Source organism: Helianthus annuus, chromosome 8, assembly GCF_002127325.2.
Source record: "Helianthus annuus cultivar XRQ/B chromosome 8, HanXRQr2.0-SUNRISE, whole genome shotgun sequence".
NCBI lineage: Eukaryota > Viridiplantae > Streptophyta > Magnoliopsida > Asterales > Asteraceae > Helianthus > Helianthus annuus.
Genome location: NC_035440.2, coordinates 27,576,902 through 27,648,990, shown reverse-complemented (window position 1 = coordinate 27,648,990; position 72,089 = coordinate 27,576,902). Strand labels below are relative to the sequence as shown.

The 72,089-nt window shown below is 37.5% G+C and overlaps 4 protein-coding genes, 1 long non-coding RNA gene and 1 pseudogene across 6 annotated transcripts; 3 read left to right on the top strand and 3 right to left on the bottom strand.

Annotated features, from left to right (window-relative positions):
* The first annotated feature begins 9,454 nt into the window (after positions 1 to 9,454).
* LOC110872482 (histone H2B-like) lies at positions 9,455 to 10,043 on the top strand. Its single transcript, XM_022121284.2, has one exon. The coding sequence runs from the start codon at positions 9,508 to 9,510 to the stop codon at positions 9,952 to 9,954; it is 447 nt and encodes a 148-aa protein (XP_021976976.1). The 5' UTR covers positions 9,455 to 9,507; the 3' UTR covers positions 9,955 to 10,043.
* Positions 10,044 to 21,329: 11,286 nt separating this feature from the next.
* On the top strand, positions 21,330 to 21,969 carry LOC110872481 (histone H2B). The gene has a single exon (XM_022121283.2). The coding sequence runs from the start codon at positions 21,393 to 21,395 to the stop codon at positions 21,840 to 21,842; it is 450 nt and encodes a 149-aa protein (XP_021976975.1). The 5' UTR covers positions 21,330 to 21,392; the 3' UTR covers positions 21,843 to 21,969.
* A 3,998-nt stretch (positions 21,970 to 25,967) lies between these two features.
* LOC110872480 (G-type lectin S-receptor-like serine/threonine-protein kinase SD1-1) lies at positions 25,968 to 27,014 on the bottom strand. The gene is given in 4 exon segments (XM_035976552.1): positions 25,968 to 26,299; positions 26,302 to 26,500; positions 26,579 to 26,816; positions 26,905 to 27,014. Coding segments are annotated over 4 exon segments (783 nt in total). The 5' UTR covers positions 26,939 to 27,014; the 3' UTR covers positions 25,968 to 25,987.
* Positions 27,015 to 33,207: 6,193 nt separating this feature from the next.
* Positions 33,208 to 36,215, bottom strand: LOC110869781 (G-type lectin S-receptor-like serine/threonine-protein kinase At4g27290). Of its 2 annotated transcripts, none has more exons than XM_035976551.1 (4): positions 33,994 to 36,215; positions 33,762 to 33,911; positions 33,501 to 33,655; positions 33,208 to 33,409 (listed from the first exon to the last, which is right to left on the bottom strand). In XM_035976551.1, the coding sequence occupies exons 1-4, from the start codon at positions 35,273 to 35,275 to the stop codon at positions 33,269 to 33,271; spliced, it is 1,728 nt and encodes a 575-aa protein (XP_035832444.1). In that variant the 5' UTR covers positions 35,276 to 36,215; the 3' UTR covers positions 33,208 to 33,268. The 2 variants fall into 2 exon arrangements, with proteins under 2 accessions (XP_035832444.1, XP_021974697.2); XM_022119005.2 differs by having other exon boundaries at positions 33,501 to 33,652.
* Positions 36,216 to 41,191: 4,976 nt separating this feature from the next.
* LOC110869782 lies at positions 41,192 to 42,610 on the top strand (annotated as a pseudogene).
* A 15,570-nt stretch (positions 42,611 to 58,180) lies between these two features.
* On the bottom strand, positions 58,181 to 58,669 carry LOC118481212. Its single transcript, XR_004864878.1, has 3 exons — positions 58,603 to 58,669; positions 58,430 to 58,536; positions 58,181 to 58,310 (listed from the first exon to the last, which is right to left on the bottom strand). It is a non-coding gene; the product is annotated as an uncharacterized LOC118481212 (long non-coding RNA).
* Between the last annotated feature and the right edge of the window lie 13,420 nt (positions 58,670 to 72,089).

Below are 72,089 nucleotides of genomic sequence, written 5' to 3'. Positions count from 1 at the left end.
TCATTGGGGGTCTGGCCACAGAAATCAAAGCGAGTGTCAAAGCCTCTCGGCCCACTACATTTCGATCAGTAGCTGACATATCTCTGTCCCTTACGCTAGACGCAGTTAGACAGAGATCCATGAGAGCTGCAGATGCCGAGAAACGAAAACGCGAAGATGATGGTTCGCGACGCTCAGATAAGAAGCGCAAAGGAAACAACGACCAGAAGAAAGGGTCAGGATCTAAGAAGGGAGATCAACAGACGGGTGATAAACCCAAGTGCAAGACTTGCAAGAGGCACCATTTTGGGAGGTGCAGGTATGAGTCAAAGTCCCAAACCCAGCCGAAGGCTTGTGGAATTTGCAAGTCCCCATATCACAAGGCATTAGACTGTAAGAAACTCAAAGATGCCACATGCTTCAATTGTAATGAGAAAGGGCATCTTAGGCCCAACTGCCCGAAACTTGCGAAGAAGGCTGAGGAGGGAAAGAAGACCAATGAAAGGGTCTTCCGCATGGATGCGAAGGAAGGTATTCAAGATGACAATGTCATAACAGGTACTTTTCTCATTAATGATGTATACGCAAGAGTGTTATTTGATTCCGAGGCGGATAGATATTTTGTAGATAATAAGTTCTGTGAATTATTGAAATTACCTGTTAAAACTCTAAGTATGAAATATGAAGTGGAATTAGCTGATGGATCAATAGAAACAGTTTCGACGGTATTAGATGGATGTGTCCTGTCCATTAGGAACCACTCTTTTCCTTTATCCTTATTACCCTTTAAGCTAGCAGGCTTTGATATAGTAATAGGTATGGATTGGTTATCGCATAACCAAGCCCAGATAGTGTGCAACAAGAAACAGGTGGTAATCAAGACTCCATCTGGTGAGCCACTCACTATTCAGGGAGATACTCAACATGGATTGCCTGAGCAAGTGACTATGCTTAAGGCATCCAGATGTCTGAGTAAAGGTTGCATCATTTATATGGCACAAGTAACCATTGACGAGAAGAAGCCCAGGATCGAAGACATACCAGTCATTTCTGAATATCCCGAGGTTTTTCCGAAAGAACTACCTGGTTTGCCACCAGATAGGCAAGTGGAATTTAGGATTGACATCATCCCCAGAGCTGCACCAGTGGCCAGAGCACCATATAGATTAGCACCAACGGAGATGAAGGAGTTAAGGACGCAGCTAGATGATTTACTAGCTAAAGGTTTTATTAGACCTAGTTCATCTCCATGGGGAGCGCCGATTTTGTTCGTTAAGAAGAAGGATGGATCAATGCGTCTATGCATTGATTACCGTGAGCTAAACAAGGTTACTATCAAGAACAGATATCCTTTGCCTAGAATCGACGATCTATTAAACCAGCTACAGGGAGCGAGTTACTTTTCCAAGATAGATCTCAGGTCAGGCTATCATCAATTGAAGGTCAAGGAGGAGGATGTACATAAGACCGCGTTTAGGACTCGTTATGGTCATTACGAGTTCCTAGTGATGCCTTTTGGGCTCACTAACGCACCTGCCGCATTCATGGATCTCATGAATCGCGTATGCAAGCCTTATCTGGATAAATTTATCATTGTCTTCATCGATGACATCCTCATTTACTCGAAGAGCCAAGCTGACCACGAAAAGCATCTTCGATGCATTCTTAAGCTGCTTCATCAAGAGAAGCTCTGTGCCAAGTTTTCAAAGTGTGAATTTTGGCTTCGCGAAGTCCAGTTCCTTGGACATGTTGTGAGTGAACGTGGAATTCAAGTGGATCCCGCAAAGATAGAAGCTATCATGAACTGGCAAGAGCCAAAGACGCCTTCAGAGATTCGTAGCTTCATAGGTTTGGCTGGATACTATAGGCGATTTATTGAAAACTTCTCAAGGATTGCTGCACCCTTAACTTCGTTAACACGTAAGAGTATTAAGTTTAATTGGGGGCCTAAGCAGCAAGAATCTTTTTATATCTTGAAGCAGAAGTTGAGTAACGCTCCAGTGCTGACTCTACCTGAAGGTATTGAAGAATTTGTGGTGTATTGTGATGCATCACACACCGGAATGGGTTGTGTGTTAATGCAAAAAGGCAAGGTCATTGCCTACGCTTCACGTCAACTAAAGGTGCACGAGAAGAATTACACCACCCATGACTTGGAATTGGGTGCCGTTGTATTTGCACTTAAGCTTTGGAGGCATTATCTGTATGGGACTAAATGTGTGATCTACTCTGATCACAAGAGCCTTCAGCACTTGTTCAATCAGAAGGATTTGAACATGAGACAGCGACGATGGATGGAAACTCTGAACGATTATGACTGTGAAATAAGATACCATCCGGGAAAGGCAAACATAGTCGCTGATGCCTTAAGTAGAAAGGAGAGAGTGAAGCCGATAAGAATCAATGCCAAGCGCATTGAAATCAAGAGCAGTTTGAATGAAAGGTTGTTAGCTGCACAAAAGGAAGCCGTGTTGGAAGCTAACTATCCTGAGGAAAAGTTAGGAGTAACTGAAGAACAGTTGTCCTACGACAAGGACGGAATGTTGAGATTGAATGGACGAATATGGGTTCCTGTATATGGAGGACTTCGGGAGGTTATCCTCAAGGAAGCCCACAGTTCCAAGTATTCCGTTCATCCTGGAGCTGATAAGATGTACCAGGATTTAAAGGCAAATTATTGGTGGATAGGCTTGAAAAAGTCTATAGCTGCTTATGTAGCTAAATGTCTGACGTGTGCTCAAGTAAAGGTTGAACATCAGAAGCCGTCAGGTTTGCTGCAACAACCTGAGATTCCCACTTGGAAATGGGAAATGGTAACAATGGATTTCATCACCAAGTTTCCTAAGACGCAGAAAGGAAACGATACAATATGGGTTATAGTTGATAGACTGACTAAGTCAGCACATTTTCTGCCCATTAAAGAGACTTACAGCTCTGACATGTTAGCCTAACTATACGTGGATAAGATCGTATCCTTGCATGGCGTGCCAGTATCTATTATCTCTGATAGGGATACAAGATACACATCTCATTTTTGGAGGAGTTTTCAACAGTCACTGGGCTCCCAATTGAATTTCAGTACGGCTTACCATCCTCAGACGGATGGACAGAGTGAGCGTACTATTCAAACGTTGGAAGACATGCTGCGTGCATGTGTAATTGATCTAGGTGGTAGTTGGGACAGGCACCTACCATTGGTCGAGTTCTCCTACAACAATAGCTACCATACCAGCATTCAGGCTGCACCTTTTGAGGCACTATATGGTAGGAAGTGCAGAACACCCATTTGTTGGGCAGAAGTAGGGGATACTCAATTATCAGGTCCTGACATAGTCTTCGAGACAACGGACAAGATTGTCCAGATTCGCGATCGCCTAAAAGCTGCTCGAGATAGACAGAAGAGCTATGCGGATAAAAAACGAAAACCTCTCAAGTTTGAGGTTGGCGATAAAGTTTTGCTCAAAGTATCGCCCTGGAAAGGGGTGATGCGATTTGGTAAGAAAGGTAAGTTAAGCCCAAGGTATGTAGGACCATTCGAGATCATCGAGTGCATTGGATCAGTGGCTTATAAGTTAAACTTGCCTGAAGAGCTCAGTGGTATTCATAACGTATTCCACATCTGCAATCTGAAGAAGTGTCTAGCTGACGAGTCGCTAGTCATACCACACGCAGATGTGCATATAGACGAGAGCTTAAAATTTGTGGAGAAACCTGTGTCGATTGAGGATCGACAGGTAAAAAGGCTTCGAAGGAAGCTTGTGCCTATTGTCAAGGTGAAATGGGACGCCCGTAGAGGTCCTGAATATACGTGGGAGCTAGAATCCACAATGAAAGAGAAATACCCTCATCTGTTTCCATAAATCTCGAGGACGAGATTTCTTTTAAGGGGGTGAGGATGTAACACCTTGAAAATTTATGTCCAATAATGTATAAACACGTGCCATAAGCTCTGAACGTGAGAAAGAATACTTTGGAGGGACTAAAGTTGACAAACGGGGAAACTATGAGAATATAAGGGTCCAAAGTGTCAACAATGGATAAATATATTCTAAAATAGCCCTACACAATGTTTATACCTTCAAACGAATAAATCATGGATCATACGAAGCTAAATATGAAAGAAAGTGAGAAATTACAAACTTCGGGGGCTAAATGTGTCAACATGTGCAAAGTATACCTCTGAGTGACCTTTTGGCAGACCCGAAGCTTTGTAACGATAAAATATACTCACTAGAATACGTGGTTAAAATTTCATAAAGTTTCGTTATCGTATGAGAAAGTTATGATCAAATTCGTGTTCGAGGGGTCAAAAGCGTCAACATTGAATTCTAAGGCCTTATGAGTGGTTACAAGGTTAGTCAAGGACTTAACCAAGTTAGTAAAAGTCCCAAGGCCCTTAAAAATCAAGTTAGAGGGCTGAAATAGCAATTTAGAAGCTTAAAACCATGTTACAAAGGACCAGGGACCAAAAATGCAAAGAATGAAACTTGTTTGGCTGGTTCAGACAGGTCAGGCGACCCGCGTAAGCCCCCCTTACAGGCTTATGCGGGCCGCGTCAGGGTGCCAGCAACATAAAAGCCTGGACAGCTGCCAGTTCAGGTCTGTAACCGACTTTAATGGCTTGTTTTCTTATACCAGAGCCTCTCCAATGGTTTTACATGCATAGGGGGCACTTGTCTTGATCTGGAAACTCTTGTAGACCTCCTTGGCATGATCTTGTTGATCAAAGTTCACTATATAAGAACAAGAGGTTGTAACCATTTTAGGCATTCATTTGCAAAGAGTTCACAAGTGCACTCCTGAAGCTCTCTGGTCAGCAACAAGGACTCATTAGGCTCTCTAATCACAATTAGGACTCTTGTAAGTGTCCTTAACCCTTCTTTATTCGTTTTAGCTTAGTTAATTAGCTAAAAGTCAAACCGTCGTAATTAAGGTTTGACTTCGGGATTAGTCAATAATTACTCACTAATATCCCGAATTAAAAATACCTATAAGTAGGTAATTATGTGGGTAAAAAACCCCTAAAAGGGTATTTTCAGATTCCCACTTTAACTATGCTAATTGTCGAGTCAAAGTTCATTATAAAAAGTCAACAGAAAGGTTATTTGCAAATTAATGCATAATTAGCAATGTAGGATACATGCAACCTGTTTAATCATTAAAATAACTTGGTAATTAATGTAAGAACATGTTCCAACATGTTCAACTCGACAATTTTCAGTGTAGGCTCGGTTTGGAACCGAAAGTCGCAAAGTTTGACTTCTGCTTTGACTTCCAGTTCTGACCCGTTTAAGCCAAGATTAGGATTGCCTTAGAGCTTCTTTTGGACCTATTTACATGTTAGTATAACTCTCTGAGATTATACAACTTGGTTCATTAGATATCCTATTCACATGCATGTTTCCGTTAATCGCTTATATGTTGACCATTATGCCAATTTGACCTTAAAATGAGATTTTGAAAATGTAAAAGGGTAGACACCTTAGCTACTGATTTGTAAACTTGCACCCAAAATTTGAGGTCAGTTTGAGGTCTAGACTAAGAGTTATGCGCAATAGCGTAATTAAGAGCTTCTTTACTAATTAAACGGCGTAAATTGCATATAGCCTATCTAAACCCAAATTTTTATACAAAACTTTTTACCTACTGTTATAAAAGAATATTTTGGGATTTTTGGAGATTTTTATTTAATTTTAGGCTGAGCATAACCTAGTGTTCTAAGATTAATTCGGTTAATACCGATTTTGCCCTTTTTAGCCATAAAATGAGTTTTACAAATCCTTTTGACCTCAAACCAATTTCTACTAATTTGTTATGTTAAATAAATTATTGTGAGCCTTCTGGAATATTAAAAATATCAGCTTTTTTCAGAAAATCCGGAAATGGCTCCAAATCGCCTTTTTAAGCGTTTTTAACGCATAAGTGTGCACTATAACCTTGTTAAGCATAAGGGATTGAACCTACTGATGTAATCAGTGAACTTTTATATTTTAAACAGTAGGCTAATGTTTTGAACTCAGAATTCCAGAATTGACCTTTTAGGCACATGTGAAATTACCAAAATGCCCCTACGGTGCATTGTAAGGTTAAAGGTGATAAATTTCACATAGATTTGATACCCTACTGTTACAACTTAGTAAATTAAGTATATTTACTAATTTAATCAGACTTGTAACTCAGGTTATTATTTTAACCTTTTTATACCTTATAAAATGACTAAAATGCCCTTATGAGGCATAGTTTTGGTTTAAAACCATTTGGGGCATAATGGAAGGTATCATTCTGATATCACAACATATTTTAGGCATATTAACTTCAGAAACTTGTATTTGACTCTTATGGTTACTCGTTACGCACTATACGCGTTCGGATCGGCTTATGTGACTAGTTTGGCCATTTTAGCCGAAACGGGTCAAACCATATCATTTTGGTCTCAAAATCCAGAATGTGATTATGTTACCCATATTAAACAAGCATGCAAGCTTGTTGGGTCAAAACCACATTCTAAAACGGTCTTCGCCTTATCATGCGTTTAAAACCGTAATCTTTATATAAAACTAACCGGTCTAAGCTTAAGACCCGTTAGAATTCTAATAGGTTATTAAAACCTTAATTTCCAGATCTAGGAGCCCAGTAAAAGCTACGTGCACTCGCTATATTTGATTTATACTTTGCTCAGGTAAATACGTTTAACTTATTTTCCCTATACGGGCTTGGGGTACGGTATATAAAATACCGCTTGGTCGGGGAATTGACCTTAACCAGTTGGTGGTTAAGTGTTTTCAAATTAACCCGTTTAAAAATGTTGTTTTGTTTGTTTAACGCCTTTGGGGTTTAATGACCATGTCCCGGATATCCTTGGCATCATTCAAAGAATGGCCACGACCTTAGCACACAGGTGTAGGCGTACACCCGTAGTGCATTTCAATAAAGTATAATCGTCGGTCGAGAGAAGTCTCACGGCGGAATTATATTAAGTGGTGTGTCTATTAATCTTTAACCCGGCACGACCCGGGCAACTGAACGCATAACAGACATGTAATTCTTTTACAAGATTATTAAGAAAATAATTATCCCAAGTTATAAAAAGTTTTGTGCCACGGGCATTTAAATCAATTTTCAAACATTTTCAAAATGAGTCAGTTAAATTGTATTTACCAGTGTAAACTGACGTATTTTCCAAAAAGGCTAAGTGCAGGTACTACGCGTAATAGGCTGGTCACTCCTTAGCATCCATAGAAGTCTCGCAAGCTTAGGATGCATGAAGTCTGTTGAAATGAAGTTTCCTTTCTGTTTGAATCCGCATGTGGATCTATTTCGACTATTTTGTGATACTTGGATATTACAATATTAATAAGTTGAAATAAATTTTTTTTGCTTCCGCTGTGCATTTATATATTGTATGTTTGACTATGACGATATCAACTACGTCACGGAACCCCCACCGGGCCCACCGGTGACACGTGTAAATTAGGGGTGTGACAGCCGGTCACCGTCCTCCTCCTTCCTCTCTGTCGGCCACCATCCTCGGGAATATATGACTCAGTTACGAGATGAGATTGATGAGTAGTTAATGCAAAGCATGGAATAAATGATTTAAAAAAATGTTATTGTCTTTTTATGAATATTATTTTAGTATTGTATAACTATTATTTATGTTTGAATGTTGAAAAACTCTTTAAAGTCAAAAAAAAAATCAGTTTATTTATATTTCAGCAGCTTGCAAAAGTTAAAAAACAAACAGTATTCTTTTTACAAACTGCATAGGTTTGGTCCACCTCTTCAGCTACAAATGTCTGCAGATGTGGTCCGCAGAATGCAGACATTTTACCTCTAAAAAAACAAACAACACCTAAAGAGGTAACATTTGCCATTAAAAAAATAGGGTAAATTACTTTGTGAGTCCATGTGTTTTAGGGTTTTAACCACTTGATTTCAAAATCAATATGTTTAACACTCTGAGTCTCTATAGCCACTTTTTTTTAACCATTTGAGTCCAATTTTCTAACACTGTTATAATTATTTTGTTAAAAATTTGGTAAATGCCAAATTACCACTATCATTAAAAAAATAAATAAATAAACTAATTTAGTTTTAGTTTTCTCTTTATCTCTCAGATCTGCATTTCTCTCACTCATCTTTCATTTTCTTTCTCTCTCTAAACCTAAACCACCTCCATCCCACCACCACCACCACACCTCCACTATCAACACCACCGTCGCCACTGCACCTCCACCGTCACCACCACAACACCCACCACCGCTACACCTCCACCGTTACCACCATCACCACTGCACCTCCATCAACACCACAACAATAGAGCGGGCCCATCACGTCGGGGGATGCGTGACAAAGACGGTTACGACATAAAAAAAAGAAACAAGTTCAAGAGATGAAGATACCAGAAGCAGTAGAATTTGGATGGATGAAGGTTTTGTTGGAACAAAAAGTGATTCGGTTTCAGCGTTTGTGTTTTCTTTGTTGAGCATTGTTAGATCTAGAAATAGATTGATGAAGAGATTGGTTATGTTGATTTCTCTTAATGTTGGTTGTTCGACCGCTGAATTGGTTATCGGTCTGCTATCGGGGCAAGCATGTACATGTAATTTAATTTTGCTATAAGTGAATTTACAGTTGGATGATGTTTTCATTTTATTTGTGTTTAGGTTTGGTGTCTGATGCATTTCATTTGACCTTTGGATGTGGTCTTTTGACATTTTCTTTGTTTGGATGTAATTTTAATGATTTGTTTGTTTTTTAGTTAGAATTTGGGTACTTTTTGGTTTTATCTACTGGACAACTTGGTGGAGATGATGGCAGTGCAGTGGTGGGGATGGTGGTGGTGCGGGGGGGGGGGGTGTTGAAGCCGCCGGGGATGGTGGTTGTTAGGGTTTTAAGAGGATGGTGGTGTTGGTGGTTGTTCAAAGGTGGCGGCAGTTGGATGGTGATGTTGGGGTTTCAGTGGGATGGTGGTGTTGGCGGCAGTGGGATGGTGGTGGTGGGGATGATGCGGTGGTGGTGGTGTGGTGATGGAGGGTGGTGGTAGGATGTCTAGAGAGAGGGGGTGTATGCAGTTTATGAAATTGATTTTATATATAATATTAAAATTATTATGTATCAAAGACTTGTTCATTATACTCTTATGCATATAAGAGTTGCACTTTGTGTCTAAATGACTAAATTGCCCTTGTAGTTAACAGATTTGATGGATAGAGTTAGAAATTTGGACTCAAATGATTAAGAAAAATGGCTATAAAGACTCGAGACGTTAAACATTTTGATTTTACACTCAAAACCCGTAAAACACAATTAACAAAAGAAAAATATATATCCATTACCGATCCGCATCAAGACAACATCATCCCAGTGGAAATAAACGGCCACGATTGGCAATCCAACACACCTAATATCCACCAATCAGATCACTCCTCTCAGTCACTATATAAATCAACCTTCCACATACATCATCTTCACCCTACAACAAACTCTCTCTCTCTCACCCTATACCAAACTTTCTCTCTCTAAAACATGGCGCCAAAGGCAGAGAAGAAGCCCGCTGAGAAGAAGCAAGCGGAGGAGAAAAAAACCGCCGCAGCCGAGAAAGCTCCGGCTGAGAAGAAGCCGAAAGCTGGGAAGAAGCTTCCGAAGGAAGCCGGAGCCGGAGCAGCCGATAAGAAGAAGAAGAGGAGCAAGAAGAGCGTGGAGACGTACAAGATCTACATATTCAAGGTGTTGAAGCAGGTTCATCCGGATATCGGAATTTCAAGCAAGGCTATGGGGATTATGAACTCCTTTATTAATGATATCTTTGAGAAGCTTGCTCAGGAAGCTTCTAGGCTTGCTAGGTATAATAAGAAGCCTACTATTACGTCCAGGGAGATTCAGACCGCGGTCAGGCTTGTTCTGCCCGGTGAATTGGCAAAGCATGCTGTTTCTGAGGGCACCAAGGCTGTTACTAAATTTACCAGTTCTTAGATTTGGGGTTAGGGTTTGTAAAAAAGCTTGTCTCTATCTTCGTGTTATGTTCTTCAGATTAATACAATCGATATGTTGGGTTTTTCTAATAGTTGTTTTCAAAATGCATGATTCAAGTCTTCTCAAATTATGTTTCTTTGTTAATTGTTTTGTTGATTTATATTAATCATCCGGAAACTTCATGTTGGTAATCTATAGAGGTAATTTGATTCTTTTTTGTGCATATGGTTTAGTTGGTCTATCTATGCACACCACCTGTTTGATAAAATGTCAGTAAGTGCACATTGTTTGGTTCAGTGTTTGTAATGACAGATTTTCTTACACCCCTGTGGTATTTTAGACAAGCAGCTGGTTAAGCCATTAATGTCAACGGTATATGGTTAAGGGACTAGGATTGTAATGTTGGTTTATTGCAGTAGGCCTGTAATGTATGCATACCACCTGTTTGGAATTGAACAGCCATTTTGGGGGAGTTGATTGTTTATTTAATTATTTATATAAAATGAACTATGTACTAACAAAACACTATAAATTACGTACACAAAGTGTTTGATTATATGTCTCAAATAACTTGGTTTAAATTTGAAAACCATAAATCCATAATAATACATCAACATGCATATGCTATTTCTTCCTCTGCTTTGTCTCAATGTTTTTGAAATTCCTTTATTTGATTTCTATATTAGGCTGGACGATGTGGTATAAAGCCCCTAGGGGTTTTATCATGCCACGTCAGTTCCATCTAGGCGTCACGTCATATGGGGGGCTTTAAAGCCCCTCTATTTAACTTGCATGCAATGATTTAATGACCCCTATTAAACAAAATAAAAAAAAACTGGTAGAAAATAGGTGGGCTCCACCTGCATACACCTTTAACGCTCGTTAGCACCATGGCAGAGAACCCATAGCGCCCCCCTATTAACTTGGAGGGGATGGTGTATAGCCCCCCGGGCTGCTATAGATGTTGAGGTGGCGATGTGACACTAAGCCACACCCTGTGGCCTTAGCATGAACATCTTAACACTGCTATAGGGCGTATAAATGTTACGAGTTTACATCATTTGTTTGCTATCGAGGGTATATATGTGTTATCATGGAATCATCAACGGATGAAACAGACTCAAGTTCACTACTGGTCTCCTCATCAGAGTAAAAAGCTGGCTGTTTAGGTCGAGGCAACACACTCTCAATGGATCTGCCTTGTTTATAAAGCCTCCTTGCCTAAATAAGATCAAACACAAAGTTACCAAAATGACATTGTTTGATTAAAAACATTAATGAGTGTGTAACATACATGTCCAAGAAGGTTGTCAATGTTATCATCATGAAAATATTCTCTGTTTTTCTTACCACTCACGATCTCCAACACCAAAACTCTAAAACTATATACATCAGACTTTACAGAAAATTGTCCATGTATAGCATACTCTAGAGAAATATAACCACTTCAAAAGAACTTAAGCATTAGGGAGAAATAGCAGCCAAAAAAAATTCAAAAAAAGTTATTCTTTAAGATTCTTACTGTGTCCCCACTACTTTCTTTGTTTTAGTGGCAGTATCGGATCCTACAAACTTTCTAGCAAGGCCAAAGTTGGAGATTTTGGGGTTCATGTCACCATCCAAAAGAATATTGCCTGCCTTGAGATCTCTGTGGATGATTTGAAGGCGAAAATCTTGATGTAGATAACGAATACCTCGAGCCATCCCTTGTATAATATTAAATCGTTGTGGCCAGTCAAGCCCACAGCTCCTCGATTCATCTGACAAAAGTGAATTTACTTAGATAACACTAATTTGATAGGAAAGCGTGAAAACAAGGTACTATATGAAATCATAGAGAGAACCAAACCAAATAGATATCTGTCTAAGCTTTTGTTTCTCATGCATTCATAGGCTAAAATCAGTTCATTTCTGTGATTGCAGTATCCAAGAAGCTTCACAAGATTGCGATGTTGAAGTTTGGCATTACAAATGATTTATGATGAAACACTGGTTAAAACTAGGTTAACCAGCAGGGTTGTCTCATGAATAAGGGTTCAATCTCTTCCTCCACTCGCCAATCGCTGGATTCCTGCAAAACAGAACACCGGCGACTCACCACAAGGAGGGGAATAGGGGGTTCTCCTTGTGATCAGTGACCACCCTCCGGCGTGAGAATAAGCACTGTCCTGAGGAGAATAGTGTGTGTTGTAGATGAAATAGAAAGAGAGAAGAATGTTAAACCTGAAGGAGGAGTCCTCTATTTATAGGCGAAGGATGAAGGAGGGAAGGAACGTCTTGCCAGCTGCCACCGAGCGCCAGCTGTCCGACCAAGAGGAATATCCTCTTGGTCTCCTCTGTCATTCCCAGAGTAGTGGATGACGTGGCGCATCTTTATTCGTCCAATTAGGAGAATTCTAGCAGTGGCTGTCGGCCTGTCCTAGGAATATCTTGCAGGTCCAGCTAGCGTCCATTTATTGGTGACACGTGTTGTCCTTTTTGTCTGGGAGAGCATCTTTGGTGTCACCTGCGATTCCTTCCAGAAGCTTCTGGATGCACTCTGCTGATGTAGGCGCCATGTGTAACATTTGTGCTTGTAATCATTATGAACAGTTCTATTATCAATAAAACAATGTTATTTGATCCCAATGTTTGTTTGGTTGTGTTTTACATTTTTCATATTTTGACTTTTGTTCTCTACATCGCTTTCTGGAGAATTATACGCAAACTGGTGCGTAAACGTACTCAGTTTAATGCGACAAATACTTTGGAACATCAACATATACTCAACATACCCTAAATAACCTTTACATAACTTAGAAATAAGTTTTAAAGGCTTTGGTATGGCAAAAACAAGTTAATTCGCTTACAGGGACTAAAATTGACAAACTACGAAAGTATGCCAATTCGAACTGTAACGAACATTCCGGAACATGTCCATAAGTTAAACATACCATAAATATCCTTTACATAGCTTAGAAATAGGCTTTGAGGGGTTTGGTATGCTAAAACAAACTTTTGGATCATTCAGGGGCTAAAAGTGTCAAAAAGTGCACAAGTTTGCACTTTCGCGCATAACTTACCTTCTGAATACATCCGGACATCCAAAAATTTATGTAAGCATCCTAATATTGTGCCTTAGTGTTTGGCATGAGAAAAATCCATTCGTCGCGCAATTTGGATCATTTTGCGCGCTTATGCGAATTCCGTCGTAATTAAGCGAACATCGCGATCGTACGACCAAACGAACCAACATCCGGAACATTTTTGAGCATGTTTCATGTCCACAATGTTTAGGCATCATTTTAGGGCCTTAAAGTTGGCTTTACGGGCCTTAGAAGTGTCGGAAATGGCCTAAATACGCAACAGGGACCTAAACTGTAAATTCTGAAACTTGTTTGATCTGCACCTTCAGGCGGCCCGTATTAGTTTGGCCTGCACCTTCACGCGGGCCGCATCAGACATGCAGACCAGATTCAATGTTTGATCCACTTGCAGTTGGCCTTTCGATCACCCAAAGGGCAACGCCACGTGTCGGATTCTTATGGTGGGGGCAAAATAAGCCACCACAACATTTCGACAAGTGTACGGGTTAGATCGTGGCACGTTATTCAAGAAACGATCCTAACGGCTTTACTTTTCCTATAAATACCCCCCCTTTTGGTTAAAACCCACAAAAATCTGATCTAAAGCTCTAAGTGGGAACCTTTGTTTCATACCTGAGCCATTTTGATCTAGATTAGCATTCGGGGACCCTTCGCAAGTGTTCTTTCGTTCTTTATTCGCTTTTCGAGTCCGAAAGTCAACGTTTTGTTTGACTTTCTGCGTTGACCAGCCTATGGTCAACACGAAGTTCATGGAACTTCATAACGTGAGCGTGATCACGATGGTTATAGTCCATGGCGACTGTACCTACTGATTACCACGTTATCTAGGCTCAGTGACGAGTCGTAGTTTCGGCCAAAATGCGCATTCTTGCGTATTTTGTAACCAAACTACTCGTGAGCATCAAAGCCGTTTGTTTTGATGCCAAACCTGTTTTCTAAACTTAGTTAAGCATGTTCTAACATGCTTAGCTCGTCACTTTTAGTTTAGTGCATATATAGGGTCGTAAGGTAAGCGATCTAAACAATCGCTTATACTTTCAAACCCGACCCATTTGGTTGATCATTAGGATCCGACCAAACACATTAGGTGACCATAGCTGTAACCTTCTGAGGTTATACCTTGTGGTCACGATGTTAGGCGTTCCAGACGCGTTCTACGCGAACGACGCGTAAGGTAGCATAAGCTACCTAAACGGGTCGTAATGGGTCGCAAGCACTTAGGTTAGGTTTCATTTTAGTATGTAGGCTTTGTTAAACCATATTACACGAGTCTCCATGCTCGTTTGGTTTACGAACCCGCATACTATCCGATCCTTCCGATTTAGGTCCGGTATATTAATATAGCTACCTATTAGGTGCCATTTGATATTCCGTGATCTCTAGCATTATTTGGTTATTATACAAGAACTTCAAAGCAATCTCAGGTGAGTACATAGACCCCTCTTTTACTGTTTTCCAAACTATTTTGGGGTGAAACACATGTGCCTACTTGTTACTTTCATGCTTTCCATGTTTTCACATCATATACCTACTATGTTCGTTAGTACATTATAGTACATGATTTCATTACATTTCATGCTATGTATGCCCATTGTGTGCGTACTTAGTACATTGTTTTACGTTACATCTCATGCTATGTATGCCCATTGTGTGCGTACTTAGTACATTGTTTTACGTTACATCTCATGCTATGTATGCCCATTGTGTGCGTACTTAGTACATTGCTTTACATTACATTTCATGCTAAGTATGCCCATTGTGTGCGTACGTAGTACATTGGTTCACATTACATTTCATGCTATTTATGCTCATTGTGTGCATACTTAGTACAATTGCTTACATCACATGCCTTCATTTTGGTATGACATTTGGTTTGTTTAACATGGAACAATACATTCATTAACATTGATCACGCCATTCGTTAGTAGGTAGTGGTACCATAGGAATTGACAACTCCCGTTCCTGAAATCCTGGGTTTGTTTGGATTGGAAGGAATGACCGAATTCGATATACATAACTTAGATAAACCTTTAATTTGTTTAAGGGTTTATCGCCACAGTCTCAAGGCTTGAATGTATGCATTTTCACAATACCGCATAAATGTTTATATCAGTACAGCATGCATTGTTCCACAAAACATAACGTTGATTTAAACCATGTTTTACTTCAACACCTTGTTTTGTGCATTTTACATATGGTTTAGTTGATACATCTCACTTACCATACAAGATATATTTTGGGTACACATTACATGATCTACATTAAACATAAACATTTTGACATTGATATACATACTTGGTGGTTTACATTGAACATAGACATTTCGATATGGTTTACACAATAACACTTGACAATTGATTTATACATGAACAATTTACATGGTGGTTGGTTTGGGTAAATGGTTGGAGTAACGTGCGTATGTAATATGATACAAACATGGTGGATACGCCGCTGGTACTTCCTATATATAAATGCTTGTATAATATTACATATCGTAGCGTTATCTAAGTCATTTCAGTTTAGACACATTACATTTTACACAAATAACATACTCTTCACAAGACATTATTTTTACAAACAACTTATCTTATTCAACTCACTTTACTTGGTTACTCGTTTAACCTTACACTTATCTATACATATCATCTGATATTATCGTTTTTCAAATGGTTTACAAAGCAAGACAAATTACAAGGTTCATGACTGACTGTTATTAAACATTTCTTTAAACTCAAGTCATGAATCCCATTTACACAAAACCTATGTATCTCACAGGCATTTTTATGCTGACGTACCTACTTTCACATGTGTTTTCAGGAGCTGTTCCATAGGATGATGATCATGACACTAGGGCGGACCTGTGCCTTAGAGAATAAAAATGAAGATAGACTAGTTTATTTATGTTTTGAACTTTTTGTTTCCTGTTTAAGACAATATAACACTCTTGTTTATAAATAAAATACAGCAGGCGCATTAATTGTAATTGCGAATTACAATTAATGAAGAGAGAGAGTGTCAGACGGGCACGGGGGCGTGTCCAGCGGACACGGGGCCGTGCCCAGCCTTCTGTTTAGCCTATAAATAGGGGTGCTTGGTTTCATTCCATCTCATCCCTTGGCACACCACCTCTCTCACACTTCATCCACCACCCACCACCACCATAACACCATCATCCACCACCATCATCCATTGTCCATCGTAGAGTGTGTGAGTCGTCTTGGGATCCAAGATTGATCGTAAGAGTTCTTGACAATCAAGGCCATGTTTGCCTAAGTCTCTTACATCACTTGGTGAAGACAAGTGTTTAGTATAATACTTTTTATTTTTAATCTTTTGCACTTTTTATTTGGTTTTGTATTAATGACTTTAATAACTAGTTACTTATGTTGAAGATGATCTTTCCTTATCGTTTGTCCGTGGTGTCTTGGGTTTATTTTACTGTCTATATAAAATAAAAGATTTTCACCATTCATATCTCCACGGTCTATATGGAGGTATGTTGGCTACCTGGTCGGGGGTTAAGGGAACGGTTTGGTAAGGGTCTTGCCCTTGTTCAGCGTTTAGAGGTCCTGCTTGGGACCTGGGTCAAATTTAGTAGGATCTCCTTCAATGCCCATAGGTATTGGATGGCGGGGATCCAAACTCTTTGACCCCCTCATAAGTTAACTACTATTAATACTATAACCCGGCTATTTAGGACTGTATCCCTGCTGACTCAGACTACTTAGCCGAGGGTAACGTCACCGCCGAAAGCGGGGCCTACCACAATTTGCATTAATAACTTAATTCATTATCTTTCAATAATCCGACCCTTTAGGATTGTATCCTTGCTGACTCAAACTACTGGGTTGAGGGTAACGTCGCCTTCAAAAGAGGGGCCTACTACAATAACTAAGATAATATCTTAAACAAGTGCAAAAGTGCGAAAATAATCAAAGGTTATACTAATACACGTGTCGGATCCAAGTGATTCATCTTGTCTATCTGTCTTTATTTTATTTTATTTTCAGCATTTAGTTAGTTTTTACTTTCTTAATTTAAAAAACATTTTTCTAACCTTTTGATTTGATTAGACGTTGAGGATAAACCGGTACTAAAAGCTCTTGTGTCCTTGGACGACCTCGGTATCTTACCAACACTATACTACGTCCACGATGGGTGCACTTGCCCATATGTGTGTTTAGTGTTAGTGAATATCGTGTTTTTATAAATTTAAAACTTGGCTAAAAGTGTAAAAAGGGCTTAAATATACATCTAAAATATATCGCACTACACACGCATCACCCATTGTGTGCGTACTTAGTACATTGTTTTACGTTACATCTCATGCTATGTATGCCCATTGTGTGCGTACTTAGTACATTGCTTTACATTACATTTCATGCTAAGTATGCCCATTGTGTGCGTACTTAGTACATTGGTTCACATTACATTTCATGCTATTTATGCCCATTGTGTGCATACTTAGTACAATTGCTTACATCACATGCCTTCATTTTGGTATGACATTTGGTTTGTTTAACATGGAACAATACATTCATTAACATTGATCACGCCATTCGTTAGTAGGTAGTGGTACCATAGGAATTGACAACTCCCGTTCCTGAAATCCTGGGTTTGTTTGGATTGGAAGGAATGACCGAATTCGATATACATAACTTAGATAAACCTTTAATTTGTTTAAGGGTTTATCGCCACAGTCTCAAGGCTTGAATGTATGCATTTTCACAATACCGCATAAATGTTTATATCAGTAGAGCATGCATTGTTCCACAAAACATAACGTTGATTTAAACCATGTTTTACTTCAACACCTTGTTTTGTGCATTTTACATATGGTTTAGTTGATACATCTCACTTACCATACAAGATATATTTTGGGTACACATTACATGATCTACATTAAACATAAACATTTTGACATTGATATACATACTTGGTGGTTTACATTGAACATAGACATTTCGATATGGTTTACACAATAACACTTGACAATTGATTTATACATGAACAATTTACATGGTGGTTGGCTTGGGTAAATGGTTGGAGTAACGTGGCGTATGTAATATGATACAAACATGGTGGATACGCCGCTGGTACTTCCTATATATAAATGCTTGTATAATATTACATATCGTAGCGTTATCTAAGTCATTTCAGTTTAGACACATTACATTTTACACAAATAACATACTCTTCACAAGACATTATTTTTACAAACAACTTATCTTATTCAACTCACTTTACTTGGTTACTCGTTTAACCTTACACTTATCTATACATATCATCTGATATTATCGTTTTTCAAATGGTTTACAAAGCAAGACAAATTACAAGGTTCATGACTGACTGTTATTAAACATTTCTTTAAACTCAAGTCATGAATCCCATTTACACAAAACCTATGTATCTCACAGGCATTTTTATGCTGACGTACCTACTTTCACATGTGTTTTCAGGAGCTGTTCCATAGGATGATGACCATGACACTAGGGCGGACCTGTGCCTTAGAGAATAAAAATGAAGATAGACTAGTTTATTTATGTTTTGAACTCTTTGTTTCCTGTTTAAGACAATATAACACTCTTGTTTATAAATAAAATACAACTTTGTATGCCATGGTTATGAAACAATTACTTATGTCCACAACACTCCCCGGCGTTTCCGCCGCGGTTACACGTTTTACGCGGCCGGGGTGTGACACCATGCTGGAGATAACGTGGTGTGGTCCCTGCCATGTGTGCATGGGTTTGAGACCATACCTCTTCAATTTCATTCTTGAATTCCTCAATCCCTTGCTGGGATGTTTCTGAGAGTCTCTTCACTGCTACCACTTGTCCATCTTCCAACGCACTCTAAGATAATAAGGTTAATGTTTTAATATTACACTTATCATTAAGGGTACAAATACGCCTTCCTTTCTATAATAAGGTATCAATACGTGTGCAATTGGGGGTGTTATCAGGGTTTTAAAGGGGGGAGCACAAGTGGAGAGGGGAAATGGTTGTTCTACCCTCGTGTGCAATGCACGTGACATAACTTAATAGAAAAGTATAACTGGATTTGGCCTAAAGGACATAACGTGTAAGATTTTTTAACATTAAGTCCAAAACTAGTCAATTTTGAAGGTAAAGGACAACACCTGAAATTTGGGACAAATATAAAGGACAAAACTTGTAATTTACTCATAAATAAATGGTTTGAGCCCACTTTCAAATGGGCTTTTTCTAACATTCTTCCACTAGGCTGAATGACTATTTATGATGAGTAATTCGTTAAGTTTGGCAAATTAATCACTCATCAAGTTTTTCACTAAAACTGTAAAAGATAGTAATAGTCATTCGAGTTGTTGACAGCTCGAGACAGGGCCGTACCTAGAGGCTTTCAAATCTAGGCAACGTCCTAGGGCCTCCATAAAAGAAAGGCCTCTAAATCTTTAAAACTCTTTATATATCATATGTGGGGTGGGAGATGACTACAAAGTCCATTTTTCCTACAAAGTGTAAAAAGTCATAAAACACCACAATGTCAACCATAAAACACACTCAAAACCCACAAATAACAAAGTGAAGATAACTAAAACGACATATTTGTGGGTTTTGTGTTGTGTTTTGGATGATAAGGCTTTGATTATCGAATGACTAACATTAGTGTGTTTTATGTTGATTATCATGTTGTGTTTTATATTCATAGTTCTACGATGATGTGTTTGAAGTTTTTATGGACTGTTAGGGTTTAGATATTGTGTTTTAGTGATCTTCACTCTGTTATTTGTGGGTTTTGAGTGTGTTTAATGGCTGAAATTGTGGTGTTTTATGACTTTTTACACTTTGTAGGAAAAATGGACTTTGTAGCCGAACCCCACCCATCATATGTGTATTACTCTATTAGGCTCAAATAAACAAAACAAAAATTATATTAAATGAAAGTCCCAAAAGTAGAACCAAATTTTAAAATTAAAGAGACCTAATTCCAAATATAAGCAATATGCAATTTGTATTTAATTTAGGTCGTCGTCGTCTTACTCACTAACTGTAACGTTGCACATGACCGTTCCGCTCAATGGTGTCGCCAATTGGTGAAAAAATAGAGGCGAGTTAGAGGAAATTAGTGGTGTCGCAAGGATAATCCAAGTTGCTTAACGACTATTTTTATAGTAATCTCTATATACTGCGATTTACTTAATCACTGTTTTCCCCCAAATCCCTAATTGATACTTTGAATCTTTGAATTTTGATATTGTGTTTACGGTTGAGACTTAGTAGGAAGAAAACAAAACAAATGTTTTTTATACCAATTCAATAGGCCCTCCAAAAACGTAGGAACGACCCATATAGAATAAGATGAACTGACAAATGTTGTGCCAGCAACCTTTGTCAGTTCACTTTATTCTATACGGGCCGCATAACCTTATACAACACGTATACACCATGTGAGAATAAGATATTACGATGTTTTATTATTAACACCCTAAGAAAACCATTTAACTCTGTTTGCACTACACATGTAAATGTTCAAAAACTTACAACCAGTTAACACTAGATATTACGAGTATCTTTTTAACTCCTGTTATGGAATTGGAACCAAGATCTTTTGCATGCCCAGCTACAATGCAAAAATATAAAATATCTACAAAGTGCTGATGATATTCCTAGTTTAGACAACACGGTGTGAGCGTTGAAAACCGGCGTGGTTGCCTCTCCACGCCGTGCACACTGGCCCGCCAACGGCGTGGGGTTTGAGTCGGTAAGTTTTCCACCGACATGGAGGTATTATGTGGGTTGACGTGGCACATTTTTATTGGCCGTGGGTTATAGGCGTTGTGTGCCAACGGTAATTTTTTTTTAATTTACTTTCAAAAAACATGTATACAATTTAGTCCCTGGGTTTACACCCAATCCCACTTTCAACCCTCATTTGTAAAAACGAACAATTAAGTCCCTGTGGTTGTCAATTGCTCGCAATCAAGTCCCTGGCACTAAGTTCTGTTAGTTGACCGTTAGCATAATTAACGGCGTGAAGGGCAGTTTGGTCATTTCATCCAACACCGTGTATTATTACGTTTCAATATTAAGACGGTAACTCTCTGGACCTTTTTTAAATTAAATCTCATCTGTATTATCCATCACCGATCCGCGTCAAGACAACATCATCCCACCTATCATCAAATCTTACGGCGCAGTGGAAATTAACGGCCACGATTCGCAATCCAACACACCTAATATCCACCAATCAGATCACTCCTCTCAGTCACTATATAAATCAAATCAACCTTCCACATACATCATCTTCACCCTACAACAAACTCTCTCTCTCTCTCTCTCCCTATAACAATCGTTCTCTCTCTAAAACATGGCGCCAAAGGCAGCAGAGAAGAAGCCCGCTGAGAAGAAGCCGGCGGAGGAGAAGAAAACCGCCGCAGCTGAGAAAGCTCCGGCCGAGAAGAAGCCGAAAGCCGGGAAGAAGCTTCCGAAGGAAGCCGGAGCCGGAGCAGCCGATAAGAAGAAGAAGAGGAGCAAGAAGAGCGTTGAGACGTACAAGATCTACATATTCAAGGTGTTGAAGCAGGTTCATCCGGATATCGGAATTTCAAGCAAGGCTATGGGGATTATGAACTCCTTTATTAATGATATCTTTGAGAAGCTTGCTCAGGAAGCTTCTAGGCTTGCTAGGTATAATAAGAAGCCTACTATTACGTCCAGGGAGATTCAGACCGCGGTCAGGCTGGTTCTGCCCGGTGAATTGGCAAAGCATGCTGTTTCTGAGGGCACCAAGGCTGTTACTAAATTCACCAGTTCTTAGATTTGGGGTTAGGGTTTGTAAAAAAGCTTGTCTCTATCTTCGTGTTGTGTTCTTCAGATTAATACAATCGATATGTTGGGTTTTTCTAATAGTTGTTTTCAAAATGCATGATTCAAGTCTTCTCAAATTATGTTTCTTTGTTAATTGTTTTGTTGATTTATATTAATCATCCGGAAGTTTCATGTTGCTAATATATAAAGGTAATTTATCCACACCTTCTGATACCAGAGGGATGATGTATCCAATAGGGGTAATTCGATTATCTTTGTACATATGGTTTAGATGGTTTATTTCGGTGTGAGTGTGCATAATCTATGCACACCACCTGTTTGATAAAATGTCTCAATAAGCGCACACTGTGTAGTTTACTGTTTATAGCAGTAAACCTTGGTTCACTGGAAAAAAACTAGTTAGTCTTTCATTTGAGTTTTTGAATTCTATCGCACAAGAAAATAAATTTGACATAAACAGTTTACTTACTTTTATTACTCTGCCATTCAGCGTCTCCTTAGGGTGCACGGGGCACACGCGGGGATGCTTTCGGTGACCGATAACCCCGATCGGGACCACCGCCGCCATCAACGCGGGGACCCGATTCGGGGAATGAATTCGGTGTGGATTCACCGATTGAAATGCACGAATTTTGAGGAACGGTCAAGTGTGCAACGGTCGGATTTAAAAAAAAAAATTCACTTTTTAAAACATATATAAATAACCACACCATTCACTCAATTTTTATACTCAAATTATACCAACTTCACACATTTTTTATACTCTCCAACCACACCCACTTCACTTATTTTTTATACTCTCAAACCACACCCACTTCAAACCGAGCAATGGAGAACCAACCCCGCGAGGCCAAGAAAAAAACTAAGGGACGGGGCTCGCAACCGTCTCGTGGTGGTTCGAGCGGTGCACAACCACAACCCCCTTTCGGATACACTTCACAACCCCCGTTTTTTTTCCAACAACCTTCACACCCCTCCTTTACAACACCCAACAACCCAATTTCGGATATTTTCAAAATTTGTTATCAATGGACGCTCCTCCTCAATCCCCCGCCTTCGACCCATATGCTTTTCGTGCCCCACAAGTTCCATCTACACGAGGAAATGTCGAACGTCCTCTACCTATTTACGACGACGAGGACGATGAGGTAGTGCCCGAAACTCAAAATTTGGGCGACGAGGACGAGGAAGATGAATATAATGTGGATGAAGACGCGGGCAACGAAGAAGATGACGCTCGGGATAAAAAGGGAAAAACGAAGAGCCAAAATTGGACAAAGGTCGAAGAAGAGGCGTTGGCAAAGGCGTGGGTACATTGCTCTACCAACAAAAAGAAGGGCATTCAACAAAACAGCGATAGTTTTTGGCGTAAGATTTTAGATCATTTTAACGCCACCGTCGGTGGAAATAACCGGACCGTGCATCAAGTACGGTCTAAATGGAACCCGATGATGACGAAAATAAACTTTTTCAACGGCCTATACCAACAAGCGGTAAAAATTATATTTTTTTTAACATTGTATATTTTTTAATTTTCTTTACTAAGTTCATATTTTTTAACACTTATTATTTTATAATATGTAGGATCGCACACGAGGAAGCGGATGTAAGGATCTCGACGTAATGAAAGTCGCTTTAAAAGAATTTAAAGATAGATATCCGAACGGTTTTCAACATGTCGAGGCGTGGGAGGTCGTTCGAAAACACGAGAAATGGGCCCAAGTCCCATTGTTGGGTGAGGAAGGTGAAGGTTCGGCACATAAAAGAAAGCCCGTTGACGTGGACGCTTCGATACCGGATATGAACGAAGACCCCTCGTCACAAAGACCACAACGGCGAGACAAGCGTCAAGCGACATCGTCCGAGGGAAGCTCGGCCGAGTTGGCGGCACAATTCAAAGAGTACACCGCCATGAAAGAAGCGAAGCAAGCGATGGAATTGGAGGCGATCGAATTGAGGAAAAAAAGAGTGTCGGAGGCTCGCGAGCTCATATCGGAACAACGCGAGACGATGAAAAACTACAATTACGATCGAGATATGAAAACATTCCTCAAGCCGCACGACGATGCTCCGCCAAATATGTTGCCGTTCATCCTCGCCTGAAAGCGCGAAATCGCTAACAAGTACGGGTGGCCATGCGATTTCTAAAATTTTAATTTTCTAGTTTTAATGTAATTTTTATTTTCTAGTTTGAATGTGATTTTAATTTTCTAGTTTGAATTTAATTTTAATTTTCTAGTTTGAATTTAATTTTTATTTTTATTTTCTACTTTAAAATGTCTTTTGTTAAATTTTATTTAATTTTTATTAATATTTTTTTATAAACATGTATATTTTCAACAAATAAAAAAACAAAAAAAAAAATTAAAAAACCGAGTCACTTAGGGGAGTGCCGCCATCAATTTTGGGTGTTAGGGGAGTTTAAGAGGGGAGTTGACGTGGCACAAGAGGATTGGTGGGGCGTAAGAGAGGGGACTCCCCTCTTAAGGGAGTGCCCCTTACACCCTTATGAGGCTTTATATGGGTTTAAAGCAGGACTGGCAAATGGGTTGGGTTGGGTCATGTGTCAGAACGAGTTAGGGTCGGGTCATGTGACAATCAGTTTACTTACTTTTATTACTCTACCATTCAGTGTCTCCATAGAGGTAATTTATGCACACCATCTGATACTATACGGATGATGCATCCAATAGAGGTAATTTGATTCTTTTTGTGCATATGGTTTAGCTGGTTTATTTCGGTGCGAGTGTGTAATCTATCCACACCACCTGTTTGATTAAATGTCTCAACAAGCGCCCACAGTTTGGTTCAATGTTTATAATGACTAGGATTGTAATGTTGGTTTATTACAGTAGCATAGTTGTCAATAGCGGCTATAGCGACTGCTATAGCGCGTTATGTAGCGAGGCGACCAAGTGTCACTATCTGGGTCATAGTGACCAATAGCGTGAATAGCGACAATTAGGTTTTTTTTTTTTTGTTGATGTAAATAGCATATATACCAAGGCAGTGTTGTAAAAATCGCGATTAGGCGGCGACTAGGCGGCGATTAATCGCTAGTCGGCCAGTAACTGAGTAATTTTTCGTTAATCAGTCCATTAATCGATAGTCAGGCCTAGTCGGGTCTAGTCGGACCTAGTCGGCCAGCCAAAAATCGGCGATTCCGGCCAGATTCCGGCAAAAAACCTATATATTCCGGCCAAAACCTCTAAATTACAGCTAGTTTCCAACCAAACCATATGAATTCCAACAATTAATCTTGTATACTTAACAAAATGAGTTGAGTAAGAGTTAAAACCTAGCTACTTAAAATATTTACCGAGTAGTCGCTAGTCTCCACCTCACCAGCCGACTAGCGAGTTCTCCAACCTTGTACCAAGGTATTTTGATATAATATACATATAAAAATTTTCAAAATTATTTTTCTAGTGTATCGCTATTTATAAAATAATGGTCGCTATTTGTCGCTATTCGTTATGTAGCATATAGGTCACTTGTCGCTATTCGCTATTATCAACTATGTGCAGCAGTGCCTGTAATGTATGCACAGCACCTGTTTGGAATGGCACAACCAAATTGGCGGAGTTGATTATTTATATGTTAATTAATTTTGGAACATACGATATTTTTAGGAATCCGTATGTGTTCATATGCTTGTAAGCTGTTTGATGAATAATCTGTTGCCACATAAATGGTATTAAAATGAACTATGTACTAACAAAACACTATATGTACACAAAGTGTTTGATTATATGTCTCAAAGAACTTGGTTTAAATTCAGTGGCGGATCTAGGATTCCGACCAAGCGGTAACGTTTTATAAATAGACGGTAACGAAATCGAAAAAACGTGAAATTTTTCCAAAATTTACACTAAAAACGTCAAAAATTTTCCGACCAAGCGGTAGCGGAGGCTACCCCTTGTTCCTATATACATCCGCCCCTGTTTAAATTTGAAAACCATAAATCCATAATAATACATGAACATGCATATGCTATTTCTTCCTCTGCTTTGTCTCAACAAATGTTTTTGAAATTCCTTTATTTGATTTCTATATTAGCATGAACATCTTAACACTGCTATAGGGCGTATAAATGTTACGACTTTATGTAAACCTGAAAGCATCATTTGCTTGCTATCGAGGGTATACATGTGTTATCATGGAATCATCAACGGATGAAACAGACTCAGGTTCACTACTGCTCTCCTCGGAGTAAAAAGCTGGATGTTTAGGTTGAGGCAGCACACTCTCACTGATCAGCATTAAAACCACTGATAACATCGTTGGCCTATCCTTTGCATGATTTTGAACACATAATAATGCAACATGTATTGATCTTAGTACTTCAGGGATGACGCAAGAGGCCTGTAAAGATGCACTCATAAGTTCAATGGATCTGCCTTGTTTATAAAGTTTCCATGCCTGAATCAGATCAAACATATAAGTTAACAAGATGACATTGTTAGATGAAAAACATTATTGAGTGTGTAACATACATGTCCAAGAAGGTTGTCATTGCGATCATCATGACAGAATTCTCTGTTTTTCCTACCACTCACGATCTCCAACACCAAAACTCCAAAACTATATACATCAGACTTTATAGAAAACTGTCCATGTATAGCATACTCTGGAGAAATATAACCACTGCAAAAGAACTTAAGCATTAGGGTGAAATAGTAGCCAAAAAAATTCAATAAAAAAATTATCGTTTAAGATTCTTACTGTGTCCCCACTACTTTCTTTGTCTTAGTGGCAGTATCGGATCCTACAAACTTTCTAGCAAGGCCAAAGTCGGAGATTTTGGGGTTCATGTCACCATCCAAAAGAATATTACCTGCCTTAAGATCTCTGTGTATGATTTGAAGACGGGAATCTTGATGTAGATAAAGAATACCTCGAGCCATCCCTTGTATAATATTAAATCGTTTTGGCCAGTCAAGCATCGAGTTCCTTGTTTCATCTGACACAAATGAATTACTTAGATAACACTAATTAGATATGAAAGCGTGAAAACAAGGTACAATATGAAATCATAGAAAGAACCAAACCAAATAGATATTTGTCTAAGCTTTTGTTTGTCATGTATTCATAAACTAAAATCAGTTCATTTCTGTGATTGCAGTATCCAAGAAGCTTCACAAGATTGCGATGCTGAAGTTTGGCATGTAAGATTAAATATATTACGTATTAATATTTAATCTATAGCCATCTTAATCATTTACATTATAGAGATCAAAATATATTAGAACCTATTATTTAATTAGTTGGTAATTGTTGATGGACCATATTACCCTTAGTAACTAATTAGGTTTCCTCCTGGGTGCTTATATAAGGAGAGTTATGTGGAGGTTTAGGGGTTACTCAGTTTCACAATTCACACCCCATAAGCCATAACATCATCACGAAACCTCCTCTCCTAAACCGATACCCTTTTCGGTTTCTAAGTCACCATCATCAGTCAGCACCCTAAGGAGGAACCGAATCAAGATGACAGGCATGTCGAACTCTCTCACTGGATTCTCCTCTGCACTGTCTGCAGTGACAGGTATGATTCATATGTTTTCCTTCATGCTTAAACAGAACTGAACCAACATGTGGTATCAGAGCATATGTTGATTAGTCAGTTCTGTTTTCGTATCCATAATTCTGGGATTGAAACTTGGAAAACGGAATTTTGAAACCTTTAAAAACATAACAGCCGATTTCGAGTTCATCATGTTGCGACTCGAGATCTCTGATTTTCGATGAAAAGATTAATTGTTTTGTTCACCGAATTAACCGAATTAACTGGATTATGTTTTTAACCGAAATCTATTTAGAAAAACTAATAAAATTCAGGTTTCGGGTTCCAGAATTTATGTTTTATGTTTTAGGGTTCATCATGTTCATGAGAAAATTCGAAGTATTCTGTTATGTTTTGGAATGATTTAGGATTAATGGGTGTTTTTTCCATGTTTGATCTAATTTTATCTTTTAATTTTATTCGAAACTGTTATTAGATAAACAGTTATTATTTTTCGAAATATGTTGATAAAATTAGATCACTTTAAAACAGGAAATAATATCCCATAATCCCTTAGATTTCGAATTTTCGGTTATGATATCAAATTAACAGCTGTTAGCGAGGTTGCTACTCGAGACCACGAGATTGCTACTCGCAACCATGAGGTTGCTACTCGCAACCATGAGGTTGCTACTCGCAACCATAACGTCATTAGTCGAGACCATGAGGTTGCTACTCGCAACCATAACGTCATGACTCGCAACCATGAGGTTGCTACTCGCAACCATAACGTCATTAGTCGCAATCATGAGGTTGCTACTCGCAACCAGAATGTCATCACTCGCAACCATGAGGTTGCGACTCGCAACCATAACGTGATTAGTCGAAACCGTAGTTGCGACTCGCAACCATAACGTGACTAGTCGAAACCGTAGTTGCGACTCGCAACCATAACGGCATTAGTCGAAATCGTGGTTGCGACTCGCAATCTCATTATTTTAAGCTGTTTAAATGTGAACTAAAGAAAAAAATTTAGTTAATTAATGAGGATCAAATAATGTTTTACAAAAACCAAAATGGCTTTACTTGAATGAGCTTTTGATGCATCATTTCTGGCCAAAGCTGACTTGATGCATCTACTTATCATCCAAGTATTACGAAAGCTATGTTGTGTGTGCATCATAAGCATGAATGTCTTAATTTCTGGCCAAAGCTGATTTAATTCATTCATAGATGGCATACTCAACAAGTGCATAACTAAAGTGTTTGTCTCAATTTCTGGCCAAAGCTGATTTGTTACAACCACTTTGCACATATGCTTAAATGATTACACTTCTGGCCAAAGCTGTTTTGTCTTCGTTTAAGTAGAACTTTAAGTAGTCTATTATTTTGATGTTAGTAATAGACATATCACAACCTCTTCACATAATGATCCTTATATTAATGATCCTCAATTAATTTTTGTGATCATTTTGTCTGCCTTATTCTTAGTACCCATAATTTTTTACTCACTATAATTTTCTTCTATAAATCTATATCTCATCCACTCTAATTCCTAAGCCTAAAATGTTTTGCTTTATTTAAAGTTTCTATAAGAATTAGCTCTTAAATTAAATCCTTGATTATCTCTTAAGACACGCTGATCCTTATTGCTCTCTTCTGATAAGGCACTACAGAAGAAAAGTAGAGCATGATGATTAGGATAAATCGAACATGATGTCTCTTATGATAATCAAGAACTCTCTAATATAATTGCTATCACTAAAGTTATTCCAGATTAATTTTTTCCTAAGACTAATCTATAATTGTGGAATAATTACAAGAACTCCTAAGGTGCATGTCTTCATTTGACTAATTATAAATTATATGGTTAAGTGGTATATGTGAATATATTATAATGTACAATACCATGACCCATAAAGTTAAGGGCTTACGCATGGAAATAAGTACATTTTCCAGTACATTACATACTAAGTTTTCATTTGTACAATTTGATGCATTATAAATCAGCTATAACACTCAAAAGTACCAAAGTATAACGAGTGTGTTGATAAGCAACATATGTACATAGAAATAAATGTTTGAAACTGGAAAATAAGATGTTATTCACCTTACAACCACTAAAACCTTAAGAGAGGATTGTTCTAAAGTCCATAGACAAATTACAAGTGCTAATCCCAACGTTAAGGTTCTTCAAGGGAAAATCTCACTGCATAATTATGTCATTAGACTAGGCATAAGCAACGAGACTATCCATTATTCTAAAGAACAGTTGGATAAATTAATTAGATAGTAACTTACTAATGATATTTAAGTCTGATAATTTTAATATTCCAATTAACACATGATTAGTTGACTCTAGTTCCATACGTTTCCTTACCAGAACTCGACAAATAACTAACATGAGAGTTAGTGACAAAATTAAATGTCAAGACTATAAGAACCATAATGAAGACTCTTCCAACAACGCTTTTCGATACCTTATATATTCTGAAGATTAATCAGAATATAGTATCATAATTAAGCAATGTTATGAAGGTTGTGAGGTTTGCATAGTCAACATAAAGTCACACTTATCTTAAACTCTCCTCTTATTTGTTCTAAATATCTGGATAGAAACATTACTAAGATGAAACTAGATGATACCTTATTTTTCACAACTTTTGTCATCATGCTAATGAGAATTTGACAAAAGGAAAATGAGACTTATAAATTTCATCCATTAGAACCAAAATTCATGAGAAATCATAACATGGTTAATGAGGATGATTTTTTCATCTAATCTCATTTTCAGTGATTCTAAATCATGACGTTACAGCCCTAAATATTACTTGGCTTAAGGAATAAGTATGGGTCCATCATAAGTCATTCATTGACATTCGTGGAACTTATTCCAAATGGAATATTCAGACATAATTCATTTATCATTTGAAAGACTATCAACTTGTATCTAAATTTTGTCGCATATGGCCTACGGTCTTAGAAGAACTCTATTCATATATGTAGTTAATCAGATTTCTATTAAATATGTCCTTAAAGTTTCTTATGATATCTGGACATTAAAGAAATCAAATAAAGTCTAACGTATATGTGATAGGTTCCCACGTCACGTAGCTCATTGAAACTTCTCTTGTAGCATTCTAGAGATATTAAAGATCAGTGGGAGCATTAAGTGTCTTAATAATGACTTGCAATAGTTGCAAGAGATGGGGATTGAAAATTTTAAATTTCCACCTCTTGTACAAGACATCGCTCCATCACGACACTGTTCAATCAAACCTTATCTCCTTAAATCTAATGCTACTCTTACAAAAGTTTCATTGTTGCTTAATTGTGGGCGCACTTAGATTTCTTACCTAAACTAACGTAATCCTCAACAAGAGAAACTACAACGACTAATGTCATTAATTTGTTTTCTTTATTAGAATTTGTTGGTCGTTAAGTATTGACCCTAAGCATGCTGAGTTCCTAAAGATTTCTAAGGTTAGTAGGAGCAGTCAAAGTCCTTATTATGACTTGCAAGGAATACAAGAGGCGGGGGGAAGAGTGTCATTAAATTCACTCCGAATTTAACTCCGATTACACCTCTTGTACACTATACTGCACCAACTCTTACAAACTTAGAATGAAAATGATAGCAACCTAACCAAGAGCTAATCCATAAAATTGAAACTTCTAATGAACCCAATAATCAACTCAGGAGGTCATCTAGGTTTAAAAGCCTACTAACTTTGATGATTACATAACCTCCCTAATTGAAGTTGAAATGGATTTTGGAAATGCTTACTGATCCTATCTCTTCAAATTAAGCCATTAGTGTAAATCAATCATTTGAATGGAATAAAACAGTTTTCTAGTAAAACTGACTTTGTGTGTTCTTATAACGTTTGGGATTTGATTAAGTTACCTAAGAGTGTTCATGACTAAACCAAATCCTAATATAAGCGTTAAGACACTCAAAAGCATGATTGATTGTCAAAGGTTGTACTCAGGAAGAGATAAGTTATTAAAGACTCTTTTTTGCATATCTAACAAAACATTTCTTTGAGGATCATCACTGTTCTAGTAGCTTATAATAGTTTTAAGCTACATTAGATGAACATTAAAACGATTTTCCCTAATAAATGGCTGACACATTTACATGTTCATTAGATAACAACCTAAAGTTTCAAACTGAAGGTTAAAGAACACTTTATTTGTAAGCCAATAATATCCATGTATGGGTTAATGCAAACATCATAATGTGATGAAAAGCTAACGTAATTATTTTCATCAAGAATCAAGTGGATTAATGTACCTACCTCAAGATGAGTGGGAGCAACTAAAATAAACTTGTCTATATAGATGACATTCTTTGACAAGCATATGTTACATAAGTCAAAGCATTGTTAACACAAACTTTGATATAATAAAACTCAGAGATATCTCTTACGTGATTGATATCATAACATACTGAGATAGACCCAATGGGATATTAGTTTCGTTCCATAAGTTTAACATTAAATGGGTCCTTACATATGTAACAATCAATATTGCTCTCCTATAGAGGATAATAGGATAAATGAGATTATTTATTTACGCTTCATGAATTAGAAGCCTTATGTAAGTTTAAGTCTATACTCGTTTAGATATTACTCATATTGCAACACACTAGATATGTCTAGATTAATGTGTAGCATCTAATGGAGTATTACAATATCTTTAAAAGAAACGAGAGACTACAATTTAAAGAAGAAGTGAGAATTAAAACCGGTTTATTACTCTAACTTTGAGATATTCAAAGATTATAAAATGCAGTTTCGGGTATATCTTTATGTCAGCAGACAAAACCTATTTCATGGAGGAGTCATAATGCACTGATGTTAACAACCTAAGTTATAACGACATAACATGGTCACTAAATGTTGTTGGAAATTTAATCAGTGGACTCATAAGTTTATTAACTCCATATAATGTTTTGAAGAATTAGTGTGATAAAGTCAGCTACCATAACTCCTTGAACAGTAACAGTTCAAGAGGTGCTGCATTAAGTTTCGATACGCAATTAATTATTCGTTTATGAACGAATTGAGGAAACTAAGTTTTGTATCGAATACATTCATGATATGCTTAAGGATCCTATAACTGAAGGGCTATTACCCATAAGTCTTACTAAGAGAGCTCATAGACGGGTATTAATTAATGGCCATGCGCAACCGCATATCGTACTATGAATGACTAAGTATTAGTTAATTTTCCTCAAGTTTGATTTTGTATGTCTGTTAGAATATGTTCAACCGGTATAATGGCATATAGACAAATAAAAGTTACAAATCAAACAAAGGGCTTACGCGTATTTTGATCATGATGATTAGGTTTTAAATTAAGGCTATAGTATGATTAATGGGGGTCCTGAGTCGCATAATGATTCAACGGCTGTATTTTTCTGCTATAGTACTTGTTTAAAGCTAAAATGAGTGTTAACTCCTGATCAGGCTTAGCTAATACTCATAGTAAATGATTACTCGGCTAAGTGGGAGAATGTAAGATTAAATATATTACGTATTAATATTTAATCTATAGCCATCTTAATCATTTACATTATAGAGATCAAAATATATTAGAACCTATTATTTAATTAGTTGGTAATTGTTGATGGACCATATTACCCTTAGTAACTAATTAGGTTTCCTCCTGGGTGCTTATATAAGGAGAGTTATGTGGAGGTTTAGGGGTTACTCAGTTTCACAATTCACACCCCATAAGCCATAACATCATCACGAAACCTCCTCTCCTAAACCGATACCCTTTTCGGTTTCTAAGTCACCATCATCAGTCAGCACCCTAAGGAGGAACCGAATCAAGATGACAGGCATGTCGAACTCTCTCACTGGATTCTCCTCTGCACTGTCTGCAGTGACAGGTATGATTCATATGTTTTCCTTCATGCTTAAACAGAACTGAACCAACATGGCAATACAAATGATTTCATTCTTGAATTCTTCAATCCCTTGCCGGGATGTTTCTGAGAGCCTCTTCACAGCTACCTCTTGTCCGTCTTGCAACACACCCTAAAATAATAAGGTTACAAGTTTTATATTACACTTTTGATTAATGGTACAAATACGCGTTCCTTTCTATATTATAGTATCAATAAGTTACCTTATAAACTGGACCAAATCCACCTTCTCCAATCTTTTTGTTGATGTTAAAGTTATCTGTAGCCTTGACTATTTTATTTAGACTAAGTAAAGGTAGCTCGTCAACATCTTCTATCCGCACACTGTTATATTTTTTATCAAGGGCATACCTGTCTTCTAAAAAATAACATGTGTGATTACACAAACGAGCTAAAAATTATATAAGATTCCAAGGTGTAAGGATGATTTTAATTCTAGAAGCATAAAAAGCTACTTAAATTACCTCTTTCTTTCCTGAGAAGCCTTTTCTGTTTCTTTACACAAGCATATGCCACCATAAATAGAAGTAGCACAACAGATGTAGTTGAAAATACCACTGTAAATACTCTTTCCTTATTGTTTAAGATAGATGGGGAATCTCCGTTTCCTTCACCTTCACGAATGATTAATAATAGTGTTACAAGTGTATTAAGTTTATAACAACTCAAAATTAAGGTAAAACCATAAAGGTGTACCTGCTAACTCAGAGGCAGCCAATTTTATGTAAAGATCCTGCTTATCATTACTCTCTGTGGTGTCCATAAGCTCATCAAACCAAAGCAAACATCCGCTTCCTCCATTTCTGATATCTGTATTTGCATACGCCGTACAATTGCACTTCATTCTGCAAGCCATCTCACATTCTTCAAGTGTCATGCTATGATTATACCATGAACGGCGTGTGTCTGGAAATATAACTCCTGAAATTCTTTTAAAGCCAGACCCACTTCCACAATCTAAAGCCCGTTTGCGTTCACACCCACTAGACCCATTTCCTCTATCCCATTCATCTGGTACCCGAGGCTTAAAACCTGCCATACAAGTACAACGGGGGTACCTATTACCGTTGCAGCTTCCGTATGGCCCGCAACGTCCATAACCACCACAACTATCTCTTAGTGCTCCAATAGCATGCACAGCCCAGTCATGGATTTGATCCATCCAACGCAAATGCACACCGGTGTCATCTGGCAGCACAAGGATCCTTTGAACAACCGTAGCCGTAATTTCATATGTGTAATATATTTCCTTTTCGTTAGAAATAAATTGAACAGAGTAAATAGGATTTGGGTTTTTCATGCGCAAACCTTGAAACTTAAGACCATTCCATGGTCCATATCTCCATCGTATAACCGAACTCTGTCTCACAAACATTTGTGGATATCCATTTGTGTCTATATAGTGTAAATATGGACCTGGTGAAGGATCATCTGCACTCTTCCATGGTATTATAAACCGTTCTCTTCCTGTTACTAAATCTTTTCCAAATTTCATTCCTGGTAAGAATGTGTTACCCGGATGATCAAAACTTTGCCAGATTACGCGTTCGTTCTTGGTACTTCTATCCCACACAATAAGATTTCCGGTATCCAGAAGCTGCACCACCACCACTGGATTATTACTCATCGTCGATATTGTTGAATTGGATGACCAGATCACTGTATTGTCACCGCTGCGAATTAGTAGGTTTCCCTGTTTGCTAAGTTCGAGCATGCCTGATTTATCTGTGATCGGTGTCTCCCTGTTAGCAACCCATACGACTGTACCCGTTGATATTTTCTTATACCAGATCCCTACGTACCGATTCTTGGATTTTCCTGGGCTAAAGAAGCCAAGTTCAAACATATTATCATCTGAAACTATTGTGTCTCCATCTTTGATAACTTGATTTGTAGATATGGTGTATAGTGTTGAACAAGATGGCAGAAGCATGAAAAAGAGACATGAGAATAGTAAAATCATGGAAGCAATTTCCATTGATGTGTGTATGAGATTTGGATGATGGTTGTGATATATAGCAAACTTGAGTCATACTTTGGTCAACACCTTTGAAAACTTCCACCAATTTTGAATACCTTGATAGCAAATAATTTTACTGTTTAAAAACAGAAAAAAAGATTAATTTACAGCGACACACGCCACACACGGGTTGACACACGGAGCGGCTCCTGGCAATCAGCCATAGGCGAACAGTCACAAGCCCCAACGAGCAAGACACATGCTGCACACCACCGCGCACACGCCTCAAACCTCCGTAGGACCCAACAGCCAGCCAACCGTCGTTTGCAACTAGCCAGAACATGCAACTCACTCAATAAGCGGGATCACATTCACTCTCTGTTTTCGTTTTCAGTTTTCCGGGCAAGAAATAAGATCATCATCATTCATCGCCACCCCCACACGTTTTCCGGCCTGCAAACCCTTTGTTATCGCGGCCTATTGTTCATACCGAACGTGCGTTTTTCTTGTATGAATGAAGAAGATGAGCTAGATAAGTATTCTATTATTTCATTATATATTTTGTTAATGCTAACATGTCTCGCTGTCTTTTTACCTTTACATTTTGGCAAGTACATATACCTTCTATGTAGATTTTTACCGGCCGAATCAATCTCGAGCATTTTCAGGGTATTTACTGGACAAACGGAATACTCAGAGAGTAACCTGAGTCCACCACCAATTCCAGGGAAAACCCGGTAACCCACCCGCTTGTAGGCACGACGTCGAAATTACTGGCAAAATCCATTTGGCTCAAAGATCCAACCCAGGTTTCCATTGATCTTCTATCATTGTCCACCAGTGTCTCACTCTACACCAAGTAAGAATTGAACTTCATCTCTTAAATGCATTGCATCTCTTAAATGCAAGTTTTCCACTTGATCCAAATATCATTTACTACCTTTTATGTGTGCATGTGAACTTTAAGTTTTTACTTATTAACTAAGGTTATTTAATTTAAAAAATAAGTATTCCAATTAAATAAATAACTGTAATTACCTAAGCTTTACAGGAATCTTTTTCTTATACGTATTCAAATTAAGTTTTAACTAGTATTAACCACCGCTTGCGTTGCGGCGGGGCGGTTAACACTGAATTTGCGGCGTGTTAATGCGAATAATTTAAATCGAAATGCAAAACATAGAAAAGAATAACTAAGTTGATCTACAACCCGCGCGTTGCGACGAACCTGTCAGACGGAAAAAACAGACGACGTAAAAACGTTGAACCACACACGTTGCACATGTTAACTCACAAAATTTAAACGGAACATTAAACAAAAAATTTGCGTAAGATGAAAAGTATATGGGACCAAAGTTGAAAGTACAAAAGTTGTAAGGTTAAATTGCAATATATGAAAGTTTTGGTGTTATAAATAAAAAACAAATAGTTTTGGGTTAAAAGTGAAAAATCTATTTTTTTTTAAAACCTCCCAAAGCATGAGTTAACGAGGTACACTTCTGTATCAGAGCATTCACATCCAAATAATCAAATTGTGTGTGTGGTGTTTTTAAAATATAAAAAGTATAAAAAGTGGTTGTGGGTGGAGGAGAGAGAAAATGTTACTGTTCATCTGTATATTTGGAGGGACACTGTTCACCCCCTATAATTTTTTAATATATTTTGAAAGTGGTTGTGAATGAAGGAGAGAGAAAATGTAATAATAAAGGTATAAAAAATATTATTTAATTGAAAAGGAGAGAGAAAATATGGTGTTTTTAGTGTAATTTAGGGTGAAAATATGGTAGAGTGGATGTGAATGCTCTCACACAAATATTGTAAATTTTGAGTATGTGAATTACTAATACACGAATCTTAGAGTATGTAAATTTAGAGTATTTAAATTCGGTTTCAATTACTAATAACTTAGATAAATTAAATATGCAAGTATATAGACAGAGATTTATATAATTACTAGGTTAGAACCCCGTGTATTACACGTGTTGAATAAATGTATTTTTATATACTAAATAATATAAAAATATATATATGCTTAAAAATCTTGTTTATTACACGGGTTGAATAAATACAATTTTATTTATCAAATAATAAAACAATATATATTTAAAAATCTCGTTTATTATATGGGTTGAATAACTGTAATTTTATATATTAAATAATAAAAATGTTGTATTTTTAGAAACCCCGTGTATTGTACGGGTTAAGTAAATTTAATTTTATATATTAAATAATACAAAAAAGTTACATTTTTAAGAATCTCATGTGTTATACGTGTTATACGGGTTGAGCACATGTAATTTTATATATCGAACAATAAAAAGTTATATCTTTATAAACTCTATGTATTATTTGGATTGAATAAATCTAATTTTATATACTACATAATAAAAAAAGTTATATTTTTAAAAACCCCGTGTATTACACGAGTTGCATAAATGCAATTTTGTATGGTAAAAAATAAAAATGTTATATCTTTAAAAAAACCTTTTTTATTACACGGGTTGAATGAATTTAATAAAAAATTATTTCTGGTGACTACTTTTCTTGGTGTACGTAATCTTTTTTCACATGATTTGCCTCCTAGGATTTTTTGACTCGTTAACATTAATTAATTTTACCTAAGTTATTTCTAATCTCTATATTCTTAATGATATTTCCCTAACAACTTATCCATCATTTTTTTGTCTATAGCTCCGTTTTAATCTCCAAAATAACATCTTTAATCTTACTAAATTATTTTATAATATTACTCACTCCTTTAGAGAAATTATTGTTATTATTAAATCTGATAAATATTTTAAAATATTAGATTATATCCTATACGAATTGTTTAAATTTATATTAAGTTTAATTTTATAATTATCTTTTAGTTAGTTGATGGCTTCAATGAATGACATGTGTCCCTTTACTGGTTTCTTTTATTATATAGTATAGACTTACTAAATTATTTTATAATATTACTCACTCCTTTAGAGAAATTATTGTTATTATTAAATCTGATAAATATTTTAAAATATTAGATTATATCCTATACGAATTGTTTAAATTTATATTAAGTTTAATTTTATAATTATCTTTTAGTTAGTTGATGGCTTCAATGAATGACATGTGTCCCTTTATTGGTTTCTTTTATTATATAGTATAGATGATTGAATATTTAAATTATTATACTACTAGGTTATAACCTCGTGTATTACACGGGTTAAATAAATAAACTTTATATACTAAATAATAAAATAATATGTTTTAAAAACCTCAGTTATTGCACGGGTTGAATAAATATAATTTTATATATTAAATAATAAAAAGTTATATCTATAAGAACCATATGTATTGTACGGGTTGAATAAATGTAATTTTATATACTCCCTCCATCCCATTAAATGTGTCTTATTTTGAATTTTCAAAGTCTTTATTTATAAACTTTGACTTTAATTTTATATTTTTTGTGTTATATAAAACTTGATGAAAATTAACCCGATAAAAACACTTATAAGACACACTCAAATTATATAACTTTCATCAAGTATTATCTAACACAAACAAATTTTTTTAAGGTCAAAGTTTATAAATAAAGACTTTGAAAATTCAAAGTAGGACACTTTTAATGGGACGGAGGTAGTACCAAATAATAAAAAAGTTATATATTTAAAACCTTGGGTAATACACGGGTTGAATAAATGTAATATTGTTTACCAAATAATAATAAAAGTTATATCTTTAAAAACCCTCATGTACTACACGGGTTAAATAAATATGTTTTTATATACAAAATAACAAAAAAATTATATTTAAAAAACTAACGGATATACTTAGTACGCGATAGATATAATGATTGCGGAGATGATTATTGAAAAGAAAATACAGTGGTCAAACATGTTATTCAAAAGCAATTAAGCTGCCATTGTGTATTACACGAGTTAAATAAATGTAATATTGTTTACCAAATAATATATATATATATATATATATATATATATATAGGGTAGGGCTAGATAGAAAACCCTATATATATAAAAAACCCGAGAAAACCCAAGCTCCCGACATTTTTTTTTTTTGAAAAAAATAACACATGTAATATACATGTTTTTAAGACTTTTGGGCCAAAAAAATCAAAAAAGCGCCGAAGGGATATTTTTTTTAAAAAAAAAACAAGTTTCAGCAATTTTCAGCGAAATTATGTCTTTTTTGCTTAACACGTGTTAGGAGCTGAAATTTGTTTATTTTTTTTAAAAAAAATCCCTTCGGCGCTTTTTTGTTTTTTTTGGCCCAAAACACTCTAAAACATGTATATTACATGTGTAATTTTTTTCAAAAAAAAAAAAAAATGTCGGGAGGTTGGGTAAAAATGGCTTCCCATTTGGGTTTCCAGAGTTTTCTAAGAATTTTAGGGTTTTTTATCTAGCATTATCCTATATATATATATATATATATATATATATATATATATATATATATATATATATATATATATATATAGGGAGAAGATCATGCGAGAACCACCTCTTATTGTGAGAACCGCGAGAACCAATGTGAACACACCAAAAATGCCTAAAAATAGCTAAAAATCACACAAATTTTTTTTTTTTGAATTTTTTAATATTTTTTATAAAAAAATCGCTACTTTTCGAAGCCAAAAAAAATTTTTTTTTTCTAATTTAAAAAAAAAAAATTTTTTTTGGCTTCTAAAAGTAGCGATTTTTTTTTGCTTCTAATTTTTTTAGATTTTTTTTAGGTTTTTTGGGGGTTTAGTTTTTAGCATTTTAGCTTGGGGGGGTGGGGGGTTTAGCTTTTTTTGGGGGGGGGGGTGGGGTGGGGGTTTAGATTTGGGGGGGGGTGGGGTTAGGTTTTTTTTAGCATTTAGCTTGGAGGGGGGGGAGGGTTAGGTTTTTTTTTGGAGGGGGGGGTTAGGTTTTTTTTTTTTTGGGGGGGGGGGGTTTAGGTTTTTTTTGGGGGGGGGGGGTGGGGGTTAGGTTTTTTTAGGTTTTTTTTAGGTTTTTCTTTAGCTATTTTAGGTTGTGTTCACATTGGTTCTCAAGGTTCTCACAATAAGGGTGGTTCTCGCATGAGCCCATCCCTATATATATATATAGGGAGAAGATCATGCGAGAACCACCTCTTATTGCGAGAACCGCGAGAACCAATGTGAACACATGGCATTTTTGTAATTATATTCTTTATACAAAAAATACACGCGTTCTTTTTTTCCTTCTGTCACTGTTGTCTCCATTTTAGGGTTTCAGCAGCTCAATAGTTCATAGTCTCCACAATCGGCAATCGGCTGAGAGGCATTCACGGCGGTTTCACGGTGGCGGAGAGTCGTACACGGTGGTTTTCACCGCATATATATAGTCGGTGTTCACGTATTTCACGGTGGTTGCAGTTGGCACGGTGTTTACGACGGCAATCACGTAACACACCGGATTTCACAGCGGTGGCAGCCGTAAACGGTGTTTACAGCATCCTCTACATCACCATTTACATCTGATGTTCTTCCTCATACATTCTTTGATAATCCTTCCTTCTCATACATCTGATGCAGACATTGTTGGTGACATTGTTGGTCCATCTTCCGATAATACAGTTGACAGACACAATACACCTATAAATACAGAACATCAAGAGTTGCAATTCATTCGATTTGTGACTAAAAGGTATTATGTTGACTGTAAATGATGTATATACTTTGTAAATGATATCGTATTAAGTGATATGCACATGTGCATTATATTTACTGTAAATGATGTTGTATTAAATTATATGCACATGTGCATTATGTTGAAAATTAGACTATGTCGTTGATTTATGGATTATGAACAAGTGCCTTATGGATAACTATCCAATTATGTATAGAATGGCAACAAACAAAGGGTCTTGGGTGGCGGACAACTACAAAAAAATAGGGGAGTTGATATTGGCGATGAGATGCTGGAGAGTAGCTTCCCACACGTGGAGATTGAGAAAGATGATGGTGGTGGACAGGGTCAAGCTGCAGGTCATAGAAATGAGAATGCAAGCAGCAGCTCTAGCGGATCGAGCAGTTCAAGCAGTGGCGAGTCGTCTTCCTCGAGTGGTATTGAATCTTATGGATAACTATCCAATTATGTACAGAATGGCAGCAAACAAAGGGTCTTGGGTGGCGGACAACTACAAAAAATAGGGGGGTTGACTATGTGGGATTGCAAATGGAAGAACAAGCCGACAACCGGGGAGGCATGGGTGGAGTCTATGCAGCTTTTGGCACTGCTGAGAGACACCAGAATGAAGACGGGTCAATATGGGTGGGGTTGGCACTCGGAAAATAAGTCGACTTTTACAGATAAACCTATACTACTGGACTTGGGTTTGGTTAAGTTGAATTTGTCCAAGAATATGTATTCTAGTCCACTTGATTTTGCCTCCGATGTTCGCTTGGTGTTTGAGAATGCGATGCTTTATAACCCCAAGACGGATGAGGTTCATGGAATGGCTCATCAGCTGCTGTTCTATTTCGAGATGCTTTTTAGACCGATTCAAGCGAAATTGCCTACTAATCAGCGTGTGAATGAGTTTTCTGTTGTATATGAATTCGATTGAAGTTCGTGGGACGATATACAGATGCCTGAGAGATATAAGAAGCCGAAATTTAGTGACCCGATTGCTCCTGTTTTAAACAAGCAAAATCACTCGACTGCATCTAAACCGATCATCCCACCTGTTGTTCAGCCGCCTATGCGGATGCCATCACCAATGCAGGCTGCAGAACCAGAACCAGAACCAGAACAGATCAAACCGTCATCAACAGCGACACGAGGAACTGTGCCGAAGCTGCCCAAGCCCAGAGCCAAGGATCCGAACAAGAGGGACATAAACATGGAAGAGAAACAGAAATTGGGGTTAGGGCTGCAAAGTATGCCACCAGAGAAGATGCCACAGTTGTTGCAGATCGTACGTATGAGGAACGATTAGTTGGCGCAAGAGGGTGATGAAATAGAGCTTGACATAGAGGCTTTGGACATAGAAATGCTCTGGGAGCTCGATCGGTTTGTCACCAACCGGAAGAAACTAGTGAGCAAGACGAAAAGGCAAGCACTTTTAGTAAACAGCGCAACGGTCGACATTGATGATGTAAGCTTTTCAATTGTTGGAAAACTGGAAGACTTGCTTGTTGTTTTATTTGAATGGTTGTGTTGAATTCAGGTTGAGGGGATGAAGAAAAACAAGAAGGAAGCAGGGGAAGAAGATGTCGATATTGGCGATGAGATGCTGGAGAGCAGCTTCCCACATGTGGAGATTGAGAAAGATGATGGTGGTGGACAGGGTCAAGCTGCAGGTCATGGAAACGAGAATGCAAGCAGCAGCTCTAACGGGTGACGATCTAGTTGTGGTCGATAATCAAAATGCAAGTTGTAACACTTAGGAAGTAAAATACAAAAAAAGGGAAGGGCATGAAGAATAAAAAGAGGAGTTGTAGAAAGAAATGATGTTATGAATCTATGGATACATGATCCCCTATTTCTTTAATTTGCTTTCGATTGTTTTTTTTTTTCTGTTTTTTTTTTCAGCTAATATTTCCAAGTTTATTTCAAGGCTTTAATATGATGTTATTATACATGTTACTAGTATGAATTTAAAACCATTTGTTAGCTATACCCAATTGTAATACATTATACAAACTCAACCTTTAAATCTGTGTGTTTTATCACTTCATGCACATACTAATCAATGTAACATGCCATATTTTAACAAACATATAAATTTATAACTAATAACACTATATGCACATGTGCATACGGGTCATTTAACTTACTAATCAACGTAACATGCCATATTTTAACAAACATATACATTTATAACTAATAACACTGTATGCACATGTGCATACGGGTCATTTAACTTATTAATCAACGTAACATGCCATATTTTAACAAACATATAAATTTATAACTAATAACGTGCATTTATATTACTTTATGCACATGTGCATATTGTCATTTAACCATATTATTGCACATGTGCATAAACAACAAACAATACGAACTTGTTACTGTAACCATATTAATTCACCATATTAATTCACCTGTGCATAAACAACAAACTATATGAACTATAAATCCAAACATTGATCACCATATCATCCATCCAACATAACAATTTATACAATACACATTACCAATTTGCTAAAATTCCAACTTCTCAATACATCAACCAACAAATATTAGTAACATGATTATCTAATTCCAACCACAACTAACCAAACTGTAACATGCATCATAAATGTACCAACTTGTTACCTTCCCAACACAACCATCTGACATGCCTAACCAAACAAAACAATCCAAAGTACCAGTTTAATGTTCAACTATCACTAATTAACTAAAAATACTACCTACGTGTCATGAACTACTACCCTCAAACTTTATCCCCATTCTTCCATTTGCTAAGAGTGTTCCAGCATTTTTCTTGTTTTGCTCCCTCTTTTTCCAACAATTTCCGCATTCTTTCATCTCCAAAATTTTGTGTTGCTTTTCTTGCGAGGTACATAACTGTTTCCCTGTACACGTTCGCCTCTGATAGTAACAGTTTTGTTGCAATCTTCATCCTCAGGTTTTGCAATTGCATGTCTTGAATATTTTTTTGCGTACTAAAACCGCATTCAAACTCGAGTTATAACATTTGAAAAAAAAACAAAATTGATAATGCACATGTGCATAAATGCATATTGCGTCATTAACAATACTAATATTAACAGTAAGTTCTCAACACTTTCTAACCTTTTTGCTTAACAACCGCATGCTCGTCTTCTGTCGCATCTGGCATTCTTTTCGACCCTTCATCTCTCGGCTTCAGGAGAAACGTAACTTTCTTTGTTTTTTTCCATTTTACTGTATACAATGTGAATGTATATTAACTTTAATTTGTATTACTCTGTTAGTATGTTATTTCAAACTACATATACAAAATCCATTATACGTTCCCAAAATACGCTATACATCTGGCATATGCATCTATACAGCTATACCATGCAACGTCAGATATGCACATGTGCATACATACAACTATGAAATAATTTATCAATATATACATATTTTAACACATTGACCCGAAAAAACAAATTCGGTTACAAATTATAAACATAATTTATCATGTTATGCACATGTGCATACCAATCAAACATAAATATGAACCAAAACCATAAGTAAAACCATAAGTTATCAATAAAATCACAAGTTATCACATTATGTACATGTGCATTCCAACACGTTATGCACATGTGCATACCAATCAAGCATAAATATGAACCAGAACCATAAGTACAACCATAAGTTATCACATTATGCACATGTGCATTCCAAATCAAACACAAACACATAATCGTATGATCTTACATAGGCTGTAATCTACTTACATCTGTAATCCTTACATCTGTAATCTACATGAACAATATTATGCACATGCATACCAATCAAGCATAAATATGAACCAAAACCATAAGTACAACCATACGTTATCACATTATGCACATGTGCATTCCAAATCAAACACAAGCACATAATCGTATGAACTTACATCGGCTGTAATCTACATGAACAATATTATGCACATGTGCATTCCAAATCAAACGCCAACCTATAATCGTATTAACCTTACATCATCTATTTTCCTTACATCATCTGTAATCTAAATTACCAATATTATGCACATGTGCATTCCAAATCAAACACAAACACAAACACATATGCACAACATCGGCTCATCTGTAATCTACATTACCAATATTATGCACATGTACATTCCAAACCAAACACCAACACATATGCACAACATTTGCTGTAATTTACACGAACAATATTATGCACATGTGCATTCCAAAACAAACACAAACACATAGTCGTATTTACATACTAATATTATGCACATGTGCATTCCAAAACAAACACAAAGCGTTTACATACCAATGTTATGCACATGTGCATTCCAACACATAATCGTATTTATATACTAATATTATGCACATGTGCATTCCAAAACATACACAAAGCGTTTACATACCAATGTTATGCACATGTGCATTCCAGAACAAACACAACCACGTAATCCTATCTACATGAACAATATTATGCACATGTGCATTCCAAATCAATCACAAGCATTCCAAATCAATCACAAACACATAATCGTATGCACATGTGCATTCCAAATCAATCACAAACACATAATCGTATTGACCTACCCTACATCGGCTGTAATCTACATGAACAAGCACATAATTGGCTGTAATCTACATGAACAAGAATCTACATGAACAAGCACAAAGAACTTTGTATGAGCTTACATAGTATGATATCAACTTACAGATGGCTGTATGGACTTTCTACATCGGCTGTATGAACTTTCAACTGTGTGAACTTTGAAGTTCGTAAATCGATGCAACGACGTATGCTCTTCGTAATATATAAACCTCGCCAAATATGCCGAGTATGACCGTTTTTTGCCCTAGATCTTTTTGCCCTAAATCGATTCTTGCCCTAAATCGATTCGGTATGGCCGTTTTTTGCCCTAATTCCGAGCTGGCGATTAATGTGCTGACGGCGATTGAATAGCGACGATGATTGTATGGAGAATATTGTTGATGAATTGCTGGAATTTGGAGCGTCAGTGAGTATCGGACGATGATCGTATGGCGATTGAAACAATCGACTGATTTGGGAGAGTTGTGTTGATTGTGGTAGTTGTTGGACTTGAAACTGTTTTATCGATCATAATTTAATTAAACGCTGACGTCCAGAGCGGGATTTTATAATTTTTTTTATTATTTACAAAATTGCCATCCGTTCACATTGGTTCTCGCGGTTCTCGCAATAAAGGTGGTTCTCGCATGAACCCCTCCCTATATATATATATATATATAGGCTAATTATAATGAGAAAACCTATTCCAGTTGAGAAAACCCAGAAAACTCTACATGTGACTAGGATTAATCCACGTTTGATATTTGTTTGAGAAGAGAGAAGGGCATAATCGTCAATTTGTTTTAAACTTTTGAGAGGATGAGATGTGTAATAAGTCTGCGTGTGCAAACTTTTCTTCTTTTCAGCTTTCTCCCATTTAATACTTGTACTTGTATAATCTCTCTCATCTTTCACCTATCTTCTTTATTATATATGCATCTCCATTTGTCATATATCATTTATTCCATCCAGAACTTAGAGAGAAAGAAAGAAACCATACTCACCACCATTGAAGACTTTTTGCATTTAACATGGCTGATTTGAACAGCCAACAACCTCCGACTGTTGCCGGTGGTACGGGGACACTCAATGATCATCCGGGTTCACCCTTAAATGTTTTCCACATAATCTTTTACCTGATTTTTCATTTAATGAAGATGAAGATGCATTGGGTGAGAGTAGAGTTGTTGAAGATCCTGAACCCATTTCTTCAGAGTTTGCAGGTGAGTGATACTTTTTTTTCAGTTTAATTAAATGTACAACTTTAAATGCATACTAGTAGTTGTGTAAATTAAGGTTTTCTTGGTTAGTTTGGTTGAAAATGTGGTAAACTTGTACAAGGTAAAAACAAGTGTAACCATTTTCATTTTTTATTTTTATGAAACAAGCTTTTATATTTTGTAGAAGGTAAAAACATGTGGTTACACTTGTATTAAGTTTTTATATTTTTTTGGAAGGGGAAAACATTCGAGATTACACTTTTGGATTACATAAAAAAAATGCACCAGCCTTTACACTTTTTGGTGACATCAAAAAAATGTCCCACCATGTTTTCTTTGCATTTTAGGAAAACGTGTTAAAGTTGTATTGAGAATACAGTAGTAAAATGCATCAGTTTGTTAGGTTTCATGTTACAAGTAAATTTACTTCATAGGCTAAATATCTTTTTTTTTTGTTTTTTTATATGTTTAGGTTATGCAACTGATCTGGATACATTGTGGTTCAAGAATAATTGTGCAACGAAGATGTAATGGACCTGGATTTGTAGAAGTGATAGTTACAAATGTAACATTTTTCTGCAGTTACATTTTTTGTAGTTACATCCTTTTTTTATTTGTAAAGTGTAACAATTTTTATTTGTAAAGTGTAACAATTTTTTTGCAGTTACATTTTAAATTATTATCTTTGAAAAAAAAGTTTAAAACGAGAGAGAGAGAGAGAGAGAGAGAGAGAGAGAGAGAGAGAGAGAGAGAGAGAGAGAGAGAGTGTATGGGAAAATGAGTAAGAGAGAGAAATTCGGAAAAGTTGACTAGTACAGTGTACTTTTATATGGTCATATCAGTCTTTATGAGTTTATATTTTTCAATCTCAATTTTAATAAGAAAAGTGTATCTTTTCTTTCTTGTTAAAGTGCACAAAGACTTTTTAAATATCATACATCCGTTTACCCAGTATAAAATAAATAAAAAATGTTACAAAACAAATTATACAGAAAACACGTTACACTTTTATCTATGTGGATATCCTTTAAATGGTAAAAAAACAAGCATTTTTCTTGTTTACTGGCTGTTTACATTTTTTGAAATTATACAGAAAATGTATGTATACACGTGGTGTAACTTCATCTATATGTTGGATTATTGTTACGGACGTTTATTTTTGATGTAACAATTCTCATAACAATTCTTTGCGTCTTAGTTACGAACCTCCAAGATCTAGGCATTTTTTATGTAACACTATGTAACCGGGTGTTAGAAATGTAACAATCGAAGAATAAATGCATGTTACATTTTTTTGTGTTACATAAATAATGCACGTTACAAAAAATAAAGTGCATTGTTACACCTTTTTAGATTATTGTAAAAATAAAGTGTGTTGTTACATTTTTTTATGTTAGAAATGTAACAATCAAAGCAAAAATGTTTGTTTATTTGTAACACTTTCCAGTTACCACCACCTACTTCCATCATCTCCAACCCAACCCACCCATCTCTCTCTCTCTCACACTCTCTCTCCCTTTCTCCCAACAGTAACCCACTTGCAACAATTAACAACCAAATCCCCAAACAATTAACAATCAAATACTAAAAACATTTAACAATCAACAAACAATTAACAATCAAATACTAAAAACATCTCAACAAACAATTAACAATCAAATCCCAAACACCACCTTCTTAACCGTCGGACTTTTGTTCTTAATCAGGGAGATGTTTACTTCCGGTCAGCTTCTAGAAACTATTGTAAGTCATAGATCTTAGTAGAACGCGAAATCGGAGACATGGAGTTAGGATCCCGTTAGATGGACGGTGGAGATGAAGGCGGCGACGCAGATGAGGTGGTTCTGGTTGGGTGGTCAGTTGGGGGTGGTGGTGTATGGCGTTTTGATGGTGACGAATCTCCGACCACTTTCGCCGCTACAGGGTGGTGTTCTTAGTGTCACCAAACGCAAAGAAGATCTTCAGTGTTAGATAGGAGATGGATATTTGGTTGTTTTTTTGTCTATGCCTTCTTCGATAAGAAGAGAGAAAAATGGCATTTTGGGGGGGTGTTTGTGTGTGGTTTGATGATAAGATCTTTACCTTTTAGAGAGAGAAACAAGTTTTTATGTTTGTACATGCACAGTTCAAGCTTGATAGGTAGGTGATAGGCCTTTGACTAATGGTACACACATGCAGCAAGTGTGTCTCCAAGACACAAATATATTTTGTGTCAAAGACGAAGATGCCCCTCAATGTACTTTTTGCTAATTATTTAATCAAAAGCAAATTCAAGTACACACCAAGATGATCTGAATCGTGCATCTATTAAATCAATGGTGGATAGTGAGTTTTCAAGGTTTTCTCAACTCAAGTGGGTTTTCGATTTATCCTTGCCCTATATATATATATATATATATATATATATATATATATATATATATATATATATATATATATATATATATATCTTTAAAAACCCCCGTATAGTGTTGAATAAATATGATTTTATATACCAAATAATAAAAAAATTATATTAAAAAAACTAACGGATATACTCGTTACGCGATAGATATGGTGATTACGGAGATTATTATTAAAAAGAAAATACAGTGGTCAGACATGTTATTTAAGAAGCAAATAAGCAGTCATTTAAGTGATAAAATATAAATTATATTTAAAAAATCCCGTAATAATCTAATTTTATATATAAAGTAATATTGAAAGATATATACAATTTGTTTAAAAATTATGTTCGATATAATATTTTTTTAATAATAAAAATAAAAATAAATAATATATTAATACAAAGTTTGGTTTGGTGATAAATAATTTGGTTATTTAAAAATATCTTAAATTAACAATTTAAATTAAAGGATAATATTTTATTTGAAAAATAGAAGTATTCTATTCGACATTTAAAGTAGGATAAGATTTAATATTAATTTTTATTTATTTGGTTAATATAAGATAGAGTAAATCACTAAAATCGTCCCTAAGGTTTGGGATTTTTTTGCCATTTTCATTCAAACAACTTTTTTTGTACAATATCGTCCTTCATTTTTGGGATTTTTTTTGTCATTTTCATTCAAACATCTAATTTGCTTTAATACCCTAGAAGGTGATTTTAAACTATTAGTACCGAAATATGTTACTTTGTGTAAACCACATGGACTAACTATGTAATTAACTCTTTAGTTAAACTATTATTTGATAGGAAAAAATTGAAAAACAAGATAAGGAGGCATGAGAGATTGACACACGTCAAAAAAAGACTTTCATTTATTAGTATAGAAAGATGTTATTATTGTTATTAAATACAATTATGTGAATAAGATCTTTTGTACTCCGGTACTCTGAGTGTCACTTTTCGTAGAGTGTCCCACAAGCATGTTGTTGCGGCATCAACAACATGTGCACCACCCGTTACGGTGAGATCAGTTCACGACATCTCTCAAGTATAAGTATGGTACATATGGCTATTATGAGGCGTATGCATCAATCCTAGGATTTAAGTTAAGGAGATGGATACCGGATTTGCCAACTCGCCATCTCATGTGATAAATATGCTGGAGTAGCTACCTGTATGTTGTCATGTTTTATGTTTGAATTACGGGTACATTCATATGATACGATTTAGTTTATAAAACTACGTTAGTTTGCACCATATCATTTTGTTGTGTATTATTTCTTGATCATATTTCGGTAAATCATTATTTGTTATTTTAAGCCTAGTAATCCGTACGACATTCGGCTTATTCTGTGAACCTTTTTGTATGTACTGGTTAACAGGTCGTGGGATGAAGATTGAAGAATAAAGGTTAGGAATAAATCTGAAGATGTCAGTTAAACTAGTTGACTTTGTTAGTTTGTATATTTGTCTCAAGTTTGCTTTGTCTTGTGGTTTGTTCCTTTGCCAAATAGATAAATGAAATTATGATATTTGTTTCTGAAACCAACGTTATTGTAGCAAGTCAACCCTTGTTGGTTGGGGTGTTGCAAAATAAACATTACCAAATCATTCAAATCACAAATCAAGTTAGAAAGAAATGGCTGAACTGCTGCCCTAATTGATCTAAATGGGAATGAAATCACTAACCAAATACGTTAACCTGATGACTTATGGTGGTAGCAGCCAGAAATCAGTTTGTTATGTGTACAACAATAGATGGTAAGTGGTGATGGCGATGGTCAGTAAAAGCGGCGATTAGAAGCTTTTGATGAAGAACTGAAGAAGAGGAACATTACTCAAATTTAAGAAGCCACTCATGCCAACCCCTTCTCACATATTTTATGGCTTTTTTTATATATTAACCAACCAATTATACTTGGTTTTGAATTTTTAATAGGTGAAAGATTGGACTGGCATGAAGAATATTCAAAGATGGAACTGTCAATGACCAATGACGTCTACTAGAGATTATTACAGACCAATTTCCCTTAAAAAAAGATTAAATGAAAGTTACAGTAACAAAAATGTCACAGAAAAGCATTGACGTTATTTTATTACATTTACCCTCTTAGGTCAATCTTCTAAATCAAGAACAACCCGGCTTGTTAAAATTACTTGTATCAACCCAACCTTGTTTAGACCTGTTACCCAACCCACTCATCATACCACCTCTACATATAACTCAACTTCTTAATATCATTTGAACACTTAGTCAAAATGTATTGTTAAATCCAACTCTTTCCCAACGATATATCCACTGTCGCTTATCTCTCATACTACTATAGCTGGGAACTCATTAAAAGCCGATTGTTGTGTGCATGCTACTAAAAAAATATGCAGTTACGCAAAACCGAACCTCAAGCCACATTTGACCTCAGAAAATGTGCAAGCCCACAACGGTATTCGACAACTTCACTATTTTTCAACACTGTCCACAGTAGCCAACGCTTTTGATTGGGATGGCTCACTTTCTTCTGAATCATTCTTGCCATTTTGTTTCTGCAATAAATATCAAAGAATATACTCAAATTTTGATAAAAATCCTAACATAAAATGTTTTGCTATTTTCATGAAGAGAATTGGAAACATGGTATGATTAAGTGCAACGATTTGTGAGCAATATTACCTTCTTTGTTAACCCTTGAGCCTCCATGAGTTTATAAAATGCACGCATTAACATTTCCTCTTCAACCTAAAAGAGTTGAAAATGCTTAATACTCGACAAGAAAACGTTCCAGATAAATTAAAACAAAAAAACTATGAACATGGAAGTTGTTAGGCACATGAAGCTGAACACAACATGTTTTTGCATGTTGACACAAACACGGCCCATTATAATGCTCTAAAATTACAAATTAATAACAAAAATACATACGTACATATAAAAAGGTACGTTTTAAGTATAAAACTTGATATTAATTTCTCTTCTATCATTTGAACTTTAGCATAAAATACTCAATCAGTTTAAGTTATGACATGATATCTATGTAGTTAATATCCCGATATATCAGCGATATATGAGTGATATATCGGTTATCGGTCCTCTACCAAGATAACGGTGCAAAATATCGCTCAGAATATTGGTACCGATAATATTGGCGATACTGACCGATGTTTGACCAATATTTGACTGATATTTGACCAATATATCACCGATTTTCAAGACATCAGTACCTTTTCTCTTATTTCTACCATTCGTCTTCCTTCTTATTGCTGCTATTAGTGCTTTAAGTCTTAATTGTTAGTTGTTAGTGTTTTAAGTCTTAGTCAGTTCCTACTTGCTACAATTGTTAGTGTGTTGCAAGTTGCAAAAGGTTATTTGTTAATGGTAGGAGAGTATATTGAACTGTTAGTGTTAAATTGCTATATATATAAATTTAGCATGATATTAAAATTACCGATATCCCACCGTGATAACCGATATCTCAAATATTGGTCCTTGACCAATATCCGATATTTTACCGCATTAACTACTTAGCATGATATATTTAAAAATAAAAATTGTAACATTAAACGAGTTAAATAGGTAAACTTACGAACCTGCTAAGAAAACCAGATTACCTAATTAGCTAAACGTTTTTGTGGGTTTGGCCCAAAACTGAGCCGGACCAGTTTACAATAAATCCAAACCCGCGAATTTCTGGTTAGGTCCATGTTGTGTCAGAAGCACACATCCTTAGAATGTTCCTAAGGAAAACAGTAATTAAATAGCCCATATATGTAGCAAAAGCATTACCTGAAGTTTATGCAATTCATGTGACATTGATCTATAAGCATCCATGAGGAGCTCATCCTGCTTCTCCAAGTGTCTATACATAAAAGATGCATATCGTGTATTGCTAACACTGACCATGAAAAATGAAATTTACAAAAGAATACCTTAATACATCTCCGGTGTGTTTAGGATCCATTATTTTTAAGAAGGTACTATCTGATACCCTGATATAACTAGCCTCCAATCTTAGCTAGCGATTGGTTGCACGTTCTGAAAGAATAATGAAACTTCACAAAATTACAAACGCTCTCGAGGCATTGGAGATTATATCATTTTTCAGTCTTGTGAAGAAGATAGCGTAATGTGACAGAACACTATGCACTTTACACAACAGAAACTTCAAGATATCATACTTAATCAGTACAACTTTACAGTTTCGACCAGTACCGTTTCGACCAGTACCGTTTCGAATCGTACCGTTTCGAATCGAACCGTTTCGACCCGAACCGTTTCGACCCGAACCGTTTCGACGCGAACCGTTTCGACCAGTACCGTTTCGAATCGAACCGTTTCGACGCGAACCGTTTCAACCCGAACTGGTGGTTGTGGGTGCCGGGGTGATGGATTCTAATTCTCATTTGATAACCAAGCACAACAAAAATGGAATTGAGATTCCAATTCCAACAATTTCCAATTCCAATTGGAATTGGAATGTAAATTCCAAATCCAATTCCTTCAAATTCTAATTCCTATAAAAATTCCAATTCCAATTCCCAATCATTCCACGAACCAAACGCCCCCCTTAGTGTCAAGATAATCATATCATCATCATAAACTTTGCTTCCAGAAATAAAAAAAAAAACATATATTTGTTGTTACAGATTTGGTGGTAACTTCAGTTCAAGCAAGCAATCAGAACCAGTATTGATAGAATTGAAATAGACACATAAACAAAACACCAAACACACACAATTCCTTAAAACATGATAAATGAATTCTGTAAATCTTGAATAAACCCTAAATTATTTTATCTACATGTAAATCTTCAAAGCAATCAAAAGGGTTTTGGGTGTCTTTGTATTTTACACCTCAAATTAAAACAAACTATTCGATTCAATTTAGCAGCAACTGTTTCAGATGTCTAATTTGACCCAATTGTTGAATCGGTACCCTAATTGAAAAGGAAAGAAAACCCTAACTATATAGGCATCTAACCTGATGATTGACTGTAGAAGAAGCAGGTTGTGACAAAAGGAGAGAGCCGACGAACCAAGAAAGAAAGTCGACGGGGATAACAAGTATCGCGGGGCGTAATAGCAATGGGTCGGGTAAAGGGTACATCACCAAATCTAAACCCACATATAAAAAAAAACCCGGTAATCATAAGCCCGGTCTCATACCTGATTACTGACCCCAAACACGTCTCAAATGTGTCAGCTTTCGGGTAGAGTTCTGGTTCAATTGACATCCCTAATTGGGGTTACCAATAGTAATCCCAATCCGGGGTACCTATACTCGAAATAGTACATCGTTGCTAGTCAATTGAGTACCAAAATCGGATAGGGATTTCCTTGACTAGTTACCCATTGATCGGGTGTGTTAATTTTGTATTTTTTTTGTAACCATTAGGGGTTGTTGGGTGCTGCAGATATTGATTACAGGGAGTGATGTGGGTTCTGGTGGGTACACCTTGGGGGAGATGAGGTGTCGACAACTAATTCGGTAGTGAAGGGGTTCATGCGGATTCTGCCCCTTCCACCCTTAGGCTTTTATGATAGGGTTAGAACAGATTTAGAGGAAAAGAAGCTAAAGAGAAAGATAATTTCACCAAATCTGTTACTATTATTCCTTCATACGTTTAACATAAATAGATATGCAAGTTACAATCATACCCCTTGCATAATAGAAAATAACAAAAATACCCTCAAACTAGAAATCAAAGTTTAGATACTAAAAACATAAATAAATAACGTAACAATACTCCCTCCTTAACCCACTTTTTGTCCTCAAAAAGTGATTCAAGGAACCTTGTCTTCATCCTCTTCCGTTGCTTGTTTTTCATCATCTACCACTTCAAGTATGTAGAGTTGTTTTTTCTTACACTTGTGCCCCGGAACGAATCGGTACACCAGAAACATTCCCCCTTTGCCCTTTTTTGCTCAAGTTCATCACTCGTCAAACGCCCCGATCTAAGGATTCCTGGTGTAGAACTTGATGGCTCGGTTGTTGGACTTGGCAGCAAGGGTAGTTTTAAACCATTAACGGGAGGTGTTATTTTGACATCTTCGGGTTGCAGCCCATCCTCCACAGCGTTGAAACGCTTCATCAAGCATGTGTTGTTCATAGTTTGAATTCTTGCTAACCCATACGCCTCACGTAGTGTTTGAGGCTTGAACATCTTTATCGGCCCTTTTATTTCCGGCTTCAAACCCTTCAAATATAGGCTAACAGCATAAGGTTCGCTAACGGTAACCTTGTTAAGCAAGCGATCAAAACCTGAATTATATTCTTGTAGACCCTTGGCGTTATCAGTAAGTTGAACGAGAGATGCAATCTCTTCCATAGGGTCTTCAAACATTGCATCAGAAAAACGGGCAGAGATCGAACGAACATAGTCCGCCCATGGGACCTCGGCAACCGTGGCATTATGGGTCTTCAAGTAGGCACGGTGCCATTGGAGGGCATCACCTTCCAAGTGAACCGCAGCACAACGTAATTTCGAGTCATCAGGAGTGTCATCCATCGAAAAAAAAATGTTCGCAGCGATAGACCCACCCCTCAACATCGTCCCCCGAAAATTTAGGGAAGTCGATCTTATCGATACGGAATGGTTTGGATGTTCGTGAGTCACCATCTGGGCCAGAGAAGGACCCGAAGGAACTGCCTGACGATTGAACTCCCTTGTCACGGACAGGCTTCAAGATTTCTTCCTGTTGCTTCGATGATTGCTCCTGTTGTTTCATCAAAGCGGCTAAGGCAGTTTGGATATCAGCGATCGCCTTATCGTGGGATTTGAGGGTGTTGTCGACTTCTTGGTTGCGGGTCATGGCGGCGGCGGCAAGGTGATCCGATGAGGAGTCGGAACGGCTATGATACCCTTGATAGGGTTAGAACAGATTTAGAGGAAAAGAAGCTAAAGAGAAAGATAATTTTACCAAATCTGTTACTATTATTCCTTCATACGTTTAACATAAATAGATATGCAAGTTACAATCATACCCCTTGCATAATAGAAAATAACAAAATACCCTCAAACTAGAAATCAAAGTTTAGATACTAAAAACATAAATAAATAACGTAACATTTTACAACTTTTTATGATGGTTAAATTTTAAATATTTCGTTGAATTGGCTTAAATTTCTAATTTCTTTGTAAAAGAAATTTACAATCTTGTCTATCACATTTGCTGTATATAGTTATATAGATATAGATGTTTTATATAGTTATATAGATAATAATAATAATAATAACAATAATAATAATAATATAGGGTAAATTACATTTTTTCGTCCTTTATGTTTGTATCGAATTGCAATGGATGCCCTTTAATTTTAATAATTATTGTGACAAACCTTTATTTCTAAAACACATTACACTCTACGTCATTTCCATTAACCAGTATCAATTTTTTTGGTTAAATTTAGTCATGTGCATTCCACATGAGGATAAATACGTCTTTTTACTCTCTTAGAGGCTTTTTGTGTAATTAACTTTTAATCTTTTGAACCTAATTAAAATAAATGATTCACTCTCTCTACTTTTCTCTCACACATACACACAACTGTTTGCACAAAAAACCCATCATCTTGTAACCACCACCACCAAAGCTCGCATATTCACAGAAGTAAAAAAACCCCATTTTTAAAGCATTGTAAATATAAAAACTTCATAAGCTCATTTAACCCAAACAGAATCAATTTCTTAACAACTAAATTCCAATTAATTTAAACCTATACACACTAATTATCAGATTTCAAAATCAAAACTAATATTGAAATCCACTAAGCTACACAAAAATGCTACAACCATTTCAACATTCAACGAATCAAACAAATCTAACACATAATATCATCATCTTTTTCCCCTTTGACTGAAATAATGATAGATCAAAATCATGACCTGAACAAATCCGCCAGCCATCGCTTATGAGTTATGAACAAATCTGGAATGGTTTCTGTACCACTGCCGGTTCACTGCGGGTTCCGGAAACCACCCAGCCGCCAAGACGGTCGTCGGGACCTTAGATCCTAACTGGTATTGTTCTCCAACCACCACAACTAGTTTAATACCCGTCCGGTGGACGAGCGTTTTAGTGTCATAATGACATAATTATTTTATCTTTTGCATTCTAACAAAAAACATCATTTGAAAAGAAAACCTCCTACAAAAGAAAACTTATAAGACAATTGGCATGTAGACACCCCAATAATTAGCTAAGAGCAATGAAGATGACTGAATATTTCCAAGGATTCAAATTATATAAGAACGAAAAACGCGAATTGTGGTTTGTAGATCAGATAACCGACAATAGAACTTGATGTCACACACACACTATTATACCTATCAATGTGATCGCAGACATCTTGTGAATCCTCCATAGAAATGTCAAGATTTCACTGCTAAAATCAATATTAGTTAAGAAAAAACACAAGACCGTAAGTTATAAGAGTTTGAATATATACTAAAAATTGGAGCACTGTGAAACAAACCTCGAAGCATGGGTGTTTGGTTAGGTTTCCTCTCTGCGTTGAATTGATGCCTTTATAGGGGTGGAACCCTAGATCAGTTAAATCAACCCCTGCTCACTCTGTCAATTGTAAATTGTAGGAGCCATCTACTCTCTTGCCTTTTTGATTTGGAGATGGGACCCATAGATTTATGGGTGGGTAAGAAGCACAAATTGACGGGCCTGCAATTACAACTGAATCTTTGTACAATGTATGTGATACTAAATTTTGTCTGTACAAATGGTTTATATACACACACAAAGAAGGAAAAAAATATGTTGCTTTCTGAATCAGTGTGCCTTTTCTTTGTACATATGCCTAAACAACTGTGATAACTGTCTTTAACCGACTTTGTGTCAAGCTTACACTTCGAAAAGAACGAACTAAATCATCTTTTGTGGATTCTTAGGATAATTTAAAGAGGTGCAAAAAAACTGTATATACAATCTAAATACTGAATACACAATAATGCATAACTTAAGTCTTGGACCATTCAAATAAACACTTATAGAAAATAAGAGACAATAATAAGTTGCAAACAGCAGTCCGGTTGAAAACGAACTAACTTGATCAGGTGCAAATTTCAACTTCCATCTTCATCTTCATCTTCATCCTCATCCTCATCCTTATCCTCATCTTCCTTCCAGTTAAATATATCCCCACAACCATCCGCAATAGCATCCTCCAATGTATACTCGTCACGACTATCCTTGGCCCACCTCACAATCACCGTCCGACCATACAACTCCTACACATTTTGTTCACAAAAATGGTATGGTGAAAGTTTTCATTGATTCTTTTATCCGTTGTCATTACCAAGAAAGAGTATGACTGGCAATACAAAAACTGTGAATTGAAATTACCCACCCACTGATCCATGGTGTCGAGTGAAGTCCAAGCAGAGCGATAGTTTGCAAATTCAACAAAGCCATAACCTCTACACCTCCCACTTTTTCTATCCATCACTGCTTTAGCTGCATGTTGTTACACAATTTAATTTAGAATAACAGAAAGAAAAACCATACTTCATATCTCCATACCTTCAATGACTTCACCGTTTACGCTAAAAGCTTCTCGCAAAAGCGTACTATTTATTTCCGGTCCAAGTCCTGCAACCAGAAGCAATGTTATCACAAACACAACATGCATGATCCTACTAGACTGACTGGTTGGTTTTAGTTACCTCCTACAAACAGTTTCCAATTTGACGCGCATCGTATCATTGCCACTGACGACATGAACTCATTGTTGGTGACGGTCTGCCTTAGTATATTACCACCTCTCTTGAACAATGCCATCTAAATACAACAATTCAAGTTTAAAAAAAAAAAAAACAACATGCCAGTTTACATATGCTGATTTGAAAACCTTAAATCTGGAATCTTTACCTTAAATTCCTTATATTGTGTTGGTATTTAATTCAAACTAATGGGTTACAGCCGCGCTTTGCGGCGGGGCGACCCGATTTTTGATTCGGTATAGCAGTCGAAAGAGAAAACTTACAAAATAAAGTCGTGGAAAGTACAAAAGTATGTCGACACATGTTTTACATCGATCGGAAAACTCGATTACAAAAGTACTTAGAAAGTTAAAGGGTTGTCAGTGTCAATGCTAAAAGTTGAGAAAATACAAAAAAAAAATTATGTCGAAATGTAAGTCAACTTAAGTTTATATCGACACGTAAATAAAAATAAAGACGTAAAAGTCGATTAAAAAGTATTTAGAAAGTTAAGATGTTGTAAGAGTCAATGCTGAAAATTAAAGGTTAAAAGTAAAAAAAAAGCAAAAAGAAAAAAAAAGAAAAAAAATCACCGACTACAAAAGTATTTAGAAAGTTAAAGGGTTGTCAGTGTGAATACAGAAAGTTGAGAAAACACAAAAAAAAATTATGTCGAAACGTAAATCAACTTAAGTTTATATCGACACGTAAATAAAATAAAGACGTAAAACTCTGTTAAAAAAGCATTTAGAAAGTTAAGGGGTCGTAAGAGTTAATACTTAAAGTTAAAGGTTAAAAGTAAAAAATAAAACAAAAAGACAAAAAAGACAAAGTCAAAGATCAAAAAAAAAAAAAAAAATAGTATAGCACTATTCATCCATATGTTTCAAATTAATACATATATATGAATAATCAAAACCCGGCCCGACCAAGAGAACATTAAATAAGTTATACAAAAAATAATAAAGATTCATTCAGAAAAGAAAAGTGCTGAAACATGAAGCTTAATCGACACAACCTGTCAATGGATGGATATGGATTGGATCATGATCCGATCCATTAATGATCCAACTTAAATGGATCATGATCCGATCCATGATCCAACATAATGGATCATGATCCGATCCATATTCAAATAATTTTAAATGGATGGATCACTATCCGGATCGGTCCATATAAACAATATAATAAAAAACCTCTAAAAATAAAATTAAAAAATCACAAAAAATAAAAAATTGTAAAAATTCCAAAAAATCAGAAAACTCTAAAAAAATAAAAAAATCTAAAAAAAATAAAAATTCTAAAAAAACCAAAAAAAATCAAAAAATTCTAAAGAACTAAAAAAATATATTCTAAAAAATAAAAAAAAATTCTAAAAAATCAAAAAAATTCTTAAAAATAAAAAATATAAAAAAATAAAAAAAATCTATAAATTCTGTAGCCATGAATGAGATTCAATATGTAAAGTTCCTATATATGCAATTGTATATCATACTACAAACCATCAGCAAACAAAAATAAAAAGTAGACAAAATATTTAATGAAGGCAACACAATGTTACGAATAGTACAAACAATAACAATAAACAAAGACACCATGATGGGTTAGTAAATTTCCAAAGCTTAACGTGTTTAATTTTACTGATTTGTGTGAAATTGAGTTTTAGAATACACTACTTTGAGATGGTTAGTATTTTGCAGGCCTTGATAGGTTTAAGGTGTATTTTGGAAGCTTTACGAGCTTTGGAATGAAGGTAACAAGGAAATGATGCATTTAGGAGCTTACCGGAGCTTAAATAAGTGCATTTCGGTAACTACTTGAGAAATGGGAAGCACATGGAAGCATATGGAAGTAATCAAGAGTGGTTTTAAGAAGAATGGTGAAAACATGGGATGAGAACGCAAGTTACTTCATTCGGGACGTAATAGAGGGCGCATAAAAGTGTGGATTTCAGAGCAGGGACACATAATGTGTCCCTGAGGACACATAATGCGTCCCTCATCAGTTACAAATCGTAAAAATCCTCTTTTTGACTAAAAGAAGTTATCATTCAGGCTAGTCTTGACACATACGAATTGGGGGGTTTTGCTAGGCGATTTTAGGAGCTTTTTGGGAGATTCTTGAAGATTCAATCCATCCCTTATCACATTCCATCACGTCTTGAAGATCAATCATAAACCATGAGTGGCTAATTTCCCAAAGATCATCCCCGGGTGAAAGATTGTGAGTTTCTAGGGTTTGCTTTTTTTCATGTTTTGGTTTGATATAAACATTTTGTAATCTTTTGATTGAAATTGTGCGGATTGATTGTTAGTATTGTTTTGAACTCGAAATTGTTAAGATTTTCTTGCATCATTGACATTGAGAGATGATTACTACTATTAGTTTTGATTCGTGCTAGGGTTTGTTCATTGTTCTTGATTTATAAAACATACAATTGTCTTTAATTCATATTATGAAGGTTTTATTGCACCATTTGCGTATGTTAGATGATTGTTGATGTCTACGATTAGGTTTCAATTTACAAACTCAAGAAATCATTGGTGCTCGTAAAATAGTCAAACCGTTCATGATAAATACCTCTAGTTACTTATCAATCCGAAACCCGAGTGTGATTCGTTTTCTCATATATTATTTTAACTAATCAATTAAGTTTTGCAATCGTAGTCAATGAACCATTCTCTTAGTTAATATCAAAATTGTCGGTTCAACCCGATATATTTTCAACTAAACAAACAAACAACTTTAACACAGCAAGCTTCATAAAAAGTGACAAACTTCATAATCAAGCTAATCCATACGCAAACCACATACTCTTCGTGGTTCGACCCCTTGCTACCACTAACTATTTGTTAAGGGTAATTTGGGCATATAAATATTATCTTTGACCGGAGCGCGACACTCCGATCAAATTTTGGCGCCGTTGCCGGGGAGTGCGCGCGCTTTGTGTTTGGATAATTGTTTGAATTTCGTGATTATCTGTTTAATTTGTTTAAGTCTCTTTTTGCACTTTGTCTTTTTCCTTGTTACGTGGGTGTGTTACTTGTGCAGGTTACAGGAAGTGTATGCATACGCGAAACTCCGGGAGGACTTCACCGTTAGTCTACGAACCGGAAATCGAAAGAGTAGCAAGAAGAAACCTACAAGCCGGTTAGAAGCAACTCTTGCTTCTAATCAAACCAATCAAACACCACAACTCACACCAACCATTGAAACCGATTCAATGGCAAACTAAAATTCAAACCAAAACCTCAACCAAAACCAATTCCAATACCGAAGCAATTTCAATCCCGCCTAAAATGTTCAACCTATACCTCAAGAGCGACCGGGTGGTAACAACAACACCGGACCACCCACACCACCTTTCCAAAACCAAAATCCCAATAACACCCAAAGAACACCCCAACAACAAAACCTTCATCGACAAACTTCCTTACCCATCAACCTTGATGACCGGAATGTTAATTCCGACCGTTGAGGTAATCGAGATCGTGGCAATCCCACGAACGAAGACCCATTCTTCAACATAGATGATTTGAGGAACGCCATCCCCGATGACGAACCATATAGTGTTCCCAGTTACCAATCGCCGGAACATGTAAGTGTTCATACGGAAAATTCGGATGATGGGGGATATTATGATGATCGGGCTAACGATGACGAAGATTGGGGATATGTGAATCAGGGTAATTTCTACAATGCAAGAGGATTTGAAGATGAGGAGTTTGGCTATCAAAATGCCAACTATGTGGGGAATGATGATTACGGGCACGGGGATAGGAGAAATGACGGTTACGAGAACAACCGTCAACCACGAAACAACAACCAAAGGAACCGAAATGACGGGTTTTACAACAACAACAACAATATCAACCCTAATCGGATTCCTCGTTTCGTGGGAGGAGGTAATCAACGAGGTAATAAAGGTAGAAATCAAGGTGGGGATAGAAGGGGTGATCGAAGGGACCATAGAAGACCGGTTGTGACAACTCGTAATTTAAATCCACTTTGTGTAACGTTACGTGCTCACGTGAACTATGTTGGTTGAATGTTATGTTTATTTTTATGTGAATATATGTTTATACAAGTGACCCGACCACACAAGACTCTCGAACGCACAACACTTACTTGAACGCACAAGGCCATTTGGGCTGTATTCCTTGTAACCGGAACCAATGGGCAGCCCATTAGGGGTTTCGGCCCACTTCTCTTATACGTACATACACACAACCTTAGGAGGTTGTTTCTCATTTGTTACACAAAAACACAAGTTGCAACCCTAGCTCTCTCCCTCCCTCACGAACCCGACGGCAACCACCTTTCGAAGCCCTTGTACTCGGATCAATCTCATTCTGTTTTCAACCGGTTAGTGCCTTATGATATGTGTTTATAAATGATGTATGATTACATGTTTCGATTTCATGATTGTTGATGATAGTACTCTTGTTAACATGGTGAACTATGATGCTAGTTGATAGTGTTCTTGATAATCGGCCACATGTGTATGATTGATTTAATGATCATATAAATCGGCTGGAGATAGGTGTTAATCAGCGGTTATGTTATATGATTCGGATTGTAGCTTATTAATGTACAAAGTGAATCGGGTTATGTGATATTCTCGGCTATATGTTAATATGATTTGAATGATTATGATGTTTGTTCTTGATTAAGCCGGTTAGGGTTCATATGAAATTCATAATAAAAATCTTGTTTGATCGATAGTATGCTAATCGGATAGATGGAAACTTGTTGATTGGTTATCATAAAATAAGGAAACTGATTATATTGATTGCATAAAATCCGGAATATATAAACCAATCGCACAAGGGGTCTTGATCGCACAAGAAGCCCAAACGCATAAGCTAGTCGACCGCACAAGCTTCCTAATCGCACAAGAACTAGCGAGTCGCACAAGTTGTTATGTTGTGTTGTTGGGCCGGGCAGCCCAAACTTCCTGGTCGCACAAGGTCACACGTACAAGAGATCGCACAAGATATCTTGGTCAGTCGCACAAGATGTCTCTGTCGCACAAAGCACCCACAGTCGCACAAGGTTACTGGACCGCACAAGGGTTATGTTTGCTAACTGTTGGGCCGGGTGTGTAGTTGGGCTGGGTTAGTCGGATCGCACAACCCAAATTGGGTCGCACAAGATACTTGTGTGTTATCTGATTGGGCCGAGGATGTTATTTGGATTTGCTTGTGTTATTTTATTTGGGCCAATAGGTTTTGGACTTGTGCGAGCCCAATTCGTGAATACGTTATAACTGTTGAACGTTGTTAGTGTATGATCCGTGTGTGTTCTTTATGTGTTAACTTGTGTGAAACCTACATGTGCTTACTTGAACCCAACCTGACTTGTATGGTAAACATGCTAGGACGTGGTTGATCACATTGTAGCTTAACTGAACCTTTCGTGTATCTTACCGAGCAACCCCAGGTGAGTTCATTGCAATTCTCTAAGCATGCGTCCCGGTGGTTTGGGACAACCGGTAAACATCTGGAAGGGAAACTCTGGGTAAACAACTAACTTGTGTCTTGGTTATTGTACATGGGATCGATCATTACCAATGCTCGGTTAGGAGCATTGGGGTTGTTAAGGGGCACACTCCCCGGATACATATGGGCACACTCCCTAGGGTATCTAGCATGAGCAATATCGTAACGCAACATTGAATCGCACTAGCATACATCTGGTAACAAAACCCGTTAACAAAACCTTGAACTCACCAGCGTAGTCTGACACACTTGTTTGCATGCTTGTAGGTCGTTAACCTTGGAACATGGACTTGCTATCTGGGAGCGCTGGAGTGGTCATGGATCGAAGCTATTGGATTACTTATAATTGATACATTGGTTTTGAGTTTTATTATGAAACAATTGCTAAACGACTTATCATATGCTTCCGCTATATAACTCTTTGTGAATCGATATTATGTTTGACATTTAATCTTGGCAATTAATAACATGTTTTATTGAATTATTTCTCATTGGTTCAATGTGATTGGTGGCTCAGACTCTGATGTGTAACACGCCTCGCGGGGTTCCCGCAGGTGGTATTTTGGGGGTGTTACAGTTTGGTATCAGAGCCACTGGTTATAGTGAACTAGGTTTTAAAACGTTTTGTAAAACCAGACTATAACCGAACAACTTCGAAAATCGATCATGACACTCAGCACCAGATTGCAAGGTTCGTCTCTCTCTCACTTTATACATCACTTGCTTAGCAGTCACACACCCACAACGTATATGAACTGAAACGTTTAACACCATAGTGACTTGATAGTGTAACACTACTCTTCGACTCATGTAAACCATAGAACTGTGATACCATCTGTTGTGTTGTTTGAACGGGGGAAACTTCGAGCGCAAGCTAAGAGGCACTGAGATAAGCATGCAAATTGCCTTATTATTATGGGTGCACACTTAATAATAACGCGGGGTGCATGCAAGTCCCAGTAAGGCTTACCGAGCGTGAGAAGGGTTCTGCCTTATTATGTGTGAACTTGGTAGTACGTAGATATCAACCTGATACTTGATATCCATCTCGTTTCGATTTCCTGAGTTGGTTCATCTCTATATATAGAATCATGAGTGGACGAGGACACGGACGTGGCAACATCAAGATGACTCAGGCTGAGTTGACTGACCTAATCAATACCCGTGTGGCTGAGGCTCTACCAGCCTATCAAGCTGGTACGGAATGTACCAAGTACTCTTTACTCTTATACCACGTACACGTCTTTTCATTCCTATAATGTATTTCCTTCCGTCATTTAGGTCAGCAAGCGCAACCTCAACCTAACCAGCCTGCGTGTACGTTCAAAATGTTTATGGACTGTAAGCCGCAGACCTTCACCGGGACTGAAGGGGCTGTGGGACTCCTAAGATGGTTCGAGAAAGCAGAGTCTGTGTTTGCTATCTGTAACTGTCCCGCTGGGGACAGGGTGAAATATGCTGCGGGTACCTTGGCGGATGGTGCCCTAACGTGGTGGAACGCCCAGGTACAGTTGTTGGGCATCGAAGCAGCGAATGCCACAACCTGGGAAGACTTTAAAGAACTGATCAGGGAGGAGTACTGTCCTCGGGATGAAGTCCAGAAGTTGGAAAACGAGTACTACGACTTGAAGATGGTTGGATCTGAAGTCGAAGCGTATGTGAAGCGATCGTATGAACTGGCCGACATGTGCCCGAACTTGTCCCGGCCTATGTCCCGGAGGATTGAGTTATTCATCAAAGGGTTGCCTCCGCGTGTGAAGAGTTTGGTCACTGCAGCCCATCTCAATGATTTGACGCAGATTGTTCGACTAACTCATAAGATTGTGGACCAAGAGGTAGAGAGCAATTCGTTACCCCCGCGCATTTCAGCTACCGCTGCTACGGCACCCACTGCTACTACATCTGCTAATGATAACAAACGGAAGTGGAGCGACTACGACAAAGCATCCAGTGCTGGCCAGACTCAGAAAAGGCCAGACAACACCAACCGCAACATCAGCCAGTCGTCTTCTGTCAATCAAGGCCAGGGAAGTAGCCAAAGTCAAGGTCAGTATGCAGGGAGGAAGCCACGGTGTAACAAGTGTGGCTATCATCATTTCGGGCCGTGTGGTCGGACATGTAACAGGTGTGGTAAGGCGGGCCATGAGGCCAGGGATTGTAGGGCCTCACAACCCAAACACCAGCAGCAACAGAACCAGCAAAACCAGAGACAACAGGGGCAACCACCCCAGCAGAACCAGGGTTTCAGGAAGGGGTGCTATCAGTGTGGCGACGAGGGCCACTTTAAGCGGGATTGCCCTCAGTTAAACCAGAACGCCAACGACAACAACCGCCGGAATAATAACAATGCTGGGAACAACAACAACAACAATGGCAATAACGGGGGAAATGGTGCTCGTGGTAGAGTGTTCCAGCTTGGGGCAGGGGATGCCAGGAATGACGGCAACGTTGTAACTGGTACGTTTCCTGTTAACAATCGTATTGCTTCTGTATTATTTGATTCGGGTGCCGATTGGAGTTATGTGTCCCTAGAGTTTAGTCAACGATTAGGGATAACCCCAACACCTTTAGAAGTTAAACAAGTAGTAGAACTCGCAGATGGTAAAACGATAGAAGCCTCGAATGTCCTTTTTGGGTGCAAACTAGATCTCGTGGGTCAGGTGTTTGACATTGACCTCCTCCCCGTTACACTCGGTAGTTTTGACATAGTAGTAGGAATGGATTGGTTGTCTAAGTACCAAGCAGAAATTTTGTGTAAGGAGAAAGTTGTGCGTATTCCTCTCCCTGATGGGGAGTCACTGTTAGTTCAAGGGCATCGTAGTGGGACGATGGTTGGGATTATCACGGCCATGCGTGCACAGCAGTATCTACAAAAGGGGTATCCTGCACTGTTAGCGTTAGTTACCAACGCTCAGTCGGAAGAGAGTAAGATCGAGGATCTACCAGTGGTGCGAGAATTCGCTGATGTGTTCCCAGAGGAGCTTCCAGGGTTACCTCCTCATCGTCAAGTAGAATTCCAGATTGATCTTGCGCCGGGAGCGGCTCCAATTGCTCGAGCCCCTTACCGGCTAGCACCTGGAGAGTTACAGGAGTTGTCCAATCAACTACAGGAGTTGTTGGATAGGGGTTTCATTCGACCCAGTTCGTCGCCTTGGGGAGCCCCAGTTCTGTTCGTAAAGAAGAAAGACGGGTCATTCCGTATGTGTATCGACTATCGAGAACTCAACAAGGTGACCATTAAGAACCGCTATCCGTTACCACGCATCAACGACTTGTTTGACCAGTTGCAAGGGTCAAGTTTCTATTCCAAGATCGACTTAAGATCGGGTTATCACCAGGTAAGGGTTAGAGAAGAAGATATTCCTAAGACGGCTTTTCGAACGCGCTACGGACACTATGAGTTTTTGGTCATGCCGTTTAGATTGACTAATGCCCTAGCGGTTTTCATGGACCTCATGAACCGCGTATGTAAGCCATATCTCGACGAGTTTGTTATAGTATTTATTGACGACATCTTAGTCTATTCCAAGAACAAGGAGGATCACGAGCGCCACCTACGTCTCATCTTGGAACTTTTGAGAAGGTAACAGCTGTATGCAAAATTTTCTAAGTGCGACTTTTGGATTCGAGAAGTGCATTTCCTTGGGCACGTTGTTAACGAGAAAGGGATACATGTGGATCCTGCAAAGGTGGATGCAGTTAAAAATTGGGCGGCACCAAAGACTCCGTCTGAGGTGCGACAATTTCTCGGTCTCGCTGGATACTATCGGAGGTTTATTAGAGACTTCTCGAAAATCGCTCAACCTCTCACCTCACTAACACAGAAGAACACGGTATACTCTTGGGGAAAGAAGCAGGAAGAGGCCTTCCAGTTGTTAAAGCGGAAACTTTGCAGTGCACCGATCTTGTCATTACCAGAGGGTACCGAAGATTTTGTGGTCTACTGCGATGCGTCGATTCAAGGTCTCGGCTGTGTGTTGATGCAACGCGAGAAGGTAATAGCTTATGCTTCTCGTCAGCTGAAGGTGCACGAGAAGAACTACACGACACACGACTTGGAGTTAGGAGCGGTGGTATTTGCGTTGAAGATCTGGAGGCACTATCTGTACGGTACCAAATGCACTATCTACACCGACCATAGGAGTCTCCAACACATCTTCGACCAGAAAGAATTGAATATGCGACAACGACGATGGGTGGAATTATTGAACGATTATGAATGTGCCATCAAGTATCATCCGGGCAAGGCGAACGTTGTAGCTGACGCCCTCAGCAGAAAAGATAATGCACCTAGGCGTGTGCGAGCATTGCAACTCACGATCTAGTCCAATCTTCCTTCTCAGATACGGGACGCTCAGTTAGAAGCGTTGAAACCAGAGAACGTTCGAGCTGAAGCTTTACGTGGCTCGAGACAACGACTAGAACAAAAGGGAGACGGTGCTTACTACGTAACTAGACGCATTTGGGTCCCATTCTTTGGCAACTTACGAGAACTTGTAATGGAAGAGGCACATAAATCACACTGCTCTGTACATCCTGGATCAGATAAGATGTACCACGACTTGAAAACCACCTACTGGTGGCCCAGCATGAAGGCTCATATAGCAACCTACGTCAGCAAATGTTTGACTTGTGCCAAAGTCAAAGCAGAACATCAAAAGCCCTCAGGCCTACTGCAGCAACCAGAGATACCCACATGGAAGTGGGAACAGATCGCCATGGATTTTGTGACAGGACTACGTCGAACTCAGGCAGGGAACGATACCATTTGGGTGATTGTCGATCGCCTCACGAAGTCAGCACACTTCTTAGCAATCAAGGAAACAGACAAGTTTTCTCAATTGGCAGCAATTTACCTTAAGGAAGTGGTTTCTAGGCATGGGGTGCCAACCTCTATCATCTCAGATCGAGATCCGCGTTTCACTTCAGAGTTATGGCAGTCAATGCATAAATCGTTCGGTTCCCAACTCGATATGAGTACCGCTTATCACCCGCAGACGGATGGTCAAAGCGAGCGCACCATCCAAACACTTGAAGATATGCTTCGGGCATGTGTACTCGATTTTGGGAAAGGGTGGGAGAAACACTTGCCGTTGATAGACTTCTCCTACAACAACAGCTACCATACAAGTATTAAGGCAGCTCCGTTCGAAGCACTGTACGGACGGAAATGTCGTTCACCTCTCTGCTGGCATGAGGTGGGCGATAGCCAGATCACAGGACCTGAGTTTGTTCTTGAGGCATCAGAAAGCATTGTGCAGATCTGAAACCGTATGTCCGCAGCTCGCGACCGTCAGAAAAGCTACGCTGACAAGCGTAGTAAACCGTTGGAGTTTGAAGTTAATGATCGCGTTATGTTAAAGGTTTCACCCTGGAAGGGTGTGGTGCGTTTTGGGAAGCGCGGCAAACTAAACCCTCGTTATGTAGGACCATTCAAAATTGTAGAACGGATTGGAAAGGTGGCCTACAGGTTGGAATTACCGGCTGAGTTGGGCAATGTCCATGATGTATTTCACGTATCGCAGCTAAAGAAGTGTTTGGTTGATGAAACACTAGTTCTACCATTTCAAGAGCTGAAGATAGACGACAAATTGCAGTTTGTCGAAGAACCAGTTGAGATTTTGGATCGGGAAGTTAAAGTTCGTAAACACAGCCGTATACCGATTGTGAGAGTTCGTTGGAACTCAAGACGTGGCCCAGAGTTCACGTGGGAACGCGAGGACCAGATGAAACTTAAGTATCCACATTTGTTCCCCGAAGACCAGTCAAAACCTAGCGAACCTAGTGTTGATTCAACTAGCGAATTTCGGGACGAAATTCCCATTCAAGTTGGGGAGGATGTGACACCCCAGGAAAACCAGCAACCTACCTAGCTTTAACTTATCTAGCTGCTTTAACTTATCTAGCTTTCTCAGTGAGTGCGTACCAAATTTCGGGACGAAATTTCTTGTTAGTTGGGGATACTGTGACAACTCGTAATTTAAACCCACTTTGTGTAACATTACGTGCTCACGTGAACTATGTTGGTTGAATGTTATGTTTATTTTTATGTGAATATATGTTTATACAAGTGACCCGACCGCACAAGACTCTCGAACGCACAACACTTACTTGAACGCACAAGGCCATTTGGGCCGTATTCCTTGTAACCGGAACCAATGGGCAGCCCATTAGGGGTTTCGGCCCACTTCTCTTATACGTACATACACACAACCTTAGGAGGTTGTTTCTCATTTGTTACACAAAAACACAAGTTGCAACCCTAGCTCTCTCCCTCCCTCACGAACCCGACGACAACCACCTTTCGAAGCCCTTGTACTCGGATCAATCTCATTCTCTTTTCAACCGGTTAGTGCCTTATGATATGTGTTTATAAATGATGTATGATTACATGTTTCGATTTCATGATTGTTGATGATAGTACTCTTGTTAACATGGTGAACTATGATGCTAGTTGATAGTGTTCTTGATAATCGGCCACATGTGTATGATTGATTTAATGATCATATGAATCGGCTGGAGATAGGTGTTAATCAGCGGTTATGTTATATGATTCGGATTGTAGCTTATTAATGTACAAAGTGAATCGGGTTATGTGATATTCTCGGCTATATGTTAATATGATTTGAATGATTATGATGTTTGTTCTTGATTAAGCCGGTTAGGGTTCATATGAAATTCATAATAAAAATCTTGTTTGATCGATAGTATGCTAATCGGATAGATGGAAACTTGTTGATTGGTTATCATAAAATAAGGAAACTGATTATATTGATTGCATAAAATCCGGAATATATAAACCAATCGCACAAGGGGTCTTGATCGCACAAGAAGCCCAAACGCATAAGCTAGTCGACCGCACAAGCTTCCTAATCGCACAAGAACTAGCGAGTCGCACAAGTTGTTATGTTGTGTTGTTGGGCCGGGCAGCCCAAACTTCCTGGTCGCACAAGGTCACACGTACAAGAGATCGCACAAGATATCTTGGTCAGTCGCACAAGATGTCTCTGTCGCACAAAGCACCCACAGTCGCACAAGGTTACTGGACCGCACAAGGGTTATGTTTGCTAACTGTTGGGCCGGGTGTGTAGTTGGGCTGGGTTAGTCGGATCGCACAACCCAAATTGGGTCGCACAAGATACTTGTGTGTTATCTGATTGGGCCGAGGATGTTATTTGGATTTGCTTGTGTTATTTTATTTGGGCCAATAGGTTTTGGACTTGTGCGAGCGCAATTCGTGAATACGTTATAACTGTTGAACGTTGTTAGTGTATGATCCGTGTGTGTTCTTTATGTGTTAACTTGTGTGAAACCTACATGTGCTTACTTGAACCCAACCTGACGTGGTTGATCACATTGTAGCTTAACTGAACCTTTCGTGTATCTTACCGAGCAACCCCAGGTGAGTTCATTGCAATTCTCTAAGCATGCGTCCCGGTGGTTTGGGACAACCGGTAAACATCTGGAAGGGAAACTCTGGGTAAACAACTAACTTGTGTCTTGGTTATTGTACATGGGATCGATCATTACCAATGCTCGGTTAGGAGCATTGGGGTTGTTAAGGGGCACACTCCCCGGATACATATGGGCACACTCCCTAGGGTATCTAGCATGAGCAATATCGTAACGCAACATTGAATCGCACTAGCATACATCTGGTAACAAAACCCGTTAACAAAACCTTGAACTCACCAGCGTAGTCTGACACACTTGTTTGCATGCTTGTAGGTCGTTAACCTTGGAACATGGACTTGCTATCTGGGAGCGCTGGAGTGGTCATGGATCGAAGCTATTGGATTACTTATAA

What these genes read in the sequence shown, in the direction of transcription:
- LOC110872481 (XM_022121283.2), top strand. Translation starts at nt 21,393, where the DNA reads ATGGCGCCAAAGGCAGCAGAGAAGAAGCCCGCTGAGAAGAAGCCGGCG.
- LOC110872482 (XM_022121284.2), top strand. Translation starts at nt 9,508, where the DNA reads ATGGCGCCAAAGGCAGAGAAGAAGCCCGCTGAGAAGAAGCAAGCGGAG.
- LOC110869781 (XM_035976551.1), bottom strand. Translation starts at nt 35,275, where the DNA reads ATGGAAATTGCTTCCATGATTTTACTATTCTCATGTCTCTTTTTCATG. An exon ending in GGCTGCCTCTGAGTTAGCAG is followed by an intron (nt 33,912 to 33,993) that starts GTACACCTTTAT and finishes TCATTCGTGAAG; the next exon opens with GTGAAGGAAACGGAGATTCC. An exon ending in GCTTCTCAGGAAAGAAAGAG is followed by an intron (nt 33,656 to 33,761) that starts GTAATTTAAGTA and finishes GTTATTTTTTAG; the next exon opens with AAGACAGGTATGCCCTTGAT.